General features: G+C 35.9%; 1 protein-coding gene across 10 annotated transcripts; it reads left to right on the top strand.

Annotated features, from left to right (window-relative positions):
• Positions 1–17,805: 17,805 nt before the first annotated feature.
• On the top strand, positions 17,806–69,808 carry LOC126751288 (uncharacterized). 10 transcript variants are annotated; one of them, XM_050461432.1, is made up of 7 exons: positions 17,806–18,020; positions 22,139–22,506; positions 53,709–53,862; positions 61,103–61,311; positions 61,579–61,712; positions 61,951–62,224; positions 66,161–69,808. In XM_050461432.1, exons 2-7 carry the CDS (start codon positions 22,461–22,463, stop codon positions 66,247–66,249), a joined length of 906 nt encoding a protein of 301 aa, XP_050317389.1. In that variant the 5' UTR covers positions 17,806–18,020; positions 22,139–22,460; the 3' UTR covers positions 66,250–69,808. The 10 variants fall into 10 exon arrangements, with proteins under 10 accessions (XP_050317389.1, XP_050317388.1, XP_050317384.1 ...); XM_050461431.1 differs by having other exon boundaries at positions 22,048–22,506; XM_050461427.1 differs by having other exon boundaries at positions 17,806–18,160; positions 22,048–22,506.
• The last annotated feature ends 2,281 nt before the right edge of the window (positions 69,809–72,089 follow it).

Below are 72,089 nucleotides of genomic sequence, written 5' to 3'. Positions count from 1 at the left end.
GCCAGATACGCGCCACTACATATAAGCACACCGATACATGCCGGCAACAAATTTCTTAATAACAAACTAAATTGTCAGTCAGCCATGAATTGCACGAAATGAAGTGTAAAATTGGAGTTTCATCCAATTTGCAATTAACTTAATGAAAAGATAAATTTTTTCAATTTCCAGTCATAGCGGTATACGCTAATAGTTGCAAGCGAGCAGACGCGCATAAGCGTACACGCCACATATTTATGTATGTATATAGAAGATTGTTGTATGCACTCATTGCTTTTGCGACAGACATGTTGCAAGTGCAGAGCTGCGCACTTTTGCACACTTGTAATTGTATATGTGTACATACTTATAGTTGCATGCATTGAACTCGCCAAGTGCTCCATGCCACTTGATCAATACTTTGTCGATTGGTTGGCTTTTTTATTCCTCCGCTAGTGTTTTGCATATGTGTGCGTATGAGCGTGAGTGCGCTCCTTTCGGTGGTCTTTCGAATTAAAGCAGCTTACGATTACATGCTTATATGGATACAAAATTGCCGTTGCAATTACCCGGCGCAGACTGCATAAGACCGTATTTAGGTGAGCGCCGGAGTCGTTGAACGCCCAAAAGCGTACACAGCTACACGAGGCAATATGCATGAAATGCAAGTGTGTGCATTCGCTGCAATTAAAATTAATAGGTTAATTGTTTTAGTATTTCACGGAAATCACGCTAGTTAGCATTACAATAAAATCTTATGAGCAAGCTTCATAAAAGCAATTTGCGTGGAAATGACTCGTGCAATGAATGCGAAATGAGAATTTTACAGATTAGTGCAAACTTTTTATTGAGAGCTGTAATTGTTTACTTCAAGAAATGTAGTCGAGTTGTAATGGGTCTTCGCATGCAGCAGTTTCCTTCTAGGTATATATTACATGAGATTAGTGCTGAATTGCTACAACAATTAGAAGTTGCACAGGGTATTATAATTTTTGCATTTTTAAAAAAACTGGTTTGGTTGCTGACTATTCAAAATATTCTAAATTGCGTCGACAATTTGCTGAACTTAACAAAATATCTTGTAATAATTATATAAACAAAGTAACAAATAATATTATACGTAATCCAAAATTGTTCTATGGTTTCGTCAACTCCAAACGCAAGATTTTTAATTTCCCGTCTGCTATGAAATATAAGTCTAATATGTTTAGTGACAGTCACACAATTTCTGATATGTTCGCTGAATTTTTTAGGTCCAATTACTCTCCACAATCCCCAAAAAATGTTCCCCATCAGCACAAGTTATATCCGATTTCTGTAATTAATTCACCTACAATTTCCGAAACAGACGTCTTACATCAGTTAATATGTTAGAACAATCATTTAATTATGGCCCAGATATGATTCCCTCATACCTTCTTAAGAATTGTGCAAATATATATACCAAACCCTAACAAAACTATTTAATTCATATCTTATGCAAGGCTTATTTCCATCTGTGTGGAAAAAATAATTTATAATTCCTTTACATAAGAGTGGATTTAGGTCTTCTATTGAAAGCTATAGGGGAATAGCAAAGTTGTCAGCAATACCTAAACTTTTTGAAGCAATTATAACAGAAGACATAACCTTCCAGATTTGTCCACTAATTTATTTTTCTCAGCACGGTTTTCGTAAAGGGAAATCTACAATAACTAATTTGCTTGAATTTGTATCCCCTGTATCAACGGGCCTTAGGGCGAATAAGCATACTGATGTTATATACACAGATTTTAGTAAGGCTTTTGATAAAGTAAACCATTCAATTATTTTGAATAAACTTGATCTTTTTGGTTTTCAACCAATATTTCTAAAATGGGTTGCTTCTTATCTTAGTAATAGAATTCAATAAGTCATATTTAACGATTCTGATATAAACAATGTTCCATGAGGCGTTCCTCAAGGTAGCCATCTTGGTCCAATTCTGTTCTTGGTCCTGTTCTGTTTTGTGAGGCCTATATTAGAGTATGCTTCCGTAGTTTGGAACCCTAGTTACCAAGTCCATTCGGATAAGTTAGAGTCCGTTCAAAAGCAATTTTTACTTTTTACCTTAAATCATTTGCTTTGGGATTCCAGTTTAAATCTTCCCCCTTACACTAACCTTTTCAAACTTATAAATCTCCCTACACTGGCTGGTCGTATGGAGATGCTTGGTATAATATTTCTTGTAAAACTCATGCATAGGTCAGTCTGTAGCCCATCTCTCTTATCTGACATTAATTTTAACGTTCCCGCTCGCTCTACCAGGCAGTTTAGACCTTTACTTTAAAATTTTCTAGAACAAATTTTGAGTTAAGCGAACCACTCCGCCGTATATGTCATGATTTCAATTCTTATTCCACCACATTTGATCCAACAGACTCAATGTTTACCATTAAAAAATTATTTTATCTGCTCTCAACAAGTAGCATTTAAAAATAAGTACTTTTACCTAATTCTTAATTTTGGATATTGAAATTTTTGCTTCTGTTGCTGAGCAGCTTAAGATCGCAACGCTTAAAACTCTCTTGCCTTTTAAGACTCGGCTAATTCCGCTCGTTTGCGGATTGCGCTCCTCGCGTCGGTTTACGGGAGCAGGGTAATCGTTAGGTATTATTATCATTCGATTATTTTGGTAAGAAATATTTCAATTACAAATTTTTATATCATACGGTTAAAATTAGTATTGCATATGGGTCGACAATTACTACTAACCATGGAACCCAGTTATTTGAAAAAATGCCAGTTGTGACTAAGTTGGAGTATTACATCTTGCCAAGAAGTCGCACTGTGTGTAGGGGCAAAGTAGGTAAGAATAGGTTAGAATGCAAAACTCTTCAAGTATGCAAGCGGTATTCACAAATTAAATGACAGTCAAACTACTGCAAATAGTTTCGTTCACCTAAGGTTGTGTGCTTAATCCAAAAGTAATCGATATTGATATATGATTATATATACATATGTATGTATATAAAAAAACAGGATGACGAAGAAATTTGGAATCTGGGTGACTGGCTCTTTATTCGTCCGTCTGACCATGTAAGCTGCAACTTGAGTAACAACTTGGCAAATATGTTACTTAACAATAAACAAAATTACAAATTCATACCTGGGAGTAACCGGCCCACTGCAACGCCCACAAAACGCCATTGGAGGCAAACCTATCTAGGGCCATAACTAAGCACTGAAATACGATATAGAACTATTATTGGCACACAGAATTGCAGTAGCGAGTGAGTGCAAAACATTTTTAGTAAGTGTGTAATAGTTTTAATGTACATATTTCCTCAACCGCTAAAGCTTCCAAGAAAAGGGAGTTTTTCCTCTTTCTCTGCTTCCTGGACGGGTACTGCGTCGAATACTATCAGAGCTGGAGTGTTTTCGTCCATTCGGTCATCGTTGCCTAGCCAGCATAGCCGCCGTTTCTTAATTCGTTGAACTAAGTCAATGACGTATAATAGCATATATCGTACAGCTCATCGTTCCATCGAATGCGATATTCGCGATATCAATGCGCAAAGGACCATAAATATTCCGCCGAACCTTTCTCTCGAAAATTCGTAACGTCGAGTCATCAGGTGTCGTTATACTCCATGCCTCTGCACCATATAGTAGGACGGGAATAATGAGTGACTTATAGAGATTGGCTTTTGTTCGCCGAGGGAGGACTTTATTTCTGAAGTGCCTAAATTCTGAAGTGACGAAATTTTCTACGACTTCGAAGTTATGACTGTCAACAGTGAGGTGGGAGCCAAGTTTTGAGTGCGACAACTGTTTGTTTGATGACAGGAGATACACCTTCTCAAGAAAGTATCGGGAATTCTTGATTTCCCTTTTCATCTCCCGCTTTTTTTCCTAGGTTGGTACAACTGTCTTTAATTACGATTCCAAACATTAGCGCGATCTGTCAACCAGTGTATTTACAGCAGCTGTTACAAAATTCTTTAACGTACATCACTAATTTCTCATACAAAAATATAAGGGTATTTAATTTTAGACAGCACTTGATATTAGCTCTCATTCAATTAAAAAAAAATTATTCTATTTTCCACCCGGAAAATAACTTCAAAGAGAGGTTTTTTAGGTTTTCTCCTTCACATGCTGGGAATGTAAAAGTTTCCAATAAACCTAAGAGTGAGCTTGGGTTAGTTTCGAAACACTACTTTCATATATTAAACCGATTTTAGCTGCATAATATTTTATTGTCGATTATTCGTGAGCATATAATATAGTTACAAGGTGCATTCCAAAGTAAACAGGACTTCTTGAATCTAGCGCCTCCTGTTGGCGCCCTCTATATGTCGATGTCGACTAGTGCGTTAGAATCTCCAATCTCTATCGATTGTCCAGTGAGAATTTCATTGATTGGAAGTCAAGTTATTGCGTCTTAAATGTCAGTATGTGTGTGTGATCGGTGCGAAAATGAGCTTTGAACAAAGAGTCAACATTAAATTTTGTTTTAAAATTGATAAAACTTTTACCGAAACGTTTCAATTGACGAAACATGTTTATGGCGATGATTGCTTATCCCGTAGCAAAGTGCGCGAGTGGTTTCAACGTTTTCAAAGTGGGCGTAAGTACATAAATGACGATCAATATGTGGGCCAATCAAAACCCATGATCACCGGAAGTTCCATCGATTTATCGCAGTTTGAGCGAACATTTGGTCTTACGAAAGGTGTGTGCAGAATCCAACATTCAAAGGAGGATTATTTGACCAAAATCACATTTTAACCATTAACCACTCCACGTATTCACGTGATATAGCACCGTGCAACTTCTTCCTTTTCGGAAAAATGCATTTGCTCATGAAAGAAAAGCGTTATGCAGACGTTGAGGCCATTCAAAAGGCTTCCACCGGCATACTGGCGGCCATACCGGTCAACGAGCTAAAACACTCGTTCGACATGCTTTTGGGCCATGCAAAAAGCTGTATTGAAGCAGAAGGAGACTATTTTGAATAAAATAAATTGATTTTTTTTTAAGTCCTGTTTACTTTGGAACGCACCTTGTATATGTCTATATATAGTTATTAGTAACTATTTGACATAATTGCACCTTATACTGCTCTCTAGCAAACTTATTAGTCATTGGTGTTTAAAACCCTGAATAAATGAAGGTTTATTAATGTGCAAATAACTTAATTTGTTGAAATTAATTTGCTTTTTCTTTGTAATCGCTCCCATTTTAACTACATAACTATTAAAATATAAATTAATGCTGACTATTTGAACTGATAGCTAATGAACAGCCCGTAAATGCATTTCGATCCATATTATGTAAAGTATAATGAATTAAAATACTGAACAATGATTTGTATCGTCAATTTTTTTTCTTCTGACTTTAGATACCTGCTATTAGCTCCAGAGCTTATTAAAGTTGAAAATTCTGCTTTGTGTGTATGCAGAAATGAACGAGCATGTCGTACAAATTTCTGTTATCATCGTTATTCGAAACTTTCTACCCTTTTTAAGCTTTTACCGACAACTCAACGCGCTATTTACACACTGTGCCTTTCTAATGCAAAAATCAAAAGCCGTTACTATAAAAACCATGAAATATGTTGCATCAAATATTACTAAACTGTACACCGTAAAGTGTATGTATAGCACAATGCAACAAGCTACATGCTACATGCAACCTTCAATGCTGCACCCGGAGCATTACTCATGAGGTAAAAGTTGAAATTATGAATTTTTCATGCCGGTGCACAAGATATTTTAGTAGCAAGGCAACAGTGGCACAAAAAGTAAAGAAACAAACGAACGAAAAAGATAACAACAACAATTCTGAAATTGTATGCCACTACACATATACAGTGTACATAAGTGCACATGTATGAGTGTGGAATTGCATTTGTATATACAAAAACATGGAGAAGAAATTGCGACAGAAAGGTTAAACATATTTCGTATATAACTTTTGCTCGAATTGGTGCTTTGGTCATGCATGTAAATGCAACAAACAACAATATTAATATCAAATGCAACGCAAGGGGTCTTGCAACAAAGCAACAAAATAAAATAATTTTTTTTTGCACTGTGTTTTGTAATTCTACTCGCTTTGCTGTGCTGCTATTTTATGCAGGAAATTTATTATATTTCATTCTCAGTACATTTTTCGGTACAATCACAAGCGCAAGGACAAAAAAGTGTCCAAAAAAGATATGTCAAACTCTGACAGCGCTGCAGTGAGTGGCTGTGGAAAGAGTGTGACTTAAGGACGGGTGTTGGGGGCGGATTAAGTGTGGGTGGCGGTGGTGCAAAATTGTGACTCTTTATGGCTAGTTGCTGCTGTAGCAGTTTGTGTTGTTGCGTTGTTGTTGGCAACTCATTTGCGCCAGCAACTCGCTACGCATTAATCATAAATCACTTTCACTGCTTTCGAGTGCGACCTTGTGTACGTTTTTTTCGCTTTTCATGCCGCTTGCAGCTATTAATTTTTGCAATTTTTATTACGCCCATCTTCCGCTCGCTTATCTGGCGAGATAAGCTGCAAAAGCTGAAGTGGCAGCGAGTAAATCGCATACAGACAAAGCTGCTTCCTGTTTAACCAGAATGGGATTGCTGCGCTTATGTGCACTAACAAGCTTTGCCAGTTGGAAATTTCACAGCTTGCAACTTGACAGTTCTCGACTTGGTTGCTCTGCTGTTGCTGCCGTATTGCGCGTACGTGTTGCACGTTGCCATGCCAACACTGTCACTTCAACTTTACATTTTGGGAGTTGCACATTTGTAAGCAGTTCGGCCAACAATGCGTCCTATCGTCCGAATCACCGGCGTCAGAGTGTCCAGCTGACTGGCTAGCTGATGGCTATTGTTTGTTGTCGAGCTTGCATCTTCAGCTCAACCAGCGCCGTTGCAACTTTTCCTGCTACGCTGATGCGTCGGTGCACTGCGTTACCACACACATACATGCACGTACAAATATGTACATATACCGTAAGGGTTCGTGTATGTGTAGATTTTCGTAAAAATTCCAGTCATGTGTCCAAAACAAATCCCTGCATTATTCATGAAATGATAAGATGACTTTGTGGTGCTGCACGTACAACTTAAAGTGCTTGCATCGCACGCGAGCACACATACATGTACATGCAGGCATGTATATGGTCGGTGTGCGCGTTTGTGGCTGTGCATTTTGCGGTGCAAATATTTTTGCTCTACTACCTCCTATTGCTAGTTCGTGCTCTGCTGCTGCAGTTTGCTTTTTCACTGTTCAACTTCGTGCATTCTCCCAATTTTGCTTAAAAATATTCCGTTGTACTTAAGCAGCAGTTTTTTCTCTAACCTGAGCGATTCCATTTTGTGAAAGTTTAAGAATAATGCGAATGCATGAAATCGTTTTGAAGATAATAAGATTAGCCAAGGTCAGGTCAAATTAAATGAATGTGAGTCATATCTGGGTTGAATTAAGCTGATGCGAAACATATTAAGATTCTAGCTATCTAAAAACTCATATAAAAAAATAGTGACATTTATATATGAATCTCGATCGAACAGGCTCCATTCAGAGCTCCAGCAACTATTGACTAACTATTATTGCTGAGAGCGAACATTTCATTGCGGTGCAGGGGTGGTCTGGCACGGAATCAGTCTAACCCCTTTACAAGTATTGAGCGGATAGCCAGCGAACTCAATGCTAATATCGCTGCCCCACTATCGATGTGGATAGTAACAGCTATGATGGAGGCCGAGCTCCGGAGCAGTAGATCTATTATTTTTATGACAGCCACCTTCGCTGGGAAGAGGCTTAAGTGGTCAGAAAGCATAAATATGGATCTGATGGAAAGTTGTCGACAGTGTACTCATCCACTAATCATCCCCGGAAGCTTTGATCCATCCGTGAAACAGCTTTTCGCTCATCTCCTCCAACTAGTTCTTCCTTCCCATGCCACCCTCGAAGGCATTTGAGTAGAGAAGCGACAGCCAGGGCTAGGCTCGGCGACCATTGCCAGTTAATATCACTAAATTTGAATCACAAATCTCATAATGTTAATAGAAATATTTTCACTAAATTTATTGAGATATCTGGCACTGACGACGACTCATGGGGTATACATTCAACCAAAGAGATGAGATTTATAATTGCTGATATCGATTTGCTATTTCTTTGCTCGCTATTTTTGAGCACATCTCTCTGTCTACGCTGTTGTATACCTTGAGCTTTGGCGAATATGTTTGGCATAAGACCATTTGACCAACCAAATGACCACTTTACTAAAAACTAATAATAATAGTTCGGTACTTCTTCTAGAGTTTAACTGGACTTCAGTTATCCATAGAAATGTTTATTAGTTTCACAAAATATTACACAATTTGACTGAGATTTATGCCCTGACCAATACATATTCAGTTTGCCACCACATTCATAACACCGAGAAGAAAACGTCATAGAAGATATAAAAATAATCGATCAGCTTGACAAGGTCCGTTCGTTTGTAGCTGCCAATACTCACCGATTCAAATCAATTTCTTGTATGGAAAACTTTTGAATTGATAAGGTGCTAACTTAACGAATTTTAGCATAGATTTATTTCCAGGCTATAATCTCTAAAGAAAGTCTTCAGATCGTACTAATGAATCATATAGCTGCCATTTAAACTAACCGATCAAAATCAGCGTTCCCACGACATTCCGGTCTACGTAACTGGAACGGAACAGGTCAGTGTCTGTCAACTCGGCAAAACTCTGCCGCTACAAAAACAACAGCAACAATCGATCGAAATGAAGGTAGGTTCATCATAAAATACCTTTTAGCCGAAGTTCAGTTTTTTTTGTGTTATAAAGTCGGCTATACATACGAAGGCCTTCAGGAAGATTTAGTTTTTAGTATAAGTCAAGTGCTAAAGCCGATTTCGGCAAGCTTTGAACAAGAATCACTTTTTAGAGATCACTATGTTTTTGAGCATTATTTCGATATTTTATTTTATTGATAACTGACTCGACTAATTTTAATATAGAGTCGTTTATTCTTATAATTTGCTTTTAGAAATATAGTAAAGTAATTAATGTTTCCACCTATTTTAAATCTCATAAGTGCTTATTATCCGCTTATTGTCCCTACAGCAGGTAACTTTGACGAAGATATTGACACAAATCTTAGCGGTATTTTCCCCACAAAACATAACATAATTGAACACGTACAAATGGTACATGAGACCCTTTCGACTTTCAGTATTCCTTGTGCTCATATATCGAGATCGGTACGTGATACCTCCCAATAAAATAATGCCTTTGCAGTGGTATATCTACTGTATTTTAAACAGATCCAACGACCATATATGTTACATAATATTGCGTTACAAAATTTTTGAGACTATGCCATTTTATCATAATCAACAATTTCAGCTCGAATTGGACACAAATCGACCTTAATGGAGGCGAAATTGTCCATTTTGATTGAAATTAATTTATATATAAATCAATATTCTTACACTTAACTCCCACTTGTTCAATTAGAATTCATTAACCACTATTTTCGAATATTACAAATATATGTATTGGTACCGATTAGAGAGTTCATCAAATTCATGTATCATTTCGGTGAGGCTCCTTTGCTTTCATTATTGATCAATTAAATTGTTTAACACGTCATTACGTACTTCAACATTATGTGGCCAACAAACACAACCGCACAAGAACACCTACACACACGCATATAACAACCACAGCAACAACAATGATGAAAACAACAAAAAACAATTACCAAAACTCCCCAAATAGTCATAAATAAAACAACATACTATACCTACTCGTACATTGTGTAAATATGTCCGTGCTTTTGCAAGAGTCATCTAGTTGAATTAGTCAGGTACAATTGAGGCGAACGTCAGCACATATTTTCCTATACGTATGTAGTATATGTATGCACTTAAAATTATTGGAGCATTTCCGGTTGCGGCTTTAAAACGATAATCATTTTTGGGGTTTTTCAAAAAATTATTTGCAACGGACAAACCCGGACAAATGCGGATGCACAATAAAAGTCATACATAGTTAGTTTTTGCATATCTGAACAAAAGACTACAAAGCCCAGCAAAACATTCGCGAGTAATATCTAAAGAGAGTAAACTAGTTTACACTCCTTTGGGTACAGTTGAGATTGAATTAGTCATCCTGTATTCTAAATAAAAGACGTAAATGATTTTATTTCTGGTCTATTGAATATAAAATGTGACTAGCCTATAACGGTTTGAAGACGAAGAGAATTTTCGTGTAGCTTTTCGGATACAAAGCTTTAAAATTTGTATGCTAATAAAATATTCCACAAAAGAAAATTCTGCATATAAATATGGATTTTGAAGCATCCGATCATCTAACTACGTTAATATGTAATGAAAGCCAGAAGCTATTTTCTGGTAATGGAGTGTCATAATACCAAAAATATTTAAAATTGGGTAAATGCTACTTCGAGCTCCTAATAAAAGATTTCAAAACTTCCGGTTGGCTTTTTGCCGTACATATCGATTAATACGTAAGAAAAATTAAATGTACCCCAAATATCTTGTGAAAATAACTGAAAAAATGTTTCTAAAAATTATGTGTCCTCATACCTCTAATATAATTTAATCCGATTTTCCAGTTGAAGTTTTCCACATTAACCTAATATAATAAATTTAGCCTCGTCAGTTGAGTTTATATGGTAGCCTCTTTTGAGTTGACTAGATCGATTTCAATATACCACTGTGAGCAAAAAAATAGTAAAACTATGTTCATAATTTTAAAATTCTTAACATATTCTTCAAAATATATGTCGTCCCTCAAGGTAATCCCCCTGGGCTCCAATAATCCAATCCTCGAAACAGTAGCGATTCACGTTTATATAATGTCTTCAATGGAATAAAAAGATTTTCCTTAGAGCGGTCGTTTGAGTTTGTTGAATAGTCAGAAGTCACTCGGAGATAAAACAGGGAAATGCGGTAGTTTTGACACGATATTGATTGAAAATTTGGCGAAAGCTCAGAAAAAATCAATGCAGTATGCGACGGTGCATTGTCTTGGTGCAAAAACCAAGAGTTATCGGCCTATAACTCCGGCCTCTTTTTACGAAAATCTTCGCCCAAATGACGCATAACACTTAAATGGTATTCATTGTTGACAGTTTGGCCGGTCAAAAAGATTTCGGAGTGCATCACAACCCGACAATCAAGGAAAACTGTCCACATGACCTAGATTTCTGACCAACTTTGATGTGGTTTATTCGGCTTCGGCTCACCTTTGCCACGATATTCGACCGACTGATCGTCTGTTTTCGGGTCATAAGCATACTTTCAAGATTCATTGCCAGTTATAATACGTTTCATCACATCCTGGCAGTCGGAAAGCGTTGTTTCACAGATGTTAACGCGACACTGTTAAAAAAAAATTTGATTTTGAAACCACTCGAACTTTCACTATTCATAGGTCTAAATGATCTTCCAAATGGTTATCACTGATCGCTCTGATATCTCATTGATGCCAGTAAGATCTCTGACTGTCAATCGTCCTTCTCAAACACCAATTCCTGTATTTTATTGGCGTATTGATCATCAGTTGATGTGGATTACGGACCTGGACTTGGTTCGTGATTAACTCACACTCGACCCTCTTTTAATAATTTGTACCAACCAAAAACACTTACTCATGACAAAAAGTTACCACCGAGGGTCTTTTCCAACATTGTGAACTTTTCGGCAACGGAAATTAGTTCTGCATACAAAATTTAATGGAACTTTTTTGTTGAATAATTTCACTTATCGTAAAATTCGCCGAATGCACTTTATGTACTTCAGAAACACATGCATATTTTAAATACCAATGGTTATTTTGATGTGACACTTGGCATAGATGTCACTGACAGTCATACCAACCTAAAAAAAAAATATTTCGGCAAATGGGTTTTCGCGAGAAATTCAAATTAAAAATTGTTTTTATTTTTTCAGTAATAATTATCTCTAATATGAGCAAAATATGAAATATACTGAAAATGTGGTAATGAAACTTTGTGAACCTTTGACCTGCAATATAAACTAATATTTTATGTGATCATAATCCATTCAGGGTTTCGTCGAATAATGAATATTGAATTTTTATGCAGCATTTTGTGCAACTTTGCGACTAAAAATTAATTTTAAACATTTTAATCTGGTATTTGGAATAGCGTATTAGAAAATAATTTAAATTAAATGCTAATTCAAAGACTTAAAAGGCATTCCTTGCAACCTTACAAGTGACTAGTTATGCATGAGCTGCATACAAGTTTTAAACTAGTTTATAACCAGTTGTTTCGACTGCAGGATATCTATGGTAACCATATACATATTCGTGTGAGTTCATACAAATACAATGGTGGCCGGCTCTCATGCGGAAACACCAATATTATCACTGTAGTTGCTGCGGTTGCTTGCTGTCTCAGCTTCACCTGTTTATGTAACTTACCACATGTGCTACGCATTAACCTTTCTGCAGTCTTTATTTTCAATTTGTATTGCCACACGCCATATATGGCGCATACTTGTATGTGATTTTTACTGTTTAATGCCGGAGCTAGTCAACACTTGCGTGTTTTTAGGTATACACTTGCAGCCAACTACAAACTTAACTGGCTAAAATCAACCAATTTAGTATTTTTACCGTTCACCGCAACCGCTCTGTCACGTCATATACATATATCTAGCATTGCCATTTTACGGTTTTACCGTTATACCTTGCAGTCACAGTCATTGCTTTTGGCATTTTTGCTATGCACATGTCATTGTTATTGTTGTAATTCCATTTTATAAATGTATATTTACTTTGTCAGTTTGCCAAAAATAGTTTCATGAAAATTTCATTAGCGGTCACATAAGAGACAAGTGCCTGAGGCACAACAACACGCACACAAACACATGCCCAATAAAAATTTATGGGAAAATGCACACATTAGTGCTTCGAAATTTACATACATACATGGTGTAACTGCAATAATGTGCTCGCATATATGTTTATATGCGTGTAGTTGCATCAGCATCAACTCCATAATTCGAGTCGCTGCACTTAGCAACCGGCTGACTAGCGCCCCTCCACAAACGAGTTGCCAGTTTGTATTTCGCGTCACCAAGCAACGGGTTATTAAAACTTAATTCCATGTTTATGGATTTTTTGTCAGCTGCCAAAAATTTGAACGTTCACTTGCAAGTGTTTCCACTCGCAACCTGTTTAGTTCATATTACTCTCATGTCAGACACGTGTGTGTTGTTGTTAAATGTGAACGTACTTCACATTTGAATATGGTGTTTTTTTTTATTTCTAAAATTATAACTCGTATATGCTATACTTTAATTTTTGTAGTACTGGCGAAATATTTCAATTAGGGATCCAAATAAATGACGAAAACTAAAGTAATTTGATATCACTAGTGCCACTCGACACTGGTTTCAATTTACAAATAATTTTATGCTGTTGCAACATGATGCAAGGAGTATACTATTATACACTTATTATAACGAGTATAATTTGTTATTTTAGATATTAAAAATATCTTCCTAAGGGGTTTACCAAATTCAAATTTTCAATTTCAAATTAGTGGACAGTTACACTTTCTGAAATTTCAAAGCTACTTTTTCGATGCAGTTGCCACAATATTCCAAGTTATAATGGCCGATTTACTTTAAATATGGCATAACTGATTGCAAAAATAAAAAATGCCATATAAACCCTTAATTCGCATATGCATAACGTTAACGGTCCATACCTATCCTTAACACTGTGGGCAAAATATAGTAAGACTTTGTTCACATTTTAAAATTCTTAATTTATTCTTTAAAATTTACATATGTTAAGGGGTTATATCCACTTGTGATTTTCAAAAAATCGATTTTTTTTTCATTGTTTGAATGTACATATATTCAGGAATATTCTCTAAAAATTTCATATCGATCCGAAAATTAGTTTCGGAGATATCAGCGTTCGAAAGTAGGCGGAGCACGAGTCGGAGTAGCCGTTCCCGAAACTTTAAACGCGTTTATCTCAAAACCGTGTTTTCAGAGTCGGTGAGCAAAATTTCTCCGAAACCGCTAAACCGATCGGTTTGAAATTTTCACACGACTTACTCAGATATATTTTTCAGGTAATGATCGAAGGAATAAGGTTTTGGACAATAATTTCGATTTTTTAAGCCACTTTGAAGTGAAAAATTTTCATGAAAAACTGATTTTTTTTTTTTGAACAGCCGCCATTTTGTCAAAAATCAAAATTTTGACTAGACCTTCGATCATTACCTGTATTTATTTATCACAAAACTAAATATTTTTGGTTTTTGGTTTTCAGATAATTTGGACCAGAGTTATCTTGCTCACCGCCAAGCATTTTTTTTGGACGTCTCTCCGCAGATCATCTACAGGAGCTAGGGGATCCAAAATTTTTTTAAATAAACCACTGATTGTTAAAGTACATTAAATTCTGTTTAAGTACATTTTTTCCATTAAAGTATAAAATAAAATGCCTCTTTGGAAAAAATTCACAAAAAGACGCGTTTTTTCTGCCTCGCAAGTGGATATAACCCCTTAATAGGAGTAGTCCTCTTGACTTCAATATACTCGTGGCAACGTTTTTACCAATCCTCGAAACAGCTGTTAAAGTCAATTTCCGCAATAGCCTTCAACGAGTAGTGATTCACGTTTACTGTCTTCAACTGAACTGGTTTGTTGAACAGGCGGAAGTCACACGGAGCTAAATAAGGCAAAATTGGTTGAAAACTTGGCCAACAACTCACGAAGAATCGAAGCAATATGTGACGGTGCATTATCGTGCTGCAAAAGCCAAGAACTGCCGGCCCATTATTCCGGTCTCTCTTTATACTCTTACAACTTGTTTCTACAGAGTTTTGTTAACCTAATGTTCATCTAACGGTTGTACATATCACCTTAAACTAATCGATATAGATATAGGGTTATATATATATAAATGATCAGGATGACGAGAAAAGTTAAATCCGAGTGACTATCTGTCCGTCCGTCCGGGCAAGCTATAACCTGAGTAAAATTGAGATATCTTGATGAAACTTGGTATGAGGGTTTCTTAGTACAAAAAGATTTCGAGTTTGCAGATGGGAGTTTGCCACGCCCACAAACTGCTTGGTGCAGATAATCGAAACAACAATGGGTACCGCTGGGCAAACAATTTTTCGGCTGAAGGCCTCGTAGCCAGTGCTGCGTTTATGTATTTATATAATAAAACTCTTTTTTGTTATATAAATTATTATAAATAAATAAATAAATAAATTTTTAAAATTGGGCGTGGCCCCGCCCCCTAATAAATTTAATGTACACATCTTCTATTAAGCTCTGGTTAAAAAATCATCTTCATTATTTCACTTTCCATTACACAAATCAAGAGGTAATTAATAGAAGGGGATAAAATATTGCACTAATAATTCCTATAAAGTATGCCAAAATGACCAAAAATCTAAAATTTAAACAAAAATGTTCGAGACCCTAGATACCGAATATTTAGACCCCGATACCTATAGTTGACTTTTGACAGAAAATATCAGTTAATGGGCGAGATATAAAATTGGAACTCAGAGGGAATCCTTTCCTGACAATAGCGACAAAATCAAAAAAATATCAAAAATTGGTTGAATCGAGTCCATACTTCCTTAAGCTCCCATATTAATAATATACAGATTTTCGTAATTCCAGTTGTCTTTATACTGGGTGAAGTTATAGAATACATATGTTTTACTTATTACAGTATATATTTTTAATTAAAATAGATACTATTTGGCGAAAACTTGACGTGTCCCCTATATAAATTTTACCAAGATTTTCAAACATCCAGCTGACTTTACTCCATGTGACTGGTGGTTGTATATGAGGAACCTTAACGAAGCTCAGGGAACATTTTTTTAATATGAGGTATGACAATAGTTAAAAAATAAAATCGGGTCGATACTACCCCAACTCCCACATACTATATAATTTCGTTTTTCTAAGAAATCTTAAGCCGAGTATGCCGGTCAGTGTATGAGTTATATAATTATAGTACCCACTTTAAGGTATATCCCTGGCATTGATTCCTCCAAGTTGTAAGAGTATAAAATGTTCGGTTGCAATCGAACTTAGCCCTTCATTACTTGTTATGAAGTATGACACTCATTTAGCATTCCCCGTTGACAGCTTGGACAGTCGGAAGGAACTTGTACCAATCAATAGCCCTTGCTCGAAACAAACAATTATCACCGAAGATCCTTTCTATCATTCTGTTTCAGTACCAGAAATTTGATTCCGCTCCCAAGATTTAATGAAACTTCTTTGTTGAATAATGAAAATAATGAATCATCGTAAAAATCGCCGAGTGCACTTTATGTACTTCAGAGAGACAACCGTATACTAAACACTAAGGTTTACTTTGATGTGACATTTCATCATCACTGAGAGAAGAAAAATATTTTAATATTTTTTTATTTTATTATTTTCACTTAAATTAAAAGGTCTTACACACAGTATACGAATTTCTATACATACTTGTTAATCAAATTGAGGTTATAGCAGATACGCTGGACATTCCACAATATACCTCACACAAATTAGATGGGCATACATTATTGACGTAATTCATTTAATTGTAGAAAAAAATGTAGAATAAATATTTGAACCAATACCGATCGCTTAGAAGAAAGAAAAGACCTTGTTTGTCCCAAAAGGCTTGGTTTTAAGTCGGAAAGATTAATAATTTTCATGACATTTAAATAAATACTTATGTTTTAAGATAACAGGAATTTTGGCTCGTAGTCGTGAATATGCCCATACCCCATATATCGGTTGTGCAATTCTCCATGGCAGCATTGAATTTCAGGTAAGAGAGGCGGAAATTGCAAAAAAATTGGACCTACCTGTTATTTCATATTAGCAGATGTCAAAAACACATTTTTGTAAAAGATAAAAGCCGAAAAAACAAATTCTTGGTTCTTTTAATTTTTCACATAAATTTTGAGTTTAGGTGAAAAGGTGTGAATACAATAGCTGTACCTATAACACGGGTACTTAAATTTTTCCTATAGAACTCGTAATTTTTCGGGAAATTGAGATAAACCGTTTTAACCATTAAACAACGAAAAGTTTTGAAATTGAGTCTTTTTATGTATTCTGAAATGTACATGTACATTTTACGAAAATTTTTTGGCAATAATCGTAACAAACTTGGTAATTATGTATCACCGCTTGGACATTGTATTCAGTATTGAAGGAACTTACCGTTATTAAATATAACATTTCATAATTCTGAGAACAGAGCAACATTGTAACTAACAGACTCTATTTGAAGCACAGTTCAAGAATGTTATGAAATATTCTCTCACGTAACATGCCGATAACACTATTTCATGACCTTAATGCAACGAAATATAAAAGTTAACACAGAAATATGTTCAGAAATATTGAGGAAACTGGATGTAAGCTTAAAAACAGGGATGTTATGCATGCACCACAACGCGACAAGAGAGCTTTGAAATGCTGAATGCGAAGTAGCGAGTTCAAATGCTCTGTTTATATTTTACTCTATGACTGGGCAAACTAAAGCGCGCTCGAAGAGCACACACATACTCGCGCTCGTGCATGCGAAAAACTCACGAGCGCTAACGCTCAGCATCCGGAGGAAAAGCCGAACGCAGCATCAGCTGAGACCAAAGGCTGACAGCCACCAGACCGACGAACGTTGGCGAATGCGTGCAAGATACAAGCCGAGACGAAACGAAGGCCAACTGTGTTGGCCAATATACAAATAGGCTGCTCAATCAGGACAGCTGGAGCAGCTACTCAGCACATTTGACACTTCAGTCAGTTCATAAACTTGAAACAGTGTAGTAAACGAAGACGGAGACTGTGTGTGCATGCCACAAAAGGGCGAGATATAAGTGAAAATGCAAAAGGATAAAATTATATTACCACTTGCAGCGAAAAATCGAAAATTTTATAACCTGTCGATTAATGTGAAGAAGCCGTGTTATCTATGCGCTAGCTAAATATAATAGCCACAAGAAAGTAAAAGTGTAGTGTACAACGTGTAAGCACATGTAAATGTATCGCTGTGAACGCGTGCATGTGTTCGTGTGCGTGCCCAAATTCACAACAGACAATAAATCACGAAGTGTCAAAGATCAATTGGATGTAGAAAATTTATCGAGATGCTGAATGTAAAACAAAGTAAACTATTTGCAAAGTGCTTCAACGCCTAAAAGCACGCAATCCGCCTGGAGATAAGCGTAAATGAAAATCTCAGTTATTATTTTTTTTTTGTTGTGCTATTGTTGTACTATCCATACATGCTCATGGCCGCTGATGGTATAAACAAAGGCGTGTAAAACCCATTATTATCTTACTTTGTGCATGTAGCGTTGCTATTAACGTGGCAGCATAAAGCACTCATCTGTATGGAGGAAGGACCATTTTCAGTGAATGCTGGCAGTGTTGTTGTTGGCATTGTAGTAGCTCTGGTGTTGAAGTAAGCTAAGTTAGTGTAGTTTTTGTACTCGCATTTGCCGTGCTGCAGTTAATACCAGACACCAACCTCACAAACATACACATGCACTGAGAGGAAGCAACAATAACAAAGATCTAAAAAAGTATTTACTGCGTCGAGGAAAAACTATTTGTAATCGCAGTAAGGAAAATAGTTGGAATACGCTGCTAAACCTTTTATACACATCGCTTAGGCGGCGTGAAGCGGAAAGTAGAGTGAGCAGAGTTAGTAAAGCCGAAGGTATAAAAAGCGATAATTAGTTTAAAAGCATGTTAAGAGTTTGCATTACAGTTGGAAAATGCTGCAAGCGGAATTGAAGCTCTAAAAACATTCATCGTGCTTTAAAAAAACACATTTAATTTAGTAAATTTAATTGAAAGTATATTTAAAGAGCTATATAGGGAAGCTTTCGGGAGTGAATCAAGAAAACTTGGTTTTATTTTCTACAAGTATATTTTTACCATATTTATATCCAGAAGATGAGGCATGAAGTCTGCCATGAAGTTCGTAATACTCAGAAAGAAGTGTCGAAAACTACATAAAGCATATATATACATAAATATGACGACCTGAGACGATTTGTATATAAGACAAATCAAGTTCTTGTATGGGCACTTTTATATATGACAAGATATCTTCAAGAAATTTTGTACAGATTATTTTTCATCACTATAGCACATAGTTGCCATTAAAAGTGACCGATTAGAAGCATGATAAAGACCTTTCTAAAATATTTTCTTTTTTTAATAAGCAACGTTATTTCGACTTGAAGGTTGTTTATATCAACCAAAGTGACTAAGAAGAACAAGCAAAATGTTTTCAATTGGACACAAACCGTAAGCCGGTTATGTTTTCATATTGAGATATATGTACATATAGCGGCTATAAGAAAGGCAAATACGAAGAGTAATATAAAGTGTTTCTTTTGAATAGCAATGTTTAGACTAATTTTAGTGGTAGATTTGAGTAAAGTTAATAATAATTTTTAGAACTAAATCGGCTTTAGTATTATATAATAGTAATATTTGTTATCGATAGTTTTTTCTATATAAAAAAGTATATTTTTATACAAAAAATCAATGAAGTCAATTGCTGTAGGAGTGCAAAAACTGGGATCAAGCCCATAGCTTCTGCTATTTTTATTAACGTATCGGACACTCCAACTATTGCGTGGAAACTTGTACAACAGTAGAAGCCCGGAATGAAAAATTATAATCGTCTCTATGCGGATAGTATTCTATTTTGAAATAGATGTGAGGCTTATTGAAAACAATATAATTGCATTTTTCAATCAGCTTAAAAAAAAGTCTTAAATTTCTTCCTCCCACAGGAGGAAATAAATGCCATGTGAAATAAAAAAACAGCTATGAGCATGCGTTTTCATAAACCAGCACCTGTAGTTACAGAAAATTTCGCCAATATATTAAGGGCCTTGAAAATGCCATTCAGGCGCAATCATAACAATAAATTCGGGATGTAAACAAATTCAGGTTATGTAAGCTAGCATTAAAGGTGTATAAAAACGTGAAAGCTAAATAAAAATAATTTGTAGAATTATCAGAAAATCGCAAGCCAGGCATCACAGTGTGTATGTATATGCAAATGTACAGCAGCTCATAGTTACAAAACTGATCTAAAAAATAGCGGCAACTAAGCTGCGCTCAAGGCCATGTAATCTTATGTAAATTGCTTATTTACATGCGAAGCCAGCAGCGAGCGAGATTGGTTTGGCGGCAGATGCCCCGGAATAGCACCTGCTATGCGTTAAAGAAAATTAGCTTGCTTGTATGTGTGAACTTGTATTGTGCAAGCGTTTAAGTATACGGAAATTTTCGCTGGATCACAAACAGACAAGGCAACGAGTGGCACAGCTTACTGGATGGCATATGAACACATCTTTAATCATTTCCGTTGAAATAATTATTCGCACACACGTGCAGCTTGAACGCAAAAAATTGGGACAAAGTCAAATTATTTATGCGCTCTAGCGTCAAAAACGGCTTTCCGCTTGAAAGGACATTGCTACCGGTACAAAGTGAAGTCACCTTTAGAAAGGTAGTACGAAAAGTAGTTTAATCACGAATAATGAATCTGTTCAAAGGTGCAAATAGATATATATATTATCATATACTGACTTTTTTCTAATTTTTCTTGGAAAAGCGTTAATACAAGCTTCCATGGTACTCAGTTGGTAGCATAGTAATGGTCATCAATGGACACATTTGTTTTCATGTGGAATAGAATATCATTCAAACCTTTCGTATTATCTCAGCAATGAAATAAAAGCAAGCTGCCAATGAAATATGCGGTAATGCAATATTCTCAATATGAATATATCATTGGTCCTCTCACTTTTGGCTATGCCCCATTTAATACTTCTGTTGATATTTCAAACACCGCAAATCTTTTTCTACACAACAATAACTTGCTAATCAAAACATATAGTCCGAAAGTAAGAATAAGTTTATTTAAATTGGCAGTAATTATTATTAAGCAGAATAGACAGCACACTACTTCAGTTTGTATGGCTGCTGTATGCAATAGTGGCATGATATCAACAGTTCCAATAAATGAGCAGTTCCTTGTGGAGAATAGGATGCCTGTAAATTTTTTGAGGGAGTACTTTACGTATATTCAGATAGACGGAAGTGGTCAGTCTTTGCTTTTCATTTAATAAAAAACTCAATTTCGATTTTTTTTTAATGACACAGTTCAATTATTCTGTTTAAAATTCTAGACTGTTCTTGGGTTCATATTTTGTACCAAACAACGGATATTATTCAACAGCAACTACTACTACTGCTTAACTACTCTTTAAAAAGTATGAAAAATTCAATAAATGGTACTCAAAACCATTGCAAATCAGTTGATATGGGGAAAACTAATATAATATATACGAAACCCTTCCACAAGGAAATATGTGGATATGGGAAGTGAAAAGGAGGTGATTAATACTGGCCAACCAGCTTTCTAGACTTGACCCAGTTTCATGCATAAAACAAGTACAAAATGTTTTTTGAAGCAATGAATTTACAGGCTGAACTAGAATACGACACACCCTGTATTTTGTTTAACAATTTACAAACATACATACAATGAAATATCAAATGGATCTCAAATATGACGAAAATAGTTGTTTTACTGAGAATGGTCCCAATACGAATTTGGTATTGAGTGGAGAGAATTTATTTCAATTAAAAATATTTATTGTAAATAATTACTTTAGTGTTACTATACCCTAACAAACAAATATTACTGTATAATGTAATGTAAGAAGGTCAATAAAAACACGGGGTACAAAAGTTATAAAGATTATAGCTAAAAAATGATAAAGCTTACATAGATATACCTAAATAGACCTCTCCTGTTACTTCAAATTTCGTTTAACCCAGTCAAATGAAAGATGCATAGTAAAGAGATAAAAATGATAAGACCAGTTGATTGCTTCACTTGCATTTTCCTTTCTTGAGGACGGAATCAAAAGTAAACAGACAAAAAGTTATCTTCGAATAGTACTTCTAAGTTTTCAGAAAGGCTTATTATTTATTAGAAATATAACTTAATGCTGCAGATTTGAAAAATGTTACACCTTGAAGCAGGCGGTGAAGAGTGAAAAATAATGCCAAATCTACTTTAAAGACTTTATTGACATTAAAATACAGATGTAGGTAAATTACAACAAGAATGTACTGCAAGCCAACAACAGCCAATTATACAATACAAGACCTTTCTAATAAATTATGCAAAAATGAACAAAATAATACTTACATAAGCCCTACTGAAAAAAAGAAACAAAATTCAAAAAAGCTGCGAAAATTAATGAATAAATATTTTCAATATTGAACCATCAGTGAATGCTCATCATAAGCAAGCAAATACACAAATCTTGTATGCAAACCATACTTGAAGAAACGTCGGCTGCATAATTTAAATTCCCTCAACTTTCCCGCCCATACAAACGACTGCGAGCGTCACAGCCTCAGCATGGATATTGAGCAGCTCTTGTACTGTTTCATTCTTCTAATCGCGGGTAAGTCGCCGCTTTTGTACACGATTACAATATCTCCTTTTTTTGTGTCTGTTATTTTTTGTTGCTGCTGTCATTTTTAATTAAACACAAATGTAATGCAATAACATTTGAAATTCCAGGCATTCTTATTTTATTGCTTCTTTCAATACCAATTTGATACAGATTCTCGGTGCCTTTTTATTCTGGCTGTTGAAATTCTTATGATTCGGATTTATGTAGCAATGTCCTTGGGATTACGGAGGATATTTTATGGGGCTTTAGTGAGATTGTGTGCGCAAGCAACAAAAAAAAAAACCAAACGCTTACAAACACACACGAACACTTCAACAAAGCAATGTATGTAAATGAGCGTTTTTGTTGCTTTGTGTAATCTTAGTCGTAAACAAAAAGTATAAATAAATAAAACAATGAAAGCAGTACCGTGAGCATAGTCAGTATTAGCTTTTTTGTTTTTTACTTCTATATGGAACACACTCTCCTATTTATGTATTTATTAGGGTGTTCGTTATTTACCAAGTTGATTTTGCTTTTGCTAAAGTTTTTGTCCTAAAAAAATTTACCAATTTATATTTATTTTCATTTAATCATTGACTAACTTATACTTCTTTTCCAATGGATATATCATGGAATTTTTTGATATTTTGCATTAAGCAAATAAACCTACAACCTTGAGGAAATGATATTCTATAAGAAATTTTCGGCTCTTCCGAAAAAGATTTATGTTTTGCATAAAAGCATTCTTTTAAGAGTTATAATCAATCAAAGCTATGCATCAAATGTACTGATCATTCATACATACAAATGATTTATACATTCCGTGTTGCTCATACGACATGGTGAACTATATGAATACGGTAGAATGAATATTATTTATTTCTAACTGCGTACTACTTTTAAAGCAATGTTTTTATGAATAAAATTATTAATTATTTTTTGTTGTAGTAGAATATAATTACTTTAAAAATATAGGTTTATTTGCTTTGGAGTTTAAAGTGTACTGCAGAGGATCACAGATCTCATGTAATTTGTATAGGTAAAGAAATATGATTTTTTAAGTTAAAAACAAGGGGCTAGTATGTGTTGGATAATTCTTTTTAGGAACAAAAACTGAAATCTTTGAGAGAGCTTAGCATAAAAGAGCAACTTGGGAAATAACGGACACCTTATTATGCATATTGGTATATAATGGTCCTTCAATGAAGGCAAGTATTATAAGGGTAAAGAATATAAATAAAATAAAACACGTAAGCCAAAAGAGCATACATAGTTCCGAATTCCGTTGGTTTTCAATCTAATACTTTTCAAGCATTTTACAGAAATTTAACTCAAATACAGCTCTTTCCGATTTATTATTAGAATTACTTGGATATCACTATACCAATGTACAGTTTGAAGAGAGATCAGAGAAAATAATGATTCATCCATCGTTGTAAAAGTTCGAAATGCTATTGGCTCAGTTAATTTCGGTTGGGTTGTCGTCAGGGCCTAATACTTGGAAGAGCATTGTAAGAAGCTTACGAAATGGCTTAAGTTTTATAATTTAGAAGGCAGCGTAAGCTTTTGATAGTAAATGCTGCGTTAAAATGTATACTTGTACGTTAAAAATGGATAAGTATACGAATGAAGAGCCGCACGTATCGTTTAGGAATGCCACAACAAATGCCTTGAACCAGTAAACAAAAATCAGCTGTTCTTCATAATCGCCAACGTAAAATGTCAATTGAATACACCTTCCATATACAAGTATATGTATATTAGGGTGATTCAAAAAAACTTTTTTTTTCGTTTGATACTCGGAAAAATAGGTTCCTAGACACCTCTAAGAAAGCATCTCCAAACATGAGTTTTTAATTGTAACGGAAAGGTCCTCCTAAATACAGTTTTCTATTTTTTCTTATTATCAGATAGAAAAATTTATATCTCGCTTCCAACTACTTGAAAAAATATCTTGTTCCTTAGATTTTGTAGGAAATTGAATGCTCTACAAAAAAGGTCTAATATGATTTTTTCGTAAACCCAAATGTTTAAAAGATATTAACAGTAAAAGTTTGATTATTTTTGGGAAAATTTTTTATTTCTTATGAATTTTATAACTCAATGAAAAAAAGATCAGTTGTCAGTTGCATACATTTCTACTACGGAACCAACGTACTTATTCTGACTATATTTTTGTACTAGAGATTTGTCTTGATTTGTGATATATTAAGAGTTTATCATAACATTCACTAGTTTGTTTTTAACATATTTATTCAAAATAGCATTCTCGGCGTGTGTGAATATTTCATAAGAACACTTTGAAATGCAAATTCTTTCTGTTAGTGGATTTTTGCCACTGTTTTGTATTATAATCCCGAAGGAGAAAATGCATCGCTATAAATTCTCAATGCACATAAAAACTATATATACTTATCAGTCCGTTGGAAAAAATTTCAATGTTATTCCAGAAAGAATGTTCAGAAAATTGGTGATCCAGTTTATTGCAAGTACCTAAAAGAAAGTAGAAGATCAGCAAGATCGTTAATTTTGTGTGAATTGGTATATATGTATATACAGAGACTTATAGAGTGCTTTAGAAACTTTGGCTATGGCTAGTTTCATCTTAGAACCGTGACATAGCTATACAACTTAATCTCGTGAATTGGGCACTCAGTGCCCAGCAATATATTTTGTATAGAAATTTAGGCTTTTAAGACATATTTTTTTTATGGAAAAGCCAATATTTCGCTTGTTAATGCAAATAATTTAATGAAACTTGTGTTTTTTGTTAAAAACAAAGGTATTTTTATTTAAGAATATGAAAATCAAATAAATTTTTAATTACGAAGTGCTCAAATCGGTGAAAATATTCGCTGTCTTTTTGATTGGGTGTAGACGTTGTTGGAGTATTGTCCGGTTTTCATCATTGTCTGAGTCCGCTTTGGCACTGTATTTTCAAAAATAGCCCTTTTCACACGTCCTTATATAGTTTTTGGAGCATGTCGGAATAAGGCAATGATCAAAAACTGCTGTTATTTTATTATCGATCTTAGCAGTTTTGCAGGTTTCACATCGTCGTTTCAAAATGTTGATCTGTGGCAAGAAAAGAAAATGATGACAAATATTTGAAACTGAACTAGTTTTACAATAAATTGAATTTTGTAAGCCCACCAGTTCTGTTGGACGTGATCTCGCCACTGCAGGAACCCGTTTGAAATTTATCAAGTCCATTTCAATTTAAGTTGTCGAATTAATTTTTGTTTTGCATCGGTTTTGTACGCTAGCTCCATAGAGAGTTCTTTCAAAAATATTCTGAGCTTTTCAGACTTATTGGTGTTCTACAAAGGGTGACTAAGATCAAACATCCTGAGCGCAAGTCCAGCAATATCCAGGATGCTATACAGTAATGCCATGGGCTAGCGGTTTGTTTTTATTTTGCCAGAGAATCCACGTAGTATTTTGTAAAAATTATCAACACCACCTTTATGATCATTATAAGCATGTATGACTTGTGGTTCTTTGTTACAGGATTTATATCTTCGGTGTCATGAGCAGTTGAAAGCACTAGCACGTTTTTCTTCGAATGTGTTGTTAACTTTCCATGAATGGTGACGTTGATTGTCTACGCATTACCAATGCCAAGTCCGATCGCCGTTTTTCACTTTGCCTTGGCTTTGACCACCATACAGTTTGATTGTTTCCTTCCCAAACCACAATAGTTTTCTCCACAATTACCCTCAATAACCGTATTTGACAAATCAAATATGTTTTCGTCAGATTCCAGTTCTACAAAAGCCTTCTCGCGGATATACTCTTCGAAAAGTGGATCTCTAATGGGCTGAGCATTATCATCTCCGAAGCTGGACCCGTTACTAGGTATCGATTCGTGGTCACCACCAAGTTTAGGTTCTCTTCCACCATCATCATCATATCATTATTCAAATAATTTTTTCCTGGTAATTTGGCCAAATAAATCTCCATTTTAAATAAAAATTAGAAATAATGTAATCATCAAAACCATTAGAAAACTACGCTTATTTACACAAAATACATGAAGAAATATTATGGGCACTGAGTGCCCCAACTTCTCTAGTGCAAGGGCAGCTCAAAATCATCAATATTTGGATTCGTAACCAGAACTGAAAAAATATTTATTTCTGGCATTTTAAATAAGAAATTCAATTATCAGTTTAAGCGAAAAAAAAAATGAAGTAACTAAAGGACTTTTAATACTAGATATAAGTACATGGTATGAAAAAGTTTTGAATAAGTGAATGTTTAGTAACAAGGAAAAGTGTATTAATGCAAATTTTTTGATATAAAAGTTTTTTCTCTAAGTAGTTGTTGAAGGAATTTTATAATTTTATACTTTGTTTTCGCTTTCTGAAGTGAAATATTCTCATCCATGTCATTCTACATCACACCCCTATATTCTTACATAGATACATATGTAAGTTCATTTGAGATTTTCGTTGGATATCGTGGTGGTAAAATTGTATGTAAATTACAACGATATTCCTAAGCATCATGAAAACGGCAACAAGGAAAAGTGAATAACGAACATCCAAATAATTCTTTTCAGCAACTTCTTCTATAAAAATTTAAAAAACGATTAAGCAAAAAAAAATTCTAATACTTAATATAGTGCGAGTGGTAAGCACATACTCGTATTCATGGTATGGGATGACTTTGAACCCTGGTCAAATATTTGTTTTGTCGCATATTTTATTAATGCCATGTTTACTACATTACTGTACTCCTTTTAACTGTACATTTTATTGCGCTCAGTTTTTGTAACTGCAACGCCTCGAATGGCATGTAAATACCGTAAATTTTATATCACCAAACATTAACCTTAACTGACTGGATATTAAAAACAACTTTAATTGATTTGGAAACATTTAATTACTTTTTGATAATATTGTCATATATATGTATATATAGATATATCTAAACAAATTTTACTCAAATTCTTAAACTGAGCATTTATCGCATTTATTTTATACGAAGTCATTTTAAGCTTTTCTTGTCCCACCATATTTAGAACCCCGAATTTTCTCTGACTTTTATATTCAAGAAGTGGCACAATGTACTTTTAATTAGGGTTGTAAAAACTTTCGGGCTTACACGAAAGCAACAAGGGTTAGGAAATAAGCATAAATATCTATGAGTAACCAAAAATGTTTAGTTGATCAAAAGAACTATCAGTGAATTTCAATTAATAGTTGAGCACACATTATACAACAAATCAGTAAAGTGTTACATATATACACACACACACATCGAAATTAGTTAGAAATGCTTATAATCTATTTTACTGGTATGTGCCTAAAAGTTGCGTATACGCCATAGTGTACTTTGTACTGGATTAAGGGTTATAGTAATATATTACAGTCCGTATATTAATACATTCCTAAACATTTAGTACTAAATACTAAAAAGGTAAACTTATCTAGGTTCAGTTATTTGCCGGAAACGTGTTTCACACTTTAAACATAGTCCTAAAATCCATTTTTCTACCAAATTATGCAAAAACTGTTTTTGGAAATCGGAAAAATTCGAAATTTTAAAGGAATTATTATTCATAGGGATCTGATGTCAATGCAGTAACAATATATGTGTTATTGGGATGCAAAATTGAGATCAAAAAACTTTTGCGTATAAATGTTTAGGTTATGATAATTATTGCCTTTGAAACATAAAATAGATAAAAAATTAAATTGCATATAAGCATAATTTACGTTCATTATCTCTTTAGTGAATGGAAACTGCTATACTTCGCTTTATAGGCGGAATAACTGCTGATGAGTGGAGGTTATTTTTCAAAGGAGCTACAAATTTTCAAATTATAGAAATGCTCGATTTCAACAATGAGCGTAAGTCCACAAGCAATTTTTAATTAGTTTGTTATTTTAAAAAGATTCCGTCTAAAATCCATCAGAAAAAGTTTCTATAGAAAATCCAGTGGTATGACACATAAAAATGGTGTCTTATACAATATACCAAAGGAAATGCTTCACATATTTGGAAAAGTGACATCACTGATTTTTCCAAAGATTTTAAATCTTAGTTAAGACTTATTCTAGTTTACCTTGGATTGACTAGAAAGGAATGGGCCAACCGTTTTAAGAAATAACAAGAGAATAAAGCTGGGCTTCGATTGCTATTTCAACTTTTTTTTTTAATTTGATGGCGAAAGTAGAGGTAGATCTGCGTAAAAATCATGCGCTTAATTTTACAAACATTAAACTAGGCAGTTCAATAGGTAAAGACATGATTACTGATAATGCAATTAAAGCCAAACTTAGGGACATCTCAGATGCACTTCCACTGTGACTGTAAACTAAGTGATAAAGATGGAGTATTACAAAATATTGGCTAAAAGACAGCTTACCGAACTGTTTATCAACCAAAAATTTACTGCGATATTGCGATTATCGATTTATAATAATCAACAACCACTTCAAATCATCTTCAACTAGTAACGACTGCGATAATTATCTATTGTTGTTATGTTAATGGCAATTAATAATGACTTACCAAAGTTGCGCAGAACTCTGGCAAACAAGAAGTTTAAATCGATGTGCTGAAAATGGCGCGCGGCGACAACTTTGCAGAAATAAATCTTAAAATGGCGAAAAATTCATCGAAATATCATTTACTACTTCGTCAACTGTTGTTCGAAACTTATGTAGTTACAGTTACTATAACTTTAATGCAACTCGATTTCTTGCAGCTCTTTAGCGACTCATATAGCTGCTGCTGCGTCGACAGTGTACAACTTCGCTGGTTCGATATTATGCCTAAGTAGAGTTTAAAGTTAAATTGCGTTTAAAACGATCGTAATTAGGAATGCTGCCAACGGCGTTGACGACGTTAACTGGCAGTTGGCAGTGAAAAGTAACGGAAGCGCCGCACAAAAAGTGGAACACCAAGCGAAGAGCGAGAGAAGGGCGTAAAAATCCTTACGAATCGCTAGCGTTGGGAAAGTTGTTAAAGTTCGAGCAATGGAAATGAATTTAAACGCTACACTCCTCCACCATTAAACTTGTACGCCACCACCGGTGCTGACTCACCCTCTTTTCGCGCCAAGTAATGCATCTTGGCCACTGCTGGCGCTCCAAACGGAAAAACTCCGGCATTCAACCAGTCTGGTAGTGCGGCAGCCAAGCAACAACCAACCAACAACAAGAGAAAACTATGCAAAATGCCATAATGACTTTGGCGAAAGTTTGCCAACGCCAGCACATGCGCGTAGTTATGTACACAGCCGCACAAGATATGAGCGAGCGGCAGCGAATTAAATTATTTCGTTTTTCATAGATGAAGAGCAGAAATACAAACTTTAAAATATTTTGCAGCAGCGAAGGAAAGGAAGATATGTAGATGCCTAAAATAAAAGTCCCATTTCCTAGTAACACAAACTGGTTTTTAGCAACAAAAAAAAACGGAAGTATAATGAGAACTCATCCGACTGAAGCGCACATGAAAACTGCGTTGAAAGAAAATCACAAATTTCGCAATTTAAATTATATGAAAAATGTCAACTATTACAACAGCAGACAAGCCGGCACATACGAACGAGTCGCAAAAAGCTGGAAACTTTAGTTCTCAACGAAACGTGACCTAACTAGCTTTGTGTGCATTTGTGGTCTTGGTTGTACGGGTTCAAATACAGATGGAATTTATAGCGAAAGTTTTTCAATCTGTCACTTACAGGCCTATAGCTACACTACTTACGCACACGCTCACTCCTCGCTTGTGTGCTTTAATCATGCACATATATTAATAAATATATTCGTATAAATCTGTAAATACAAGTACAAAACTAAAATGTTATTAAGCGCTTGAGGAGTAAAAATCAAAATTTAGTGGGAAAATGTCTAAGGCAGCAAATTGTTATTATATTCTATTGTAAATGCTTAGAAGCACGGTCTAGACTCAGTTGCGGTCTCTCTAGTTTGCAATAGTACTTCATCCCCTAATGAATGCATCTCATATAACCAAAGTATTATATGGTTAAGAAGCGGCAGTATTCCCTTGGCTTTTGAACAGAATAGTTTGTCGGAATTAATGCTTAATTTCAAATATCGAAAGAGGTTTAAAAATGTTCGACAAAGAACTAGTCTATTTTCCAACAGCAGACCACTCTCTGAACTGACTATTATATACAACATAAGATAAATGAATATTGAATTTAAATATTAGAATTTGTACACCCCGAACAGGCTATATTAACTTTGCCACGATGTTTGCTAATTTCAAAACCGTCACAGGCCCTATAAAGTATATATGTATATATAAATTGCGGGAGTGACCAGCGAACGTCTTTAGCCATAACCACCGGTCTATTCATCTGTTCGTCTGTATATACGAGAAATAGTCTCTGAGTTTTTGATATATCTATCTGAAATTAAACACACGTTCTTTTCTCAAAAATCAGCTGTTAAATGTCGAAACCGCTGATATCGGCCAACTGCACCACCTCAGTTTGTGGTGGAAACGTTTTTTATTTTTATTTGCTCTTCACAAAATTTCACACAGATTATCATCAAAGGCTTCCAATCTCTGAACAAATAATTCAGATCGGACAACTACAGCTTATAGCTGAGACAATATCTTTCAAAGGTATCTAATTTTTCCAATGGGCAAGCTTTTCTCGTACAACAAACATTTTTTGGTTCTTAACAATAACTTAAATTCGAAAAATGTTCGAAATAAAGTCAAACCATTTTATTAATAAAGTTTACTCAACTTCTCAATAGATTTAAAAGATTTTGTTTTCATATCTTATTATTTCTTATTTAATGAAGAACTAACTATACGTAACCAGAAAAGCGTGATAAATTTCTCAAAAAAGTGAGTTCGTGTTTTTATATTCTTCGACTAAATACATATTTATAGAGAATCAACAAGAGCACTGGTTTCGATCTCGCAGCATGATTGTACAGTCCTCTATAGATCTCCCGCGATTCACGCGCCATGATTGTTTGTTTGATCAATTTAATATGAATGAAACCACTTGACGGATTTAAGAATTTCTTTCATTGCTGGGAAGCTACAAAGTCAAAAAGTTGGGGATCTCATCTAAAACCAATAATTAATCAAGGTGTAAAAGGATGCTTAAAAATGCTTTACATAGTGTGGGCTACGAATGCTATTGATCATAGAACAAAAGAGTGTACTAAGACTTTGCAGAACTTAAATACAGAAAATGTCGCAACAGCATAAAACGACCTGTCATAGTTACGTCACAATATTTGTTCTCTTATTAAAAAATAATAATAATTAAAACAAGTAAGAAAGAGTTAGGTTCGGATATAACAGAACATTTTACCCTTTTGCAACTTGCAAGAATTAAAGCCAGGGAAGTACGTTCAAATACAGAAATCTTGTTAGTTAATGGATGCACAGTTACAAAAACTGTACTCAATTTTATGAAGACAACTCACATATTGGCCTATATCGGCGATAAAAAGTCACCGGGAAGAACTTTTATACAAGGTATGAATGGGCTCAGGGAAGTATTGATCCGACTCCTCCCGTTTTTGATACACAGAAATACTATTGTCAGGAAAGGATGCTGTTCGAATTTTAATTGTATATCTCACACATTGATCGATATTTTGCGTCAAATGTCAACTATAATCACTGCGTGCACTTATTCAGTACCTAAGGGATTGAACATTTTTGGTTCGATTTTGGAGGTTTTTAGTCATAAGGTGACACACCTCAAATGCACTATTCGTGCAAAGCTTTATCCTGATATCTCAACTCATTCTTGGTTTGTATTGTGGAAAGTGAAAGTTTCAAATGAAATATAAATTGTGTTATAAGTGAAGTAGTCATGGCCTTAGTTTCAGGTGATATGAACCATCATTGGGTGAACAAACCTCTCTAGCAACATGTTGCAAAAGTATAATAACGCCTGTGCAAAAGCTCTTTATTTGTACTTTGGCATCAATCATATACAAGCCTGATTCGATATCTTTATAAAACTTTTGAATTATTCGATTCGGTTATTCCATTCGTAAGAAATGACGAATTTAAATATGTTAGTATTAGAAAAAGGTTGGGAGGTGAGCTACGGGGGAGAGATAAAAAAACAATGGCAGCGTTGATTCCCAACGAAGCGGTCGTGCACGGAATTTAATATAAATAATATTAAAAGTTCAATGGTCACATCTTGTCGTCTATGTGAAATTCTACTTCCCCAAAAAGTATATTAAATGGAGTGATCCGCTAGTATCACATGATAATCATACATTTGTGGCAAGTACATAGTTTTTTTAGGTTATCATTAACAAAGATGAATAATTGAAATTCATGAACTTATTTCATGGAGAATACGCTTGGACCACAATGAAAGCATCGACTTTTTTCAAGGTTGGGGAATGTGCATTCAGGGACTTTTTATAACCAGCAGCATTTACGAACTGTATTACATTTTCTCAACAAAGTAGGAATAAATATTCCTGCTCTCCTTAGCTTGCGCATAATATGTTTCTTCTTATTTACTGGCGTAGACACCGCTTAGGCTATTACAAAGAGCGCCAATCGTTTCTTCTTTTCGCTTCGAGGCGCCAATTGGATATTCCAAGCGAAGCCAGGTCCTTCCAACGGTGTGGAGGACTTCCTCTTCCTCTGCTTTCCCCGGTGGGTACTGCGTCGATCACTTTCAGAGCTGGAGTGTTTTCGTCCATGACCTAGCCTTTGTCTTTTAATTCGCTAAACTATGTCAATGTCGTCGTATATCTCATCGTTCAATCGAAAGCGATATTCGCCGTGACCAACGCGCAAAGGACTATAAATCTTTCGACTCTTCGGTTGCTGTTATCGTCCAAGCCTCCGCACCATATAACAGAACGGGAATTATGAGTGACTTATAAAGTTTAGGTTTTGTTCGTCGAGAGAGGACTTTACTTTTCAATTGCCTACTCAGCCCGAAGTAGCACCTGTTGGCAAGAGTTAATCTGCGTTGGATTTCAGGCTGACATTGTTGGTGGTGTTTATATTGGTTCCTAAATTATCTACAACTTCAAAGTTATAACTGTCAACAGTGACGTGAGAGCCAAGTCGCGAGTGCGACGACTGTTTGTTTGATGACAGGAGATATTTCGTTTTGCCCTCGTTCACTTCCAGACCCATTTTCTGTGCTTCCTTGTCCAACCTGGAGAAAGCAGAACTAACGGCGCGGGTGTTGAGTCCGATGATATAAATATTATCGGCATACGCCAACAGCTGTACATTCCTATAAAACATTGTACCTGCTCAATTAAGATTCTGCGGAGCTCGTAACATTACACAGCCGTATTAGTTTTGGGAGGATACCAAATTCAGACATCGCGGAATAAAGGCAGCTCCTTTATGTGCAGTCGAAACAGCTTTGATATCGACGAAGAGGTGGTGTGTGTCGATTCTCCTTTCCCTGGTCTTTTCCAAGATTTGGCGCATGGTGAATATCTGGTCGGTTGTTGATTTTCCAGGTCCTGAGGCCACACTGATAAGGTCCAATCAGTTTGTTGACGGTGGGGTCGATACAACCTTATACGCGATGTTGAGGAGGCTAATCCCACGGTAGTTGGCGCAGATTGTGGGGTCTCCTTTTTTTGGATTGGGCATAGCACACTTAAATTCCAATCATTGGGCATGCTTTCGTCCGACTATATTTTACAAAGAAGCTGATGCATGCTCCTTATCAGTTCTTCGCCACCGTGTGTGAATAGCTTGGCTGGCAATCCAGCGGCCCCCGCTGCTTTGTTGTTCTTCAGGCGGGTAATTGCTATTCGAACTTAATAATGGTCGGGCAATGGAACATCTGTTCCATCATCATCGATTGGGGAATCGGCTTCGCCTTCTCTTGGCGTTTACTTTGACTGCCATTCAGCAGGCTAGAGTAGTGTTTTCGCTCCATAGCATAATTATGGTATTCAGAGTTTACTTTTAAAGTTAATAGGTGGCAACTTTAACAAGATAACACATTCAAACTGTGAGCAACCCTTCAAACAGCTGATTCGAACTGTCAAAAATTGTGTAGCTACAAAAATATTTACATGTAAGCAATGCCTCTCAGAAGTGGAAAAGAGAAATTACTAAACGGACTGTGCTTAAAAAACGTGTTGGAATTGCTGCTACAAGATTCAAGTAGGTGCACATTTCTATATTCATATAACTTTTATAATTTTGCGCATTGAGTTAGGCAGTGAAGAGGAGGACTACGATATTCTAGTGGACTTTAATGTTAGTGCAGCAATAATTTTGTTCAAGAAGATGCAGCCACACGTAAATGTGCCAAATCTACAAAAATTGGATTGACACAATCCTTCCCAACTTCCAATGATATGCGGTAAATGTTACGAATGGACGCATATCAAAGAAGATACTGCTTTCAAATGCCAGTGGAATTTAAAGAACTTTTCCGTTTTTTTGCATCCATCAAAAAGGTTGCAACCTTGTTTGAAGTTGGAGATGGAGGAACTGTGATAAAGTTACAGACCGCATTATTTCCGCCATCGTAAATTTGAAATCTAAGTTTTTGTGTTGGCCAACTAGGGAAGAAAGACGCAAACTTCTAGCCAATACAATGCACGAGTTGCCAGGGTGCATTGGCTATGTCGATGGCACTGAAATACGTTTGTCGGAACTTCCAATTAAGGATCATGAATTCTATTTTTACAGGAAAAAAAAAGTATTCCATGAAAATGCAAATAGTGTGCGACTATTCGTTGAGAATTCGACAAGCAACAATTGGATATAGGGGCTGAGTACATTATGCTAAAATTTTTGCAGAATTGAGCACCTGGAAATTCGATATGATTCTGCGTATAATCTATAAAAGTTTTTCGGCAAAATAGCAACGAACGAATAATATAGGTTCAACAAATACTTTTCTAAATATCGAATACGAGTAGAAAATTGTTTCGGCAAATTAAAAGAAAGATTTAGCAGCTTAAAAAAGCTTCGGTTTCGATTGTCTAACGAAAATAATTACAAGAGCTGTTGCAGATGGATTTTAGCCTGCAGCATTTTTAATATATTGCAAGACTTCAACAATGACGACGATAATAGCTGTGATGGGGAAGAAATTGAAGAAATTTATGAACAACACGAAATACGAATTGCATTGGCTGAATTTGTTAAAATAGAAAATAAAAGTTTCTAAGTGATTTTTTTTTTTTTAATTTTTAGAACTAAATGTGTTTTTTTAACCAAATACCATTTAGTTTTCAATTATCTTAATATTTAACGACAAATTTATATCATATTTATTTTCTTTGTGTATCCTGGAAGAAATTATAAAGTACAGAAAATAAAAACCGCCAAAGAATATGTAGCAGTGTTTCCGACGACGTGTTTTCTTTACGCTTGAGATTTTTATATAGAAATCATTACAAATTTTTTCATTTTTTCCATTTTTAGCCTTTTTGGTTGCAGTTCAAACACCTATTAAATTTTATTGAAATAAAAGATGTTTAATATTTTTCTAATGAAGGTGTTATACATGTTTTCTTCATATAACGCGATTTATTTTCTTTATGGAAGAAAATACTTAGCACCGCGAGATTTTTATTGCATTATTTTCATTTTTTCCATTTCAATTCTTTCTTTCATTCCAGTTCTTTTGAATTTTTCATAACTCTAATTTCCCTGTCAGCTTTTTTTTTCTACCAACTCTTTTTCAAATTTTTCTTTATCAAACAAAAATTGTTGCTCTTTTAGCATTAATTAATTTTCCCTCATCTTAAATTCCTTCTCGATTTTGTCTTTTTTTGCATCCAATAAGCTGGAGTGTACATCGAGAACGTCTGATAGGGCTGTACGCGAATATATACCCTTTCAGACAGCCTTTGACGTAGAAGGGGTGACCAGAGGCTCGGGTAATGCCACGATTTCCTCGACGGTTATATCAGAGGACGTGCAACTTCTGGTGAACTGTACTGACATGCAATGTCCTCGGTATCCAATACAAGGCAGTTTGAAGGGAGCTCCCTATAGCCAAAAATGTCTTCTAAGTCATCGTACCGGGGACACATCCTTACGATCGCGTCTAAAAATGAAGTGTATTTGTAAGATATATACATTTAAAAATGTATGATGTGTAGAACCTACTTTTGGTAGTGTCACAATTACCAATTTACCTTGCAACGCACGGTTCAAAAATCTTATATAATAATGTTGGGCCGTTGGTTTCTCTAGTGGCCTGTTGTCCCTCAAAAAGTTGATTAAACTTTCATTTTCGTTGTCGGTCCACTTCCTGTAGGGAGCATTTCGAACACGCTTATGTACAACCTGCAATAGAACAATTATAGGCAGAATATTTTCATATTTACATATATTTAAAAATATTGCGAATTGCGTTTACCTTCTGTATTTCAGTGTTGCTTTCCATTTTTTCTAAACGCGATTAGTCAGCTGATCAAAGTTGCCATGTTTAGCAGGAATCAGCCTAATAGCCTTGACAGACGGCAGCGTTAATCCGGATTAACTGCGCACTTAATCAGATCCAAATTTGTAGGTGACAGACGGCAGCTATGCGAGTTTGAAACTCTCATAAACAGCTCATTGTCCGTTTTATAATATTTTCAATGAAAATTGATAGAAGATAAACATTACGGTTGTTAGCCGACCAATTTTTACCAAACCATTTTTTATTACAAAAGCATATCAACACATTATTTTTAAAACTGCATCATAACATAGAAGTTTTATTGATATTATATTGAGAATTTAATAAACAGCTGTCAGGGTTGCTTGTATTTCATTCACAATAGATGAAAATTGGCCATTTTTAACAATGTTGCCAACGAAAATCTCACAAACTCCCTAAAATTTTGAGAGTTATTTTTGGATTCAGCAACGGAGTTAGCTGTGGTAACTCCTGAATTAATCCCGAAAAATGCAATTAATCTGGTTTAACGCTGCCGTCTGTCAATGCTATAAGACTGTTATTTCGAACTTGTATAGGAAATAACAACAAACAAAGTTACCACGTGGTAAAATGTTTTGAAGTTAACAGATGGCAAAATTAACACATCAGATAATAAAGAACTATGAACACCCTAAATATGTTTACTATGTTCTGTTTTGCCCAATAGTGTTGTCTATATCGATCGGCTGACGATAAAGATCTTCTCTGTTGGAAGCGGAACATAGAGCTGCAAAAGCTATGCCAAAATTATAGAAAAGCATAACGTTTAGCATAGCTGAGTTATTTGTTTCAATGATCGGTCGGAACATGTACTTTATGTTTTTTACGACGCTTTTGCAACACGAACTTTCAACACCCAAACAAAAAGTGGAATTTGCCACATTGTAAAATGAATTGCCAAGTTAAGTGAAATATGTATGTATTTTATTGTTGCGTTTTATTGGTACAAATCTAACGTTTAAAATCGGTCTGGCCACATGTGTGACAAGTTTTCGTCTCAAAATTATTAAAATCAATCATATTTTCACCACCACAGATTTAAATTTGTTTTTTACGGAGAAGCTGTGCCGAGGATTTCTGTTAAAGTTTCTTGGAATTCTTAAGGCAAAACGAAACATACTTATAACTAAAACTGGTATGTACGTGTGATCATAGGCATATTAATATTAATTTCCATGGAGTGTATGTAGTGTATGTGTCCTTTCAACGGATTGCAGTTTCGGTAGTTGTGACTTGCTGGGTCTTAAAAGATAAATAAAAGTCTACACCGTAGTAGTATACATATGTTACCAAAGTTGTGTAGATTTACGTATACATACGAATATATATTGACGTGTATATTTTTTTCAAAAACTGTTGTACTTCAAATCGATATTTGTGCTGAATTTTGCAATTTTGACCTTTGCCGAAAGTTGTGGTTTCGTATAATACCTAATAAGTTGTTGTATAACAAAACATAATATAATATGACGTAAAAATATTAATAGTCGCTCCACTTAATTGTAGAGATAATAACACTTACGTTTCAAAATATTTCATACGAATTCACTACTTTAAAATTTCATAACATTTTTTTTTGTAAAATATTTGTAAACATAATCAGTTATATATATTAGTTTACGTATATTCTACAAAAGAAACTCCTATAGTACTAAAATATATTCGACAAATTAAAAAAAAATATATTTCTAGTACTAAATGTAAATATTTAATATTTTAATATTTAAAATTTTGTGTCTAAATTTGGTGTTCTAGAAACCAGATTTAGACATAAAATTTTACTTGCGAATGAAATTAAATTTCCACAGTTTATATGTGACAAAGAAACCGAAGCATGCCACATTTTGTTTACTGTAGATACGTGTAAATGTGACACACATTTTGCCATCAAGTATTAAAATCTCAATTTTCCATCAATGGTCTGCAAACAAACACATACAAATTTTAGGAAATCTAACAACGATTATTGTGGCAAGAATAGAACAAGCATACAAGTATGTCAAAAAACTGCATGTTGCATCGTCAACGTTGACCAAGGCATGAAAATTACAAACACAAATGGCTGCTTGTAGATATATACATATAAATGTCCTTATTCAAATTACCAAAAGAAAAAACAATTATTATTTGGTGCAGAAACTGTTCAATAGTCAGTGGAAAATATTCTTGGGTTGTGAGCACAAAAAGTTTTAAATTTTCTGCACAGAGTATGACATATTTAAAGTGTAAAAATGTGCCTAACAAATTTGGTTTGAAACACCCTTTAGAAAATCGAGCAAGAAGTCACTTCTTCGTTGTTTTTTAGTTTGCGTATTTTCAGGCACTTCGGTATACTTGAATGGCTTTGAAATTAAATTTTCATTTCTCTGCAATATATTTAGTTATGGTTATGTAGAATAATAATACATATATAAGTCTCCCATTAGTTGCTAGAACTGTCGGATTATTGCTTTCTCAATTCCCACGACGAAGACGATCCACGTAAAGACCGTCCAAAATGCGCATCAACACCAGAAATCATAGCTAAAATACAGAATCTGGACATGGAAGATCGTTGATTGAATGAGAGAGATTTAGTAACGGCTTTAAACATCTCATTAGGCAGTGTGAGTCATATTTTAAGTGAAATTTTGAGTTTTAGAAAGCTGTGTGTACAATGGGTGCCGCATTCGCTAACAATGAAACAAAATTATATTCGAATGCGATTTTCTCAGCAACATTTGGAGCACTTTAAAAAGCATAAAGTGTATTTTGTGCATCGACTCATCACTTTGAATATAATCTCGAATCAAAACAAGAGACTAAAGAGTGTTGTGAACCTGTTCGATTTCGAAACAAGTTCACGTTCGGAAATCAGACAAGAATGTTCAGTCTTTTGGGATGCGAAACGAATTTTGTTTGTGGAATACTTGCAAACTTGTAAAAAAAAATATAATTCTGAATATTATTGCAACCTGTTAAACCAGTTGAAGGAAAAAATTCGTGAAAAAGGCCCGGTTTGCAGAAGAAAAAAGAAAAAACGTTAACTTTGGCTGCACCGAAGCTAATATACCATTCACAGGTGCATTTTCTTTAGTAACTATGTCTTCAGTTTGTGTGGAAGCTATATGCTATAATAATCCGATTTGAACAATTTTTTCGGAGATGATATTATTACCTTAAGCAGTAATCCATATCAAATTTTGTGAAGATATCACGTCAAATGCGAATGTTTTCCATATAAGCCCTTGATTTCGATCGTTCGATTTGTATGGCAGCTACAAGTATAAGCTATAGTGAGCCGATCTAAACAATTTCTTCCGATATATTCGTGAAGATATATCGTCAAATGAGAAAGTTTCCCATGAAAGCATTTGATTCCGACCATTCTGTTTGTATGGCAGCTATATGCTATAATGGTCCGATATCGGCAGTTCCGACAAATGACCAGCTTCTTGAAGAGAAAATGACGTTTGCAAAATTTCAAAACGATATCTTAAAAACTGAGGGACTAGTTCATATATATGTAGACGGATAGACAGACAGACGGACATGGCTAAATCGACTCAGCTCAACATACTGATCATTTATGTATATACATATATACTTTTCAGGGTCTCCGACGCTTCCTTCTGTGTGTTACAAACTTCGGGGCTAACTTAATTTACCCTGGTCAGGGTATAAAAAATCCTTTTTCATCAGGACAATACACCGTGGCACAAGATCATTTTGACAATAGCTAAAATCCATGAAATAAAGTTTAAATTGTTGGAGCATCCACCGTATTTACCAGATTTGGCTCTCAGCAACTTCCATTTGTTTCCCAAACTCAAAAAATTTATGCGTGGCAGGCATTTTACGTCAAATTATGAGGTCATAACGGCTGTTGAAGTGTATTTTGCAGACTTTCCGGATTCTTACTTCAGGGATAGAATCCACGGATTGGAGGTGGTTGGAGCAAGTGTTAATTCGCAACAATAAATCAATATAAGATATCCAGGTATTTTCTTGTATCCATGTCGGAATTATTAAAAGAAACATTTTAATCCCAAAAAACGGGTAGTTTGGCAACTCGCGTATTCTAGAGTAGTAACGACAGAAGCAGCACTTAGCTCAATAGTAGCAAATATTGACAAACGGAGGTAAAAAAATACGCACTCGCAGTCTTTCCAGACAGAGAAGGCGGATTTTCTCAGCCTAAAGGCCATACTCAGCAAGCTTAAAGATCCGGTCAACTCCGAACGTCACAAGAAATTGATTCAAGTTCAACGATGTGCAGATTTGTCCAAACAAGAATGCCCCAAGGAGGCGCGTTATCCCCATTTCTCTAGCTCTTCACGATGAGAAAAATGTTGTTAGATCTAACGGTGTTCGGATAGGTGTAAATACTAACTATTTGGCTCTAGACAGCAGTTGTAAGACCTATTATGACATACGGTATATTTATATGGAGGCCAATAATGAAGAAGAAATATGGATAATGCACATGGTGAGCATACAAATAGAAGATGGTAAATTCTTCAGTGGAGCTTTTAGAACAATTCCACACCAGACTCTCAACATTATTTCACATCTACTGCCAACAGCAACTGGCTCTTTGGTTGAGAGAAATCTTCCTGTCAGTCGTCTTTTATTGGGACATTCTATGATTAGTAAATTAGATTTCCTCATAGGGCATCATCAAATATAGTAAAAGAATTCCTTGATCTCTTAATGAATCTAACAGTCTACTATTATATATATTACTACTGATGTTCCTAGTAACTGTGAAGCAGTGGAACCAGCCAAAGCTGGCCCTTGTCTTCTTCTTCTTCTTAATTGGCGTAGAAACCGCTTAAGCGATTATAGCCGAGTTAACAACAGCGCGCCAGTCGTTTCTTCTTTTCGCTACGTGGCGCCAATTGGATATTCCAAGCGAAGCCAGGTCCTTCTCCACTTGGTCCTTCCAACGGAGTGGAGGTCTTCCTCTTCCTCTGCTTCCCCCGGCGGGTACTGCGTCGAATATTTTCAGAGCTGGAGTGTTTTCGTCCATCCGGACAACATGACCTAGCCAGCGTAGCCGCTGTCTTTTAATTCGCTGAACTATGTCAATGTCGTCGTATATCTCGTACAGCTCATCGTTCCATCGAATGCGATATTCGCCGTGGCCAATGCGCAAAGAACCATAAATCTTTCGCAGAACCTTTCTCTCGAAAACTCGTAACGTCGACTCATCCGTTGTTGACATCGTCCAAGACTCTGCACCATACAGCAGGACGGGAATTATGAGTGACTTATAGAGTTTGGTTTTTGTTTGTCGAGAGAGGACTTTGCTTCTCAATTGCCTACTCAGTCCGAAGTAGCACCTGTTGGCAAGAGTTATCCTGCGTTGGATTTCTAGGCTGACATTGTTGGTGGTGTTTACGCTGGTTCCAAGATAGACGAAATTATATACGACTTCAAAGTTATGACTGTCAACAGTGACGTGAGAGCCAAGTCGCGAATGCGACGAATGTTTGTTTGATGACAGGATATATTTCGTCTTGCCCTCGTTCACTGCCAGACCCATTTTCGGTGCTTCCTTGTCCAGCCTGGAGAAAGCAGAACTAACGGCGCGGGTGTTGAGGCCGATGATATCAATATCATCGGCATACGCCAACAGCTGTACTCTCTTATAGAAGATGGTACCTTCTCTATTTAGTTCTGCGGCTCGAACTATTTTCTCCAAAAGCAGGTTGAAAAAGTCGCACGATAGGGAATCGCCTTGTTTGAAACCTCGTTTGGTATCGAACGGCTCGGAGAGGTCCTTCCCGATCCTGACGGAGCTTTTGGTGTTACTCAACGTCAGTTTACACAGCCGTATTAGTTTTGCGGGGATCCCAAATTCAGACATCGCGGCATAAAGGCAGCTCCTTTTCGTGCTGTCGAAAGCAGCTTTGAAATCGACGAAGAGGTGGTGTGTGTCGATTCTCCTTTCACGGGTCTTTTCCAAGATTTGGCGCATGATGAATATCTGGTCGGTTGTTGATTTGCCAGGTCTAAAGCCACACTGATAAGGTCCAATCAGTTTGTTGACGCTGGGCTTTAATCTTTCACACAATACGCTCGATAGAACCTTATATGCGATGTTGAAGAGGCTAAATTCCAATCGTTGGGCATGCTTTCGTCCGACCATATTTTACAAAGAAGCTGCTGCATGCACTTATCAGTTCTTCGCCGCCGTGTTTGAATAGCTCGGACGGCAATCCGTCGGCCCCTGCCGCTTTGTTGTTCTTCAGGCGGGCAATTTCTATTCGAACTTCTTCATGGTCGGGTAATGGAACGTCTGCTCCATCGTCATCGATTGGAGTCATTTGTAGAAGTTCACGCAAGTGAGGAAAGTTCTCTGATCGCCATTCACTTGGGAGTGGCCAGAAACGATTCTTTTACACATGGCTCAAGCAGCTCACTACTTCCGGTCTTTGACCAAGTATCCTCTGGGTAGCCTAAGAACGTCCGTTCGAAGGCGAGCTAAAGTGAGAAGGCGAAACATTCCCTACAAGAGTTGTGCGCTGGGTTTGGGACCCGCCACGTAAAAAAAACACCCCCAGTGAAGAGCTACAACCAGCTGGCCCTTGTCACCCACACATAAAATAAGCTTTTAGAGTAAGGTCTTCACATTTCGACCTTTTAAAACAAAAAAAAACAGAAAAACAGAAAAATTGCCTCTTTCAATGCTCTCTGTGTTGTCGGTTTATCACAAGCTCTCAGTAACAGTCTTCAGTCACGAATTTTCCTACCTGCTACAATTTGAAACGACAGAATTTGTGCGAAATACTATATTGCATTATTTATGCACAACTACATATGTTTAACTTTCACACGCACACACACCCCCACACATACGCAAAACAAATATGCAAAAGCTCTTTTAGTAACACACAAACACCTGCTACTCTATACCATATTCAATTCATTTGCTTGTATTTGTGTTTGTGCTGCACTTGTGGTAGGGTTTGCTCGTTTCGTCTTTATTATCTTCCTTATCTATGCAAATAAATATGCGGTGACCCAAAATATATATGCACTTCCATCTATCCGAAATAGCAACAATTTATTGCCGTAACAAGTCATGTCGGCGTGTTAGTGCATACTGACTGCATTATCAGTGTATATGTGGGCTCTGTGTAAGTTTGGCTTATCCGAAGCATTTCATCACTTGCTGATATTCCTGTCACGCTCACGTTTCTGTGCAGCGTTTTGTTACTCTCTGCAAATGTGCGTACGTTTCTATGTGGACTGACACTATTTTGAAAGTTCATTTATTTCTTTCTTTTATTTTTGTTTTTTATTTGCCATGCATAGTGCATATCTATATGTATGTGTGTAAATATATATTTTATAAATTTGAAATTTTCAAAAAATTTCTTTGCATTTCTGTCCTTTGTTGATTTTATTACAACATGCTCACGTTGGTGTTGAATATTCTATTTAATTTTTTCTGTGTTGGAAATTTTTCTCCTTTATCGTTTCGTATTTACATTTTACATTAGACTTTGAAATATCTATAGTGTGTGTACTTGAAGCACGTTTTCTTGGTCGCACGGGCACGAACAAATGTATTTCATGTGAGCTGAAAATAACTTGCAACCTCGATGAAAGCAACAACAACATTTTATGGTAACAAAAGTTTTACCAAAAAGATGGTATTTTCAATAAAAAGACGATTTTTTTCAATATTATTATAAACAATAAAGTCAAGTTTGTTGGTGAATTTATTTGGCAGGAGATCGATTGAGAGTTTGAGAATAGTTGCATTTGAAATTTTCTGACTTTCCTTATGGGATCTCAAAGCTTGTGAGTATTAATATTGCAGCAAACCAATGTAGTCCTTAAGCGAATGAACCACAATTTCTTTGTTAAAGTTATATAAAAACTGGTAATTATAAGTCATTAAATTCCTTAACAGAACCTCGAAGTAAGGGTATTTTCATACCCTTTCCCTTAAAAACTAGGTGTTTTACGATTTATAATATTTTTTTTTTGTCGTTGCGTTATACAATATATTAGGTTACCGAATAACTCCCTTCCGCTTTTTTGCTCTTTCTTCAATGCTTAATAAAAAGTGCTACAGTGATCGTGACACCCCCCATCTATGAACGAGTCGGCATTTTCGGCCGTTTTTCATCAAAATATATTATTGCACATTAATTTTTACGTCATATCCATTGCGAATTCACTAGCCGGCATTTATGAAAATTCTAACTTCAGTAAAACGCAATAAATATGTAGCTCTATAATTGCGGAAGCAAGCTTAAAAAGACACCTTTTCGTAATTTCCACTAGGATTATTAAAACACTACAATGTTCGAAGAACGGTGGTTGAATATATTTTTTTTTAAGTTCGAAGAATGAATTCCTTTTTATACGCGATCTCTTTTTACGCTATTTCACTTTAACGCGGTTATTTTTGCAGCGCAAATTCCTTTTTTTACGCGAATTTCTCACTTTAACGCGATTGATTTTTTTCATTTTTTGCTTGGTCTTAAACTTGGAATTGGAGAATTATTTTGTAGCAAAATGATACTGATGCCGAACGTGCACGAATTTTTCAAAAAGAATTGAGTCTCTGCATGTTAAGATATAAAGAACTACATCGGAATTTATTGGATCCAAAAAGAAGCATTCAAACAAAATTAACTGAATTTATGGTGCAAACTCGGTCGGAGATGCTAAGTCAATGAGAACATCAATCCATAGTTCTTACTATTGATTCTGATACAAATTCTAGCGATATCAGTGCAGGCCATCAAAATAAGTGGCTAAGAATAATTTCCACTACGGATAATGACAGTGATTAAACAGCATTCAACGGTTTTTTCAATAAATCTAACTATTTTCTATTTTCTGCTCTCTTCATAAGTCTGAAATTTGAAACTTATTGTATTGTTTTTGAATATTTTTTTGCGCGTATATTTTGTTATACGCGATATTTTTTATATTCGGAACCAATTCGTCAGTTAATATTGGAGCATTAACTATTTTTTTTTTTTACGCGATTAGTGGCAGAACCCAAAATCGCGTAAAAAAGGACTGAGTGTATATATGTATATAAAAAACATCGGGCGAAGAGTTGCCTAAAAAAATTGTAGAAGCTCTTAATTCAATGGGGATTTCGATCAAAAAAATTGTTTTCCAGTCCTACGATTTTGCAAAAAACATGTCTGGCAAGTATAAAGGAACCCAGCGAAAATTGTCAGAAAAATGTGAGGAAACTATCCCTTATATACCATGTCATGCTCATCGGATCAACATATTTGTTGAAACATCATGCAATGCAAGTGTTTTGATTAAAGGATTCTTTAACGTTTTAGAAACACTGTACGTTTTTTTTTCTGGAAGTACGAAACGTTTTCTTAGTTTGCGAAAAGAATTAAATGATATTGAGAATGCATTGCAACTGATAAACCTGTCAATAACACGATGGACTGCTCGGGCTGAAACAGTAAAAGCTGTGTGGATTTCTTTCGAAGGTATTATTAACGCTTTGGAAGTCATTTAAAAAGATTCAGAAAATTTTGATAACAATACACGTACGTTAGCTTCTGGTCTGCTGAAAGAAATTCTGGATTTTGATTTTATTAGCTTGTTATTTTTTTGTAAAAATGTAATGTTTAAAGTAAAAAATTTGACAGAAAGTTTGGAAGCCGAGAAATTGAACGTCATTGACGCATTATTGCTAATTGAAAGCACATCAGCGTCATTCCAACAAATGAATGACGATTCACAAATTAAGGCATTGCTAGCGAAGTTGCATTTGCTGAAAAGTGTCAGATCAATCCTGAAAATGACTTTTCGAAACACCACAGAACACGCCGTGTTCCGAAGAAATATGACGATTCCAGCAACGGCTTGTAATTTTGATTCGACATTTTATAGATTGTCCTCGAAAATTTCACAAATTGTATTCAAGATAATTTGCAAGAAACTATGTCAACCTTCAAACCCATTCAAGAGATGTTCAGGATTACAGCTAACAGAAGTAATATTACAATAGAATCTATACAATTTGTTGTGCAATTGGAACCTAAGTTCTTCAGGGAAGATCTAGATTGGATTGGTGCTGAAACACAAATTCTTTTTGGTTCATGTAAAGAGTTAATTCTTTCGATGACATTTCTATATATCGTACAAATTGAGCGTCATTCCTTCGGTCAAAATTGTTCATTACATAATGACTGCTGTCACGTTTTGAACGTTCAAATCAACGATTTGCGTACAACAATGGGGGATGAACGTTTGAATTCTTTGATGCTGCTTTTTCTAATAAAGTAGACGAAATTCTGCGCGATGTTTTAAAATGGTTTGAAACATCGTGAAAAATATAACTCCATTTCTTTTTGCGATGTCTTAAGAAGATGTTTTTTCCTGAGTAACAAACAATATATGTATTTTATATTAATAGAAACATATTAAATGATGATTATACTAATAGGTACAATACTTATTTGAGAATAAAATAATGAATTATGCTATTATGTTGTCAAACTTCTCCGTAATACCTTATCAGAAATGAATATATCCTTATTTTATATATATTTATAAACATATCCATGATCTGGATCCTTGCGTCGCCCCTGCCCGCTCTGAATGGTCGAAACCATTCCTCCACAGTTTGAAGTAATGGGGTACTATCCCACCAAAACACCATTAATCTCACGGAACGTTTCTCTAATGGATTTGCCAGATACGAGCTCTGTAGCGTTTTATACATAGCCGCGAAATTCAAAAGACAAAAAGGCGGTGAGATAAGGTGAGATATTTGACAACCTAATATAAGAAAAAAATATTTTTTCTTTAGAATAATCAAACTTTACCCGTTATTAGCTTTTAAACTTTGAGGTTTACGAAAAAAGTGTTGGACACCACTTTTTAGAACATTCAATTTTCTATAAAATCTTTGAAATGGAATACTTTTTCAAGTAGTTTGGAAGCGAAATACAATTTGTTCTAACTGATATTAAGAAAAATGTAGAAAACCGTAAGGCGGAAGAACTTTCCGTTACAATTAAGAGTTCATACTTGGAAAGCCTTTATTAGAGGTGTCTCAACAATTTTTTCATTACACCAAGCGAAAATACAATACTTGTAGGTTCGCGTTTGGTCTCTTTCTCGTCGTAAATGCAACTCCACATATAATGAATCCTGTTCAAAAGCAAACAAAAGGAGGAAGGCCGCAAAACATCGTGCAAATGTGTTGAGTTCCCATAAAAAATTAAATTGTCTAAACTAAGTTAACAACAATTGCATTTAAAAGGAAAAAGCCAACTGAACATGTGTAAAAAACCTTTATGCGCTATGGTTGTATCGATCAAAAGGTGAATTTCACTCGCAAAGATTAACATACTCAGAACAAATTTCTGACTCAAGCGGCCAATTGGCTGGGCCAATTCGTGAGATACAACTTGGTTTTCAATAAATCGATTGTGACATTCGCTGTGTGGCTTGTGGCGCCGTCCTGTTAAAACGAATTGTCCAAATCCATATCATCCATTTCGGACCAAAAATATTCGGTTATCATTCAGCGGTAGCGATTCTCGTTTACAGTAAAGTGCCGGTCTTTATCATCCCGGAAGAAATGACGCCGTCGCCCATAAACCAGACCAAACCGTAATTTTTCGGGATGCAATCGTGATTCATAGAGAGTTTGGATTGCTACCTTATTGGTCAGATATCTTGTCATATCATATATACCTTGTCTTATCTAGCCCCATCGCCGCAGATTATTTTTCGATGAAAATCCGGATCATTTTCAAGTTGTAACTGTTCATTCCAATTCATGAACATCAATTCTTCTAAGGATGAAAGCCAAGTCCTTTTTGCAAAATTCGCCATAACGACGTCACAGAGATGCCGAACACTTGAGAACGACGTGTGAGAGACTGATTTGGGTCTTCCTCAATTAATGTGCTAGCGGCAGCAATATTCTCGACATTACGGCCACTTCTTTGTCTCACTGGCACGCGAACATTTTGTACTGTGTCTGTGGATTAAAATTTTTCCAGTAGACGCTGAATTGTTGATTTGACAGGACCATAAACTTTTCAGCGAATGTGGTATACCTTAGACATTGCTTAAGGTAGCTTAAATTAATGAAGCAAATATCCTAAAACTTTACAAAGATTGGTCATCAAGTCTACATCTCGCAGACTTATATCGGGTGATTTTTTAAGAGCTTGATAACTTTTAAAAAAAAAAAAACGCATAAAATTTGCAAAATCTCATCGGTTCTTTATTTGAAACGTTAGATTGGTTCATGACATTTACTTTTGAAGATAATTTCATTTAAATGTTGACCGCGGCTGCGTCTTAGGTGGTCCATTCGGAAAGTCAATTTTGGGCAACTTTTTCGAGCATTTCGGCCGGAATAGCCCGAATTTCTTCGGAAATGTTGTCTTCCAAAGCTGGAATAGTTGCTGGCTTATTTCTGTAGACTTTAGACTTGACGTAGCCCCACAAAAAATAGTCTAAAGGCGTTAAATCGCATGATCTTGGTGGCCAACTTACGGGTCCATTTCTTGAGATGAATTGTTCTCCGAAGTTTTCCCTCAAAATGGCCATAGAATCGCGAGCTGTGTGGCATGTAGCGCCATCTTGTTGAAACCACATGTCAACCAAGTTCAGTTCTTCCATTTTTGGCAACAAAAAGTTTGTTAGCGTCGAACGATAGCGATCGCCATTCACCGTAACGTTGCGTCCAACAGCATCTTTGAAAAAATACGGTCCAATGATTCCACCAGCGTACAAACCACACCAAACAGTGCATTTTTCGGGATGCATGGGCAGTTCTTGAACGGCTTCTGGTTGCTCTTCACCCCAAATGCGGCAATTTTGCTTATTTACGTAGCCATTCAACCAGAAATGAGCCTCATCGCTGAACAAAATTTGTCGATAAAAAGCGGACGTAAAGTATTTCGAACCGAACACTGATTTTGGTAATAAAATTCAATGATTTGCAAGCGTTGCTCGTTAGTAAGTCTATTCATGATGAAATGTCAAAGCATACTGAGCATCTTTCTCTTTGACACCATGTCTGAAATCCCACGTGATCTGTCAAATACTAATGCATGAAAATCCTAACCTCAAAAAAATCACCCGATATTTGTAATCAATGCTGAAATGCGAATAGTAACTCAAAACTCAATGTGAAAGTTGGGTTCAGTTTCAGTGTTACGCATGCCTTGGGTAGAGTCTGGCTTATTTGATTTTTATAAACAGCAGTCTGTTATTGGTTTCCATATAACAATGTTACACCTTTTTACTTAAATTGCAAAACAATGAAGCTTACATCCTACTATTCCTGATTATTGTTCTACTGTGTCAAACTCATAAAGGTAAATACATTTCAATTTAAATGTGCTAAGGAAAGTCACCACATATTCTTACATAAATTATATGTAGAAGTGACTGAGTGAACTGAACATCTTTAAAATATTTTCTACCGTAATTTACCCAAAACCAAAAACTTTCCCGAAAGTAAAATGAAATGTATGCTGTGAATTCAACACGGCCACACGTTGGCCTATAAAGTGCGCTTTATTTATGCCATGTAAAAAATGCAAATTGATTTTACGACAGTTATTTGCTTTTGCACAACTTTACAACGCCTACAAGTCCTTCAGCAAATACACAACGGGTTTGAGTGTACATATGTATGTACACATATTTATAATTTTATGCACGTAGACCCATGCATGGCGTTTTCACATTTCACTTTAAAGTTATCGAAACAAATATCACACTTACATGTGTGAGTGTGTATGTGCGTACACCAATTTAAGCATTTCGGTGCTCAATATAAGCCGTTGCTTTTATACTCGTATTACAGTGCGTGACAAAATAAATGCTGGATAATATTGAGTTTTTATACCCTGAACATGGTATATGTATTAAGTTTGATAGGAAATTTGTAATAAGGAAACGCGGAGACTTTAATAATATATTATATATATAAATGATCAGCATATACTCGAACTAGTCTCTCGATATTTTATGTATCGTTCTTTTCTCATCGAAGAGCTGCCGCCATACAAACTGATCGATCAAAATCCATGTCCTTCTATTGAAATCTTTTTCATTTGACGAAATATCTTCACAAAGTTGGGCATTATTGTTCATAGTAATGGTACAATATCCGGAGATGCTTAGAATGGACTACCATAGCAGATAAAGTCATACAAACAGAACGATCAATAACCACTCCTTGTATGGACAACAACGGTATAATCTCCGATGAAATTGCCCAGATTGGATCACTGTAGCTTAAAGCAACCATACAAACTAAACTTTCATCAAAATAAAGATATTTTGTTTCATAAGAAATGTGCCTGTGAAAGGTATTATAGCTTTGGTGAACCAGTTGCTACAGACCTACCTACGGGTTGTACGTATCACCTAAAACTAATCGAGATAGATGTAGTGATATATATGTATGTATAAGTGATCAGAATGCCGAAAAAATTGAAATCTACCTCTCCATCCATCAGTCAGTCCGTACAAGCTGTAACTTGAGTAAAAATATCTCAATTTGATGAAATTTGGTACGTAGGTTCCATAATACAAACCAAGACACCAAATTCATAGATAGGAGTAATCGGACAACTACCACGCCTACAAATCGCAATTAACCGAAAACACATAAAGTGCCATAACTTAACACTAAATTTAGATATAAAGCTGTAATATGGCGTAGAAGATCGAAGCAGTAAGGTCCACGCCACGCCCTCTAATAAGTTTAATGCACATATCTCCTAAGCCACTTAAGCTATAACAATCAAATTTGCTGACTGAAAAGGGATGAAGTCGAAGGATAACCCCGCTCACTCCCCATATAACGGTACAGTTCAAAATTACTAAAAGCGCACTAAATCCAAAAATCATTACGCCAAACACATTAAATTTTACATCCAAGATGGCAAGAAGGCTTTATGAATGCCGGTGTGAAAATTGGACAATGGCCATGGCACCGCCCACTTTTTGGTGAAATCCCATATCTCGGGACCCGACCAACCGATTTCGACTAAATTTAGTTGGTGTCATTTTCAGAACATTCCTATGTAACAGAGGGAAAATAGACGAAATAACTACGTCTACTTCTCATATAGCACAATTTAAAATTCCATTTGATTCTTTCACTTTCCAGTACACAAATCAAGAATCAATTAATATAATCGAATAAAATTTTGCAGTAATAATTATTTTAAAGTATGCCACCTTTTGAAAAAAAATTGTCTAAGTCCAACCAAAACTGTTCGAGACCATAGGTAACCAATATGTGGACCCCAGTATCAATAGTTGACTTTTGGAAAATATCGGTCAATGTGTGAGATATGTAATTGAAATTCAGGACTAGTCCTTCTTTGACAATGGTATGTCTGTACGTCAAAAATTTATCGAATCGGGCCAATATTTCCCTCAGCCTCCGTATACCTAATACAAAGATTTTCGAACTCTACACTCCACAAAAACATATCATTGAGCAAGCACCGTATTCAGCTGATTTAGCTCTATGTGTCTTCTGGCTATTCTTGTAACTCAAATAACTGCTCCGTGGAAACCGTTTTGAGTTAATTGAAGACGTGAGAGCTGAAGGCCATCCCGGAAAGTGCCTATAAAATTTTAGTGATTGGAAGATGCATTGTATTTTTGAATTTTTGAATATTCTGAATCAAAATTAAAAATACTTGCTTCTGTTTTATTTGGACTTTGCAAAATTGTAAAAAGTATATGATTTATGTTACTTACTTACTCGTATTGAGTATTGAATTGTTTCAATAGAAAAAACAGAAATTTAACAATTCTGTAATGCATTGCTCAACTAGGTAGGTAGGTACTTATGCGTTTATTTAGGTATAATAAGTGTTCTAACTTACGTACATACAAGGTCTGTCGCAAAATAAACAGTACTGTTAAAAAAACAACAAAAAATTAATATTTTTCAAAAGTTTTATTTTTTATTCAAAGTAGTTTCCTTGTGCTTGGATACAGCATTTAGCCCGGTCAATTAGCATTTCAAATGAGTGTTTAAGGTCATTTTTCGGAATGCTCTTGAGAATATCGGTCGTCGCCTTTTGGATAGCTTTTCTAGGATGTTGAAACCAGTGTCCTTTCATGGGCAAATGAAGTTTTCCAAATAGGTAAAAATCACAGGGTGCCAGATCAGGTGAGTGATTAATGGTTAATATGGAGTTTTTTGTCAAAAAATCAGTGACAAGCGTCGACCGATGACACGGCGCATTTTCGTGCAACAGGCGCCAGGACCCTGCCTCACGGTATTGTGGTCGAGCACGACGAATGCGTAACAAAAGACGCTTCATAACACCAAGGTAAAACACAGCATTAATCGTTTGGCCAAGTGGGACGAACTCTCGGTGTACAATACCCTCGGAATCGTAAAAACAAATCAGCATTGTCTTTATTTTTGACTTCTGAAGACGACCGACTTCTGATCGTCACAGAGGTCCTCACGACACTGATCACCACCATAAACTTTTTTCATCATTTGAAATGTTTCAGTAAACGTTTTCCCAAGTTTAAAACAAAATTTAATATTTGCTCTTTGCATTTTACGACCGATGACCAAAAGCTGCTGTCACTTTTTGATCGATAACATCGATTGTAGTTATCCAATTGTCTTAAAATTTTTACAACACCAGAAACAGTTATATACCTTGTATAGCACACACATATACATATATCATACATATTATTTGTATATTTTCACATACACATGCTCAGGCTTAAAATGTAAATTTCTTTATTTCATTTCACTGTGCATTTATATTTACATATTATCTTTCAGATTTTCATCGAATTTCCTGCCTCTTTGTTACTGACATCAATGTTCCGGAAATTGTTGATTTTCGCGATAATGTCACGTTATCCTGCAGTTATGATATGAGCGGACATACGTTGAATTCCGTAAAATGGTACAAGGATAAGCAGGAATTTTTCAGGTAAGCGATTGTGATATGTAAATGTTGGAAATATACACAAAATGGCAAAAAATTGTTGCAGCATTTAAATTTTCTCAGCTGCCAACTATGACGTATACGTAAACAAACTTGACAGTAATCTGTTAAATTGTGTAAACTCCTTTACAGATGTGCTGATACAAGTGCATATACATACCTACATATTTATAAGCTTACTATACCACCTGCTAGTGCGTAAATCAATTGGAAATGCACGCACACAAGGACAAAATGGTAGCAATGCAGTTATCATATTGGTGGGCAGCTGCAACACTATCTGCGATCTACAACCTATGCACTAAAATTCGTTCGTCATTTTAAAATTTTTCTATATTCTATAACATGCGGTAATTTCTATTTTGCAAACTAACACACAATTGCTTTGACTCGCGAATTGTAGCAAAAATAATCAGTTCCAAATTCCTGCAAACTGGCTCAGTGGAATTAATATCTTCAATTACCATCGTAATAGGTTTTTACATTTCACGTTATGAATTTATTCGTCAACGGATAAGCACATCTCCTCACGGAACCCCACCAAACCGATTGAATGGGACCGTGGATTGTAGTTTCTTATTGCCGTCATTTGTTGTAGAACTGAATTTGACATGTTTCATTGCACCATATATTCCAAATATAATATATGGCGCAGAGTTCCTGTTACCTCCCATAGATAAAATTCAAAGCTTTGTGGTCGGTCCGCCATTATCACTAAGTCCATTGCTTCAAGCAACTGACTGAATAGTCCATGGCAGCTTGAGGGAACTGCATTGCGAACTGCCTTCGAGCGGGATCAAGTGGCCTGCTTATTCATTAGCTATTCTAATATGACTGTGTACCCAGTCGATGTTCACCGAGTTTTGTACTGAAAGTCTCAGTAATGCCTGTTTACACACAAGTAGTCTTACGCAATGAAACTTGGTTTTGGCGCTGCGGATAGACAGATCTCCAGTCATTTAGTTTGAAGTTAACTTCTCATTATTTTAGTTGTCGATATATTTTTTCGGGTCACAAGATTAAGTATTATAACATGCCCGTAATAACGCTTACATTGGCTCCAATGGGCTAGAACTTTGAATCGATTGAGTAAAAGCATTATAATTCGTTTGGAGTTGTATTCGGTGGAAAATGTTGGTACACTTAAATTGGCATTTTGGCTCCGATACCCAATTTTGGTTAGAAGCTCCGAATTAAAAAACTTCAAAAGCCCTGTTTTCAGTATCTCCCCTTCAGCTCAGTTTATTATTTAAGAAACCCTCGAGTTTTTCGACGGAGCTCGAGAATGATATGATCTTGTGTTTTGCTCATCATATGACTTAATCAAGTAGGGGTTAAAGTCAAAAGAAGCGACTAAAAAGTGAAGTATCTTTTTATACTATTGCAACCTGTTGCTACAGACTATAATAGTTTTATTCACCTAAAGGTTGTACGTATCACCTAAAACTAATCGAGATAGATATAGGGTTACATATATAAATGGTCAGGATAACGAGAAAAGATGAAATCCGGGTGACTGTGTATCGGTCCGTCCATCCGCACGTTCGTACACGTAATAAGTTGAGTAAAAATTGAGATATCTTAACGAAATTTGGTATGTATTATACACATCTTGTGACCCAACCAATCGATTTCTAGAATTTCAATGTTGTGAAATCGGACTATAACCAGCCATATAGGCTTCCTAGAGTAAAACAATATGAATACCTCTATGTCTTCTCAGAACGCGCTCTTTATTGAGGGTAAATCCCTACTCCCTCTATCTTCGCATTTGACGACGGGTCATCCCAGTGTTACTGGGTAGGAATCCCACCCGAAGGCGGTATCACCATCGTTGCATCCTCCATTTCATTCGGTCCCTTGCAAAGGGCGTAATGTTTCACTATCTTTAAACATCCCTTGGCTACGGAAGATGCCAGTATGCGCTGTTTCCGCGCACATGGTATCACCTACTGATGATTTGATATGTGGAAATTTCGAGGTTCGTCTATGAGTCTGTGAATTGCCACCCAAAATTTTTAACCTCTTGCTGTCGTCTCCGCTCATATTCGATTTTTAAATTTTTGCTCTTTTGCTAATGACAAATGAAATTTCAGGCGCTCTTTTTGAGGATATAACGACGTCTCAAGAATGGCTTGCGGCTTATCATTTCTCCAAATGCGACAATTATATTTATTAGCTTACAATGAGTACGATAAATGTGCGTTTCATCGCTGAACATAATTTTCTTTTGAAAATCAGGATCGGTCACCATCTCGTTTTGGGCCCATTCACCCACCGTTTGAAACGTAAAATGGTCGTTTGGCTGTTAATTATAAAATGTCAAATCAAACTGAATATAAATCAAGTAAAGCCGTCAAAACACCAACTCTAAAATTGGACGTCAACACGTCTAAAACAAATGATGGTTTTTAAACTACAAATTAACTTTAAATGAAAGCTAAAAATATGTTTTACGTTTTCACTTTCCGACAAAATCTACTTTCAAATTATTTTATACCTGTACCACATCATTGCTACGGTGTGCATATGACTTACTTCGTTACTATGAAATGCTATCGGAACGCTTGCTATTTGCAGTTACCTCCGATGTATCTAAAGCAGACCAATGCAACCATTGGGTCAGACATTTCTCATTAGCAATTTGAGAAACTAAATTTGAAAGCACAAACATATGTCCATTGCAAAATATGTTATATATGTATGTAAATTGATGTGATGTGAATGATACAAGACCTGTCCATTATAATGTATTTCAGTGTGTAGTAAACATGCCACTGTCTGTACCTGCATATGTACATACATACTTGTATGTATCTATACCGATATGAAATACTCGTATGGACATGGTAGACTTATAATAGACACTGGTCTCTAACGAATACGAACATTTGAGCAAACGCATACTAAACGTATGTAGATATGTGTACCTACCGAGTTATGAGTTTATTGAATTATTAGAAGGGAACTGAGACGGCGTGGAACCAGCATTTTAATTTGTGTGCTCCGTCTGTGTATGTGGGTTATTATTACATTTCGATTTTCAAACTCCATCGCAAATATGGTGAGGAAGTATATATTTTGCTCAGCTAGACACCGCTTACGCGATTATAGCCGAGTTAACAACAGCGCGCCAGTCGTTTCTTCTTTTCGCTGCGTGGCGCCAATTGGATATTGCAAGCGAAGCCAGGTCCTTCTCCTTGGTCCTTCCAACGGAGTGGAGGTCTTCCTCTTCCTCTGCTTCCCCCGGCGGGTACTGCGTCGAATACTTTCAGAGCTGGAGTGTTTTCATCCATCCGGACAACATGACCTAGCCAGCGTAGCCGCTGTCTATTAATTCGCTGAACTATGTCAATGTCGTCATATATCTCGTACAGCTCATCGTTCCATCGGATGCGATATTCGCCGTGGGCCAACGCATAAATCTTTCGCAGAATTTTTCTCTCGAAAACTCGTAACGTCGACTCATCGGTTGCTGTCATCGCCCAAGCCTCTGCACCATATAGCAGGACGGGAATTATGAGCGACTTATAGAGTTTAGCTTTTGTTCGTCGAGAGAGGACTTTACTTTTCAATTGCCTACTCAGTCCGAAGTAGCACCTGTTGGCAAGAGCAATCCTGCGTTGGATTTCCAGGCTGACATTATTGGTGGTGTTAATGCTGGTTCCTAAATAGACGAAATTATCTACAACTTCAAAGTTATGACTGTCAACAGTGACGTGAGAGCCAAGTCGCGAGTGCGACGACTGTTTGTTTGATGACAGGAGATATTTCGTTTTGCCCTCGTTCACTACCAGACCCATTTTCTGTGCTTCCTTGTCCAGCCTAGAGAAAGCAGAACTAACGGCGCGGGTGTTGAGGCCGATGATATCAATATCATCGGCATACGCCAACAGCTGTACATTCCTATAAAACATTGTACCTGCTCGATTAAGTTCTGGAGCTCGAATTACGGCTCGAAGAGGTCCTTCCCGATCCTGACGGAGCTTTTCGTGTTGCTCAAAGTCAGCTTACACAGCCGTATTATTTTTGCGGAATACCAAATTCAGACATCGCGGAATGAAGGCAGCTCCTTTTCGTGCAGTCGAAAGCAGCTTTGAAATCGACGAAGAGGTGGTGTGTGTCGATTCTCTTTTCACGGGTCTTTTCCAAAATTTGGCGCATGGTGAATATCTGGTCGGTTGTTGATTTTCGAGGTCTAAAGCCACACTGATAAGGTCCAATCAGTTTGTTGACGGTGGGCTTTAATCTTTCACACAATATGCTCGATAGAACCTTTTACGCGATGTTGAGGAGGCTTTGAGCACGCTGTCTCCTTTTATGGATTGGGCATAGCACACTTAAATTCCAATCGTTGGGCATGCTTTCGTCCGACCATATTTTACAAAGAAGCTGATGAATGATCCTTATCAGCTCTTCGCCACCGTGTTTAAATAGCTCGGCCGGTAATCCATCGGCCCCCGCTGCTTTGTTGTTCTTCAGACGGGTAATGGCTATTCGACCTTCTTCAAGGTCGGGCAATGGAACGTCTGCTCCATCGTCATCGATTGGGGAATCGGGATCGCCTTCTCCTAGCTTAATATTTTCACTGCCATTCAGCAGTCTGGAGAAGTGTTCTCTCCATAAGTTAAGTATGCTCTGGGTATCGGTCACTAAATCACCTTTGGCGTTCTACAAGAGATTTCTCCTTGAAATGCCGTCCCATAGTTCCCTTATACCGAGTTGTTGACAAGTGCTCTCAGAGAGCAGGAGTGCGAGTCGTGTGAAAATCGTTTGGCTATCTGTTGTGTTTGGAGCTTCTCGACGTCGAACCTCCCTTGTGTTTGTTGATGTGCGTTTTTTTGCCGCACAGAGGCGGATGCGAATCTTGGCTGCAACAAGTTAGTGGTCCGAGTCGATGTAAGGACCTCGGAGCGCACGCACATCTAAAACACTGGAGACGCGTCTTCCGTCTATCACAACATGATCGACCTGGTTGGTGGTTTTTCGATCCGGAGACAGCCAGGTAGCTTGATGAATCTTTTTATGCTGGAATCTAGTACTACAGATAACCATATTTCGGGCCCCGGCGAAGTCGGGATGTTTCGTCGTGGAGGCTGAATTAACCGACCGTAGTGCCAAATATACCTTCTTTGCCCACCCTGGCGTTAAAGTCGCCAAGCACGATTTTGACATCGTGGCGGGGGCAGCTCTCATAAGTGCGCTCCAAGCACTCATAAAAGACATCTTTGGTCACATCGTCCTTCTCTTCCGTCGGAGCGTGGGCGCAAATCAGCGATATGTTGAAGAACTTCGCACCTGGGCAGCGGCACCTTCCCAATTAAGGACATTCCAGGTGCATGCCCTCAAATCATAGGCCTTAATTTGTTTGCCATGCTCGTCATCAAAGGGGGGGTCACTCATCCGAGGCTTGTTGGTCCTTTTCATTGGGGTGAATTTTTAACGTGGCGGGTCCCAAACCCAGCGCACAAACCTATGTAGGGGTGTTTGGCCTTCTCACTTTAGCTCACCTTCAAACGGATGTTCTTAGGCTACCCAGAGGATACTTGGTCAAAGACCGGAAGTCGTGAGCTACTTGAGCTATATGTAAAAGAATCGTTTCTGGCCACTACCAAGTGAATGGCAATCGGAGAACTTTCCTCACTTGCGTGAACTTCTGCACATGACTCCATCCTTCAATATATGTACATCCAGCTATGTATATACAAAACAAACAAAGCTACTGTTACTAAAATAAACATATACCTCTCAAAGAAAGTAAGCAAACAACTACAGATTAACTTTCCATGAGTGCACGCCACAGGAAAGGCAACAAAAATCACCTGCCAACTTAGCTGTCTAACAACCAACATCAGAGGGGCAGACAAGAAAATATAAAGCTTCTAATATCGACAACCATCAGATTTCATTACACAAATCAAGGATTTGATCAGATGTGCTGAAATCGGAAAACCGCAGCCCTGAAAGTTGTGTCAGATTACCAAACAGTATCATGCGATGAATTATTATTTGTAAGCGGTTTTGCCCTAATTGACATTTCAGCATACGAAAAAAAGGCTGTGAGAGTTAAAGTAAGTATTTTAAAATAGAAAAAGAGCGATTAAAAAAACATGGAAATATACGATATTAGAAAGTCAACGAAGATGAGAGGATGGGTGTCGAGGCAGTTAGACGACCAAACTTATAAGAGATCTTAAATTATTAAGAAGTCGAATTCTATGCAACTCAGATCCTATTCGGTCAGGGATATTTAAAAAATACTTGCATGGAACCAGAAAAGTCGAAGAACCATCATACCTATACCACAACGCGACATAATTTGGGATTGAACACAAATTCTTTAAATGTGTGCCGTGACAACGGAAACGCACCACCATAGAAAAGCTTATTGGCCCAATTAAAAGCGGGACCTGGACTCAGGTGCCTGGGTATAAGGCTCTCAATGAGAAATTTGGCGACCGTTCTTTAGATTGGGAGTGTTCAGTGTTCTGCAAGTGGCACATACCCTTGTTTAGACGATAGCCTTGCTGTCGCGGATGGCATTTTCCATTTTAGATATACCAGATATTTTCTATCTACAAAAGATGAATCATTTATGAAGATATCCCAATAAAAATTAACACAAATAGTGACTTTTATATATATTAAATCAAACCTTTATGGTTCGAAATAGGATCATGATTCAGGATAAAGGCCGAGCGATGCAAAATAAAGGGCCTCAGTACATGATCTCTCTCTACATGACAAAAAGGATCTCTTGGTCCCCATATATCTTATATAATTATTTTCGTAATCCTGGTTGAATATATCCTAAGAGAATTGAGCGTTTATACCCCCAAATTTGCTTGGTCAGCTTGGCTGAATTATCTCACTGAATACAGTACATAAAGGGTATACAAACCTGACCAACTCTGATGCTCCACGAATTCCACTTAACGCCAGAAAATTTAAGGTTGGTTTGTTTTCTTTGAAGAAATAAGAAGGTTATGGCTACACATAGTCTTTTTTCTTTAAAACTCCATCTATCTCAGATTTTATTCAATTATAATATAAGTATGGCTGGTCATTCTCCGTTTTACTTGGGTCAATACGATACGACATATTAAAGGCTAATAAAAGTCTACTTTAACTGAATTCCAGTATCACAATCACCCATTTCATGTGTGAAAAACTTTAATCACTGAACTATTGCGGGTGTACAAAAATTCTTTATTTGAACTTTCAGATACTCGCCAATGATGCATCCGGTGTATATGAAATTTCCCGTCGCTGGCGTTCAAGTGCAAGATGGCAAGTACTTCTGCAACGAATCGACGTGTCGGGTGGATTTAAGTTTAGTCGGCGCTAAATCAACGGGCACATACGAATGCGAGGTATCTGGCGATGCGCCACACTTCAAGTTGGCTGCAAAAGGAGACAACATGACCGTAGCAGGTAAGAATCCATACGCGTATCCTGCTCCCAACGCCACTCAAACCAAGCACAGACACATAAGTTCAGAGAAATTGTATCGACAACTAACGATTGGAAATAAGTAGCAAAATCAGCACGAAAAATCACGCAACAGCGTGTTGTTAGCGATACTGTTTTTTTTTAGAAACCTTAGTTGCACTAGTGCGATATCCACTTGTGCACGAACTATTATTCAACGCAATGCCACTTTCAATTTTTGTAACCTTCTCGCCTTTTTCGCACTCGCAGCGCTGCCTCAGAGTGACCCGCTGATCGACAGCTTCAATTCAATGTACCGCATGGAGGAACTGTTGAGCGCCACCTGCACCTCGGACTATTCAAGCTTGCCCACGCGACTGACATGGTTCATCAACGCCGAACAGGTGAGTAGGGTTGCCGTCAAATGTGTGCGCATTTAAGACATACCTTGTAAAATATTAATATTTAACGGAACTACATCGGAGATTTGATGTTTGCATTTTCTATTATTTCGCGCCAAAAAATACCATACTTTCCTATTACTATTTCCACCTCATATTAACGAATTGTATCAAGGCGATGTCACAAATTGATATTTCTATTTTATTTCTTATTGTTCTCGCTCCTTGTCGCACCGTACAGGCTTCGCTGGGCGAACTGCAACCCAGCATTGACACCAGCATTCCGGCGCACGATTATGTCCTGCGACGCCAAAAGCTTCAGGTGCGCTTTTATTTGAGCGGACCACGCTTCTATCATGCTGGAAAAAATCTGGAATTGAAGTGCGTGGCGGAAATTGAAAATTTCCCGGAACTGAAGCGTGAAACTTCATTGACTGCGGCAATCACACACTACGACAATTTGAACAATCAGATGCTGATACATGCCGGCAGTGGAGCGAGTGGTGCTGCGCCCGGTAAGTATCTAAATGCGAGTATACTAAGAGTGGCTTTTGTTAAAGTGGCATAACGGAAGGGAAATATAATGTGACAGCGACAACATATTCGTACAAATGTTTCAGGATTTTAACGGCTTATGTGTGTTTACATTATTGTATGAGTTCGATACTATGGCGGTGTATCGGGGCTACGGGTAGCATCGACCTGATGTTTACCATTTTTGGCATTACGACATATCATTACCAGAAAAATATATAGCTGAGTTTTTTGAAGCTACCTTGACATCGTGACCAACAAAGTCAAGGACAAAATTGAAAGTCTTTATATTTGGTAAATGAGTTAGGGGAATTATTGCCCTGATTTTACCCATTTTTGACATAAGGACTCACTAATAACTGGGGTCCATATATTCGGTATTTGCGGATTTAAAATATTATTGCCTAATCTCAACAATTTAAGAAGTTAGATGGCACATTTTAGGACACAACGAGTGTTTGGGTCAAGTATTCTTTCCATAACGTCATAAGCTCGCTATTTGTAAACGAAAAAATTAAAGAAATAGATGGTTTTCGAAGATAATATGTTTGTGATGTAGGCATGGTTTTTATCCGATTTCGCTAAACAACACTTACAGAGTGATATACGAATTTCTGGATAATATGGATAAAATTACGTACCATTTTTGTGTAGAAATCGGTTAGTATTTCCTGAAGTATATGATTACACTTAAAGTTTGACAGTGCCATGTACATTGTCCAAAGATCACGTCACTTCCATTGAAACTTGTAAGTGCCATTATTTACACTATCTGTAAAATTTGATGACGCTAATCTATTGATTTACCAAGTTATTGCATTTTAAATAGTTTTTCTCCGATTTCTCCCATTAGTCACAAGGTTTGACATTTTTGAGGGTATGCATACTCAGCACGTTTTTATATACGAGCACTATTTGCATTGTTTACAGTAACTTAAAATATTTTTCTCCACCAAAATATGGAATTGAATCTCGAACATTTTCGAGCGATTATTTTTTACAACTTACGACGTGGATTATTTCAGCAACAATGCACCGTTGAATTTAACTCAACTTTTGACGATGAAGCTCCATCAAGGACCAGTGGTTATCGATCGTATGGTGAATTCCATCGAGGTGGTAGATCCCTCTAGCACGAATTTCAGGAAGGTGTTCCAAAATCAGTTGTAGAAAATATTGTTCATGTTGGATGCCACACTATTTGGCAATCTCTCAAGGTTCTTGTCGATTGGTTGAGAGAAATGTTAAAAAAAGATAATAGCCGAGCTTCGTAACACGTCTATAACAGTGCTACGGATGAAAATTCGTAGATTTACGCGCACGATTCCAAAGGTAGCTGCAATCGACTGTTTAGGTGTTTCAAGATAAGCGAATCCAGCTAAAGTTGTTCATGCACGAAGCACTTCCAAGCAAATGGTTGCCTATTTATTATGAAAAACTGGATACTTCGCAACCATACCACTGAAACAACGCAGAACAGTGTATTCTGAGTAGTATACAATCATTTGTTGGTCAGTTGCATTTCAAGAAAGCAGGAAAACCGACCACCGAAGACGGTTCACTCTCCACCACGACAATGCTAGCTTTCCCACATCGACTGAAACAATTGCATTTTTAGCACTCAAAACATGAGATTTATGAGTCACTATTTGTATAGTTCTGACTTGGTAAAGAATGACTCCTTTTTATTTCCGTTCGTAAAAAAACTAAAGGTCAAGGGTTTTCGCCACCTGAAGAAGAAGAGGCATCTTCTGGACATTTCTCAATCAGAGTGGAAAAATAGCTCCTTAGTAGGCAGGCATATCTCTTCTTTTTAGGCATGTTTGATCACAGGAATGTACCAATGTATTGTTTCATTCTGTTGTCCTCTACTTCTTTTCTTACCATAGGTATACCAAGATCTTTATGGATCATTACGCATCTACTAAGGCAAAGGCGTGATTGTTCTAAGCATTAAATGTCATACATCTAAATCGGTCACTGTATAAAAGCTCTCTGTTGTCTAGGCCAAGTTTAGAGTTTTAATTAAAAGCCAATATAAATTTGCAACTCTTATCTTCATGCAAGTTATTTTCTCTGGGTACTAAAATATTGTTCATTTTTAATGCCGGGCACATCTTAGCCAGAATGTGACATGCTTTCCCTTTTGTCCATTCATATTTACACGCCAATTGGCTAGCCATTCTTCGACAGAACTTAAGTTTCAGCTAATATTCTTAATGCTATTATGTGGCATTTGTTGCTGCTCACTAAAGCTGTCTCACCCGCAAAAGTTGAGGGCAATACTTTATTAGCTGTTGGAAAATCTGCTGTATATAGAGTTGGGTCTAAAACACTGCCCTGTGGTACACCAGCCTTTATCTGTCATTCATCAGAGATAAAATCTCCTACTTTAACCACAAATTGTCTCTTTTTTTGTACCCTGAACAGGGTATATTGAATTTGCCACGAAGTTTGTAACACCCAGAAGGAAGCAACGGAGACCCTATGATATAAATACATAAATGATCAGAACACTGAGCTGAGTCGATTTAGCCATGTCCGTTTGTCTGTCTGTCCGTCTGTCTGTCTGTTGAAATTTTGCAAACGTCATTTTCTCTTCAAGAAGCTGCTCATTTGTCGGAACTGCCGATATCGGATCACTATAACGTATAGCTGCCATACAAACGGAACGATCGGAAACAAGTTCTTGTATGGAAAGCTTTCACATTTGACGGGGTATCTTCCCGAAATTTGGCACAGGTTATTCTCTAAGATAATAATGTAATATACGAAGAAATTGTTCAGATCGGCTTACTATAGCATATAGTTGCCATACAAACTGAACGATCGGAATCAAGTTCTTGTATGGAAAACTTTCACAGCTGACGTGATATCTTCACGAAATTGGACATGCATTACTGCTTAAGGTAATAATATAATATCCGGAAAAATTGTTCAGATCGGATTACTATAACATATACTAAATACTATACTAAAAGAAATGCACCTTTAAAGGGTATATTAACGTTTTTTCTTGTTAAATAAGACTCCAATGTTTTATACAATTCTAAAGGAAGACTTTTTTTAATCGTATATGAAAGGCCTTCATTCCACACCTTATCAAACGCTTGAGCCACGTCTAGAAATAATGCTGAACAGTACCTGTATTAAAATGCTTTTCTTATCTCGTTAGTAATTCCATTTACTTGCTCTATCGTGCTATGTTTTTCAAACCCGAATTGGTGCGTTGGTATTATATTATTTTCGTGGAGGAAAGAAGACATCTTTGATAGTACTACTTTTTCAAATATTTTAGAAAGTCAGTGTAGTAGACTGATTCGTTTATATGACGACAGCTGTCTTAAATTACCTCTACAGCAATAGTTTGTGACTCAATTAGCATTTTTGTGGCAATTTTATCCAACTCCACCCAAGTCTCGCATAGACATGTTGGAGTTGACAAGTGGCTTCATGGACATTTGGGCTTTCCAAAGGAGATTTTGCTTGCTTGAATTTGGACACAGCTTCTTTATATACTTGTATATTTAAGTGTTGAATTCTTTCTCGCATTTAAACGCTTTTTTTTAATTTACGTACAGCTGATTTTATTTGAATATGTTTTGAATGTTTTGAATGTTTTGAAGAACAATAAAACGAGTTTCGCTGATTACATTTTTTTTTCGAATATCGAAATATAAAAGCCAACCTACATATTTCTATGTATATTTTTCCAAGCATTACCATGTACATATATATATATATATATATATTATATTGTTTTTATATGGAGAAACTTCTCAGGTTTCGTTCAAATATTTACATACCTTATTGATCTCACAGAAGAAATGTTTATATTTTTAAATTGGAAAATTTTAAAAATTGGATTAGTTCGTTAAGTCTATAAAATGTGTATTTTTACTCTCATCTCTTTCCAGGCATTCATCAACACATTTGTGCTAGTAAAGTTATCCTCATTTTGTTCGTGATATGTTTAATGTTTAGCAGCATGCTGCTCTCTTTATGATCTGCCTGCGATATATTTGCAACCAGCAAACCACAGAAAATCACCAAGAGACGGCAAATGGAACCAGCGAAGCCAACAACAACTGTTTCGATTTGGCAACAGAGCCAAGCATCGACGAGAGCAACCATGACTGCGTCCACTATATCACATTAGTTAGTTAGATGTAACCAATTATGATGTAAATACAATGAAAAAACGAAGAAAGGTAACCTATAAAAACACAAACTACTAAACATAATATAAATTTAAATTAAAAATCACCAAAACTGATGAAAGACGCTGGAAAAAATATACCTAAGTAAGCAGATTATATAACGGAAATGATAAGGAAGTGATGTGCATTTAATTATGATTATTAACTCATTGTGGATGTTTATTATTTTAATAAAAATCAATGATACGCGTACCTTAGTATAAGTTCTCAAAGGTTGAGTGGTATTAAGTTGAACGCCGACTTTAGTTAGAAAGCGCTTACTTAGTTACCCAACGCATGTGTGCACTCAAAGTGCGCCTGCGCCATGCCAGTGCATTAATAATAATCGAAATTAATTTAAAAGTAAGTTTTTACACTTGCTTTGCAGCGGATTTGCGAATATTTTACTTAAGATTTCCACCCACTCTGGGGATCACGAATGCATTCAGGTAAGGCAGCACCACTAAGATATTGACTATTGTACTTAGTCGTCAGATAAACCAATATATGTATGCAACTACACACTCAAGAAAATTTATAAACCCATACTCACATACATACACGCATATATATTTTTCTAAAAGCAATAATTATTGTAATTCTTAAGTAAGTAAATGTATATAAATTACTGAGGTTTGATTTTAATTTTTTTTAATTTTTAACATATCTTAATTTCAAGGGTCCGATAAATATATAACCAACAAATAAAAAATATTAAAAAAATTCAATTTATTCCTCTTTTAGTTCTGTGAACTTTGTACAGCAATATTCCATTTTTAACCCATATGAAAAGTACGTCTTCTAGATTTTTGCCAAATATGCTAGGCCTTCGAGGAAGAAATATTCGAGCGAGTTTTTTCAAAACAAAGAAAACAGAGATTGGGCAGCTGTTCGGGGCCCACCAATTCAACCAATTATGGTATAAGTCGTTGAGGTATCATAACGAAAAAGCTCCTTTTCTCGCCGAATGAATCCGATTTTTTCATTAATTCAGCTTAGAATTGGTCAAAATATCAAAATTTGTAGCTCTGTGATAGTGTTGTTTTTATTCAGATAATCAATACAGATAACATATTGTGAATCCCAGAATCGGTGACCATCACTTTTCGCGCTGTTCACTGCTTCGAATGTTCTTTGGTCTCTGATATATATATGCATCAGTGGAACCATTCAGACCTTCCATCGGATTTTGCTTAAATAACTTCAAACACAGCTGAAAAGTCGTTTCACGCTTATCTAACAAGAACCATATGTAAGTGTCTGCATTCTCCCTGCATGGTCGAGATATTGTTGTTGTTGTTGTAACGGTTATCTAAACCCCGTTAGTGTGGTAAGGTTCAGATAAGTTGTCATCGAGGTCATCGAACGGTAGGCCCACGAAACGTGGTGTTTCGACGGAGCCGGACCATAGGAAGAAAAATGTCAGATGTGCGGGCTGAGCTGGGTTAATTTCATGCAGGAACTCGTTGCTGGCGTTAAGTAAGAGTTTCATCTGTTACAGTTTCCAGAACAAAGTTGGGCAAGGGTAAAATTCCCACAAAAGCCAGTTCTACATTACCCGAGAGTTTGTCCTCACTGGGCAACGCCTTGCAGCAGTGTTGCTCCGTATTCACTTGACTGTTGGCATTGAGTTCAACCCGGGCCCGAACGAATTTTTCTGCTAAGTATGCTCTGTATATAACAAACATTTGTTTTGAAAATTATGTCGAAAATTATAGTAAAATTTTCATTCAGAAATCCGATATGTCAAGTTTCGATCAAAGGTTTTTCAATCTAAGCTTTATAGACATTAAAAAAAATCACCTTTGCACTCTTAAATTTAATTGGAAAAATGGACTTTAATTAATGATATCACTTCTTTGAAGATGTTCCTTAATTTGTTTGGAATATTTGAAAGGTTATATTTTGTAGAAAAATTAAAATTATTTTTTTGTAGCTTTCCTAATTTATTAATCATATCTATTTAATTCAGAATTATAATAGTATGTTCTATATCATGTCATTTTGCATATGTATATACATATAAACATTTTTATTTTATAATTTAACACAGAATCATAATTCTCTAAATATTTTAAATCAAAGCATATAATGCATTTCTTCAAACGTTAACAAATGTTGCCCAATATTTAGACTTAAAACCAAATTCTATATTCGTGTTTAATTATGCACCGAAAATTTCACAAAATGTATACTCACCCATACATACACAAATTCACCGTATTAATGTAAATTTCATAAGCAAAATATAAAAACAAAATAATTTTGCACCAGAAATTAAAAAATTTAATAGTTTGTGAAATTAGAAAAAAAAAACAAAATGTGGGTTAGATAGAAAACTCTGTAGTTGAAAACTGCTTTGCTGACAACACTTGACATAATTCCCGTTCTGTATAATAACAAATATAATTTGAGCCGAAATAGCAGATTTATTTTTTTATATTCCCGTGCTAAACTGAAGCATGCTTTTAGGGACATAAATTGAAGTAAAATAATTTTCTTACCTTGAAGACATATAAAATAATTCAGTTGAATATTTCCTTATAAATATAAACAAAAGATTATATTTACTTCAGTCTTAATGTCGTTGAAAAGGGTTTTCTATCCAATCACACCCAAAAATTATATAAAATATGTAAAATTAACTTTAAAATTTAAAAATTCTGGTTCGACAACGAACTGTTGTAAATATAAAATTTTAAAAGTATAAAATTAGAAGTACTTTAATTTATAAGTAAATGGTAAAATTTAATGACAAGAAGACACACTCTACCAATGTTAACTTATGGCAATGAAATGTTGAAATGAATTTTAGGCAACATAAAACTGAAAGAAACGCAAAAAATTTATCAGTGGTGCAATTATACATATTTAAAAATAGAACGAAAAAATTAAGGAAATAAATACAAAGTTTACCAAATAAAAACTAAGATACTAAAAAATTCATGAAACTGAAAAATACCAAATCTGTAAAATAATCTTTAGGCTAATAAATCTAAGCTATAAGAAAAGTGAAAATGAATTAAATTCAAACACAAAATGCCAAACGTACTAAATGAAATAAAAATCCACAGTTTCGAGAGCCTCATACGCCAAATGAAATAACGCAAAGGTAGGAAAAATAAACTCGGCAAGAAGCAGTGCAAATGATGGCGATTAAAGCTGCGGTGGGCTGTTTGCCTCATTAAGACATGTGGATATAACTAATTAAGTGAAAAACGAAACACATAATTATAGTTATAAGATTATTGTTAAATGTTCTTTTTCTTTAAAGTATTATTCACTTTTAATTTTGTTTATATTTTTTCCAGATGTAAAATATTAATTAAGAAAAGTGAAAATAAACGAAAAACTGAAACTAACAAACTTTTTGTTTCGCATTTATCCAACTAATTAAGCAACTTAGTTTTATGTTCACGTCGCATGCCAATTATGAAGAGTTGACTGCAGAATAGGGTTTAGAACGCAATGAAAGTTATACTTACATCAAATGTATCTAGTTTTCTGACAAGTGCTCATACGACATGGTGTAATATATGAATACCGTACGTTTGATATCTGAACAAAAATTTGTTTGGACACGATCACTGAAACTTGAGGGGACGTTTGCAAGAAAAAATATACTTATGAAATGACGGACACTCTAATACATATTTACGTATACCAAATCCGGCAGAGAAGATCCAAACATCGTTTAATAACTCTGCGAAATGTAAATATTATTAAGGCTAACAAATGGCATACTTAGATTTTCCAAGTTGATACTTAAACTAAGCAACTTCCATATGATTAGAGTTAAACATTTACGCGAAATTGATTAATTAGATTGATTAAAAAGCCATAATAAATGAGCGCAGTTAAAACTCTTGGAAACTTTGTTTACTATATTGTTCTTTCTGACTCCAAAGTGTCCAGAAAATGGTTACTACGGATGACAACATGACAAAAGTCCGTGAACTGCGGATCTATGCATATCTAATACGTAGGCTGCTATATATATTTTTGGCCTAAAAATATAAATAGGTATATTTATCAACGAAAATGGTTTTTTTTTTTTTTGTCGATTGCTGTTTTGTTTCGGGCTCATACGCATTGATCCATGATTCGTCCTGTGACGATCTTATAAACATCTTTTGAAGCACCGCGATCGTATTTTTTCAGCATTTTTTACACCAATCCACACGAGCCTGTTTTTGAGCGATAGTCAAATTGTGCGGGATCCAACGAGAACAAACCTTTTTTACGGCCAGGTGTTCATGCAATATCGAATGTATGCTGGTGGGAGAAATGCATAGGCTTGCCTCTATCTGAAGGTATGTTACATGATGACTGCATCGATGTTTTCTGGCACTACGGCGTTTTTGGACGACTTTCACGGAATTCGTCTTTGAGCGAGCGTCGGCCACGATTGAATTCGTTGTACCAGTTTTTCACAGTGCTATAGGATGGTGCTTCATAGCCATACAAAGATTTTAGTTCATCGATGCACTCTTGTCGTCGAAAGTTGTGAAAAATGATCGCACGAAAATGTTCACGAGTTAATTCCATTTTTTGGCCGAGATGAATTTTTTAATTCCCTGTAAATAAAACAATTCACGATTAAATGACAAAACGTTCTGAGTGATGTTATGCTAAAAATGTCAAACTTTCCAATGGAAATGTCAGATTGCACCTGGCAACACTTAGTGTTGCCCTAGGCCAGAATATATATATAGCTGCCCTCGTAGCATAGTGCGTCATATAGTGCTTGAAATTTAAGGTTGTTGGCATGGTGTGCCACGTTTGATCACTCCGGACAGCAATCGAATCACTTGAAAGCTTGACATTGTTTAATCAAGCGCAATTCAAGGGCGCTTCTGTGACATTTCGTAACAATAGACGAAACATGAATCGACTGTATCCATCAGAAACAGAGGAACAATCAAATCAGAAAAAAAACTGCTCTGAAGAAAATTAAAATTGTGCTAACGACCGAAAAATTTTCAAACTCTTAACCGGGTATATAACCACATCCCCAATTAAACTTGGTAGGCCCTATAATATATATTCAGATATATATATGTATATACCATATACGATTTTTGGGTGGGTAAAAAAACCAATAGGTTTTTTTTTGCTTGGTACTTTGAAAAATTGGTGGATAGAAAAGAAAAGCTCTACTAGGATGAGTTATTAATTGTAGCGGGAAGGTTCAGATGGAAAAATTTGTACCTCGCTTCCAACTACTTAAAAAAATATTTCTTTTCAAAGCTTTTATAGGAAATTGCAGACCCCACAAAATGATCTTTTTAGGGTTTTGTTAACTTAAAAATTTCAAAGATATAGTATTAACTGTTGAAGTTTGAGTATTTTAAGGCATTTTTTGTGCTTTTTTATAACTCAATAAAAAAATGTCATTTAAATTGCAACGCTAATAGTCTTGCAGGAAACTTTCTGCTCTAAAAAATGGTCTGTATAATTGTTCGAGTTAAGCGCTTAAGAGATATTCTTCGACAAAAAGTTTCGAAGAAGAAAATTGTACTAAAAAATACAAAATATTAAAACAAATTAAACAATTGAGGAAGGGGTAAATTCGGGCGCAACCGAATATTTTATAATTTTGTAACTTGTAGGAATCAAAGCTAGGGAAACACCTCAAAGTGTAAAA

The sequence above is a fragment of the Bactrocera neohumeralis genome, chromosome 2 (assembly GCF_024586455.1).
Source record: "Bactrocera neohumeralis isolate Rockhampton chromosome 2, APGP_CSIRO_Bneo_wtdbg2-racon-allhic-juicebox.fasta_v2, whole genome shotgun sequence".
In the NCBI taxonomy this organism is placed as follows: Eukaryota; Metazoa; Arthropoda; class Insecta; order Diptera; family Tephritidae; genus Bactrocera; species Bactrocera neohumeralis.
This window is presented reverse-complemented; position numbering and strand designations above follow the sequence as displayed.

Bases quoted from the DNA above. Each gene is read 5' to 3' on its own strand.
- LOC126751288 (XM_050461432.1), top strand. From the start codon at position 22,461: ATGGATATTGAGCAGCTCTTGTACTGTTTCATTCTTCTAATCGCGG. The intron at 22,507-53,708 runs GTAAGTCGCCGC...ATTATCTTTCAG, and splicing joins TTTCATTCTTCTAATCGCGG to ATTTTCATCGAATTTCCTGC. The intron at 62,225-66,160 runs GTAAGTATCTAA...ATCTCTTTCCAG, and splicing joins AGCGAGTGGTGCTGCGCCCG to GCATTCATCAACACATTTGT.